Source organism: Malaclemys terrapin, chromosome 2, assembly GCF_027887155.1.
Source record: "Malaclemys terrapin pileata isolate rMalTer1 chromosome 2, rMalTer1.hap1, whole genome shotgun sequence".
NCBI classification, from domain to species: Eukaryota; Metazoa; Chordata; order Testudines; family Emydidae; genus Malaclemys; species Malaclemys terrapin.
The window spans coordinates 128,646,875-128,717,031 of record NC_071506.1 but is presented as its reverse complement, the minus strand read 5'-3'; the positions used below and the strand labels follow the sequence as shown (position 1 = coordinate 128,717,031).

General features: G+C 48.9%; 3 protein-coding genes across 3 annotated transcripts; all 3 read right to left on the bottom strand.

Annotated features, from left to right (window-relative positions):
• Positions 1-20,587: 20,587 nt before the first annotated feature.
• GOT1L1 (glutamic-oxaloacetic transaminase 1 like 1) lies at positions 20,588-28,168 on the bottom strand. The gene is made up of 9 exons (XM_054017598.1): positions 28,057-28,168; positions 26,386-26,567; positions 24,706-24,829; positions 23,949-24,061; positions 23,745-23,837; positions 23,488-23,638; positions 22,353-22,518; positions 21,332-21,474; positions 20,588-20,768 (listed from the first exon to the last, which is right to left on the bottom strand). Exons 1-9 carry the CDS (start codon positions 28,166-28,168, stop codon positions 20,593-20,595), a joined length of 1,260 nt encoding a protein of 419 aa, XP_053873573.1. The 3' UTR covers positions 20,588-20,592.
• Positions 28,169-29,453: 1,285 nt separating this feature from the next.
• LOC128830825 (nucleoplasmin-like) lies at positions 29,454-37,089 on the bottom strand. Its single transcript, XM_054016616.1, has 8 exons — positions 37,043-37,089; positions 36,586-36,680; positions 36,118-36,224; positions 34,813-34,895; positions 34,007-34,126; positions 32,013-32,106; positions 31,303-31,385; positions 29,454-29,606 (listed from the first exon to the last, which is right to left on the bottom strand). Exons 3-8 carry the CDS (start codon positions 36,182-36,184, stop codon positions 29,517-29,519), a joined length of 537 nt encoding a protein of 178 aa, XP_053872591.1. The 5' UTR covers positions 36,185-36,224; positions 36,586-36,680; positions 37,043-37,089; the 3' UTR covers positions 29,454-29,516.
• Positions 37,090-39,599: 2,510 nt separating this feature from the next.
• ADRB3 (adrenoceptor beta 3) lies at positions 39,600-48,627 on the bottom strand. Its single transcript, XM_054016615.1, has 3 exons — positions 47,181-48,627; positions 44,644-44,710; positions 39,600-43,075 (listed from the first exon to the last, which is right to left on the bottom strand). Exons 1-2 carry the CDS (start codon positions 48,482-48,484, stop codon positions 44,677-44,679), a joined length of 1,338 nt encoding a protein of 445 aa, XP_053872590.1. The 5' UTR covers positions 48,485-48,627; the 3' UTR covers positions 39,600-43,075; positions 44,644-44,676.
• Between the last annotated feature and the right edge of the window lie 21,530 nt (positions 48,628-70,157).

Below are 70,157 nucleotides of genomic sequence, written 5' to 3'. Positions count from 1 at the left end.
CTGAAATAGCAAATTATCAAGCACCTGAAGAAGAAAGGGGCTGGCTGGAGTGGAGCAGCAGCCATGTGCTGCCTCATGCAACTCTCCCAGAATCCACAGTCCCTTTAAAAATCTGGCCGCAAGTGTTTTCCTACAGGCCACTCAGAAGGGAACAGTTGTGCCTGGAAGCAGCAGCCTGTGGAGACCTATCGAAGTGCAACTTTTAAACAACAGCCACATGCTGGGGACCAAAATAGCTTGAGAGCACAAAACTGTCCAGTTTGCTCTACAAGGCCATACAACACTGCACTGGAACAGGGCTGTTCTGGAAATCCTCCCAGTTACTACAGGACCTACAGAAAAACACATTTGGCCTCCATTGGCTCCTAAGCCCCAACCTCTGGGTCTTTCATTAACCATGACTGTTGGAAACGGTCTATGCATGGTATAAGTTATCCATCCATTTATCTATCGTATTTACCTGGCTCCCCATCACAGTAGCATTGGAGCACCTCCCAATCTATAATGTATTTATCCTCACAACACCCCTGGGAAGCAGGGCAGTGCTATTATCCCCATTTTACAGAGGGGAACTGGGGCACAGAGACTAAGTGACTTGCCTGGGGTCACACAGGAACTCTGTGGTAGAGCAGGGAATAGAACCCAGGTCTCAGGCTCGGACCCATTCTTCCTCTCCATTCGATTGAGCAAGCTCAGCTGTGAGGAATGGAGAAGAGTAAACGGCACCAGGAAACTCAGATTTTCTTGGAAGAGACAGGACAACAATCCTGCACTAAAAGGGGAGCTCAAGAGAAGATGATGAAGCAAAGCTAGGCATGCAGAACAAACAGATGAGGTCATTTTTGATCAGATCACCACAAGATGCCACCACTCCTGAGTGAGAACTCCTAGCCCCACCAAGGAAGAATATCCTGACAGTCATTCACTTCCCGGTGTTTTTAAGAGAAGCCTATTTTTACCAGGATTTCCCCACTCTTCCCTTCCTCTTGCCATTTCATAGACAAAACATCTTCCCCCGGGGTGGTGATCTCCTGTGTTTCTGGGAGACAGGCAGCCACACCTCTCAGTCTGGCTCTGCTATATCTTGGCCTTATGGTGCCAGCCCTTTGGTCAGTGATGAGGGTGACCAGATGTCCCGATTTTATGGGGACAGTTCCAATTTTTTTTTTCGTCTTTTATAGGATCCTATTACCCCCCCATCCCCATCCTGATTTTTCACACTTGCTGTCTGGTCACCCTATCGGTGAAGGCTGACCCTGAAGCCTTCCATTCCAAGCAGCCAGTCCTCATTCATGCCAGACAAAGCCATGCTCGCCTTTGGCATGAAAAGACTTCCTAGACTATGGAGTGATTAGTTTCAGCCTCCCGGCATGGCTGAGGATTTGGGTCCGGGGAGAGGCCAGTAATGGGAGCCCAGCAACCTATGCAGATTTGCTGTGCTTCCCAGGTGTTGTATTCTGTTGGGTTACTCGCCTGGGATGTGTCCACATGGAAGCTATGCGATGTTTTCCCCCCAGACTTTGAACACAGCATTAGATGGAATATTTAATGGGATGGCCCTGACAGCAGGTGATCCCTCCCACGTTTTTACATGGAATGCCACTTCACCACAAGGGATTAACTGACAGCAATAGCGGAGCTAGTGTTGCGGATCAGAAGACATTAGAAAAGAAGCTAACGGAGCCACTGTCTTGTAGGGAAATAAAGGTCTCTCTTCGCCCTTGCAGAAAAAATAAGGCAAAAAGCTGTTCAATAACAGCACGAACAATGCTGTATGTCTAGACAATGCAGCCATCGCCTTGGGATCCGGGCATTGTTCATCTAGCCTTCAGTTCTCAAGAGGGGTTTCTCCGCTGAGAGTGGCGTTCTTATGAAGAGGGAACTGCAGTACTCAACCCTGCTGCCGTCTTCTCTCTCCTCCCCTAATTATTGCTTTTGCTGAGCACCAAGCTGGTGTATAGACCAAAGGGCTCTGCCTACCTCACTCTGAGTAAAGCTTTACTTTGTGAGTAGTTACATTGCTTTCCATGGGGCTTTTCAAGAAGTAAAGCATTACTTCTTGTGAGTAAGGCTGGCAGAATTGAGCCTTAGTAGACAAAAACAAACATAGGCGGCCTGTTCCAACTAGGGTGACCAGCAGGGCCGGCTCTAGCCACCAGCAAAACAAGCTGGTGCTTGGGGCAGCACATTTTTAGGGGCGGCATGGCCGGTGCCAGAATGCTGCCCCTAAAAATGTGCCCCGGCCGCCCTAGCTCACCTCTGCTGCTGCTGCCACGGCACACGAAACAGCTGATTCGCGCGCCACTACTCACCCTCCCTCCCAGGCTCTCAAACCTGGGAGGGAGGGGGAGATCCCGAGCGGCTGTTTCGCGTGCCGCTGCTCCCCCTCCCTCCTAGACTTGAGAGCCTGGGGGGAGGAGGCAGGGCTGGGGATTTGGGGAAGGGGCGGAGTTGAGGCGGTGCCGGGGGTGGGGTAATTAAAGAACGGGGGGGGCGGGGGGGCAGCCAAAATTGTTTTTGCTTTGGGCGGCAAAAATCCTAGAGCCGGCCCTGGTGACCAGACAGCAAATGTGAAAAATTGGGACAGGAGGTGGGGGGTAATAGGAGCCTATATAAGAAAAAGACCCAAACCTCAAGACTGTCCCTATAAAATCAGGACATCTGGTCACCCTAGTTTCAACTCCCATTAAAGGCCATGGACAGATTCCCCCAACATCACTGCAGGTTAAAGCAGGCCCAGAGTGCACACACAGCTACTGACACTCCTTGCTAGCATGGGGCTTGTATGAAGGGGATCCCTCTGCAGAGCAAAATCTTGCATTGTAAGCAGCACCCAGATTGGCTGAGTCAGCAACACATAGCACTGGGTGGTGCTATTCATTAGAGGTCAATGGGAAATTTTTGTCCAAGTTAGGAATGGGGGAACTCTAAGTAAGGAACTCAGGATCTGGCAGACAGGGAGAGGGAGGGAGAGATTGCTGTGCTGAGCAGCTGAAATTTCAAATGAAACTTACTAGCCTCCCTGCCCTCCCAGCAAGTGACAGCTGGAATAAAGTTATACAAATCCTCCCTCTCGTTTTCAAGATTGATGTGTCACTCCTACTTGTTGGCATGTCTCAAGTACACGATACAGAACAGTGTCTTCATGCTTATCAGAACTGATCGTACTAACCACTGGAAGAACTTCTGCACTAAGCAACATTTCATAGAGCTGTGACCACAGCTGCTTTGCCAGTCATCCCACGTTATTGTGCTTCCCCTGGCTTGTCTAGCAGAGACACACAGACCTGATGCTTTTTTACAGCAGAGCTGAGGTTTAGGTTTCTTCTCCCGATGGCCTGGTTGAATCCAGCTGTTTAAAAAGCACCAAAGGTAAACAGAAACAGACTCTCCAAATAGCATCTTGTGCATGGGATAGTGGAAGGGGTTGGGATGGCAAAGGGGATATGCAGCTTTTTTTCCATTTCTTAGTCAGCCAGCTACTGACAGTCCTTCCTAACCAACATTGAATGTCAGGGTTGGAAGGGACCTCAGAGGTCATCTAGTCCAACCCCCTGCTCAAAGCAGGACTAATCCCCTGACAGATTTTTGTCCCAGATCCCTAAATGGCTCCCTCAAGGATTGAACTCATAACCCTGGGTTTAGCAGGCCAATGCTCAAACCCCTGAGCTATCCCTCCCCCCAACATGAGGTTGGCTGAGTCAGCAACAAAACCCAGGGGCCTTGGAGACTGCATTGCTAATGGAATCTTCCAGCACAGCAAGGGAGGGGCATGGTTTGATATGGGGACCCCAGGAGGAATTTACCTGCTTCTGCCCATTCTGTGCTGATGCTGGGGAGACAGAACAGGATTGCCTATCTCCAGCACTGTTCATCCGCTCTAGAGCCAAGTAGAAACAAGCCTGCTGTCAATAGCAGCCTGGCAACAGGTTGCTGAGGGCAACCACCTGCACTCCTGGAGCTGCCCTGGCGATAGGAATTTGGAGTGGAGTAAGATTGTACGGTAATAATGCTGCTGCCCTTCACTGTTCCATGAACACACTGCACTGTGGCTGCCACTTCCTACACCCATAATGCTCACTCAGCAGGCAATGAAGGAACACTTGTCAATACAGGTGGACACAGGTCAGTTGCCTGAGAGATTATACATGGCTACTATGCAGTGGCCACGTTGTTAATGGGCAGCTGTAGGGTAAATCCGCCACTGGCCTAATCCCAGACTGATTGCAGTAGAGTTGTGCCAGAAACAGAAGCCACCTCGCATGCATTACCCCTCCGTATCAGTGCAATCAGCCTGAGTCAGTCCTACACAATTATGGGTCATTAGCTCATGAGGAGACAGGCCAGGTTTATAGAAGGGACAGTAAAAGGGGACTCAGGGCTCTGTACATTTCAACCCCGCACAGCCCATTAGAGAACCTTTGAACACTCAGAAGCTTTCGAGCAGGGAGATAAAACCATCATTAGACTGGCTTAGGTCTGACCTGTCCCAACTCCGATCATGGAAGCAGATTTGTTTACTCTGTCTTTGTTCACTCTATTGCAGCCAAAAGCACTCCGGGCCTTTTATCCCCTGGTTTTACTGCAGGTCAGAGCAGCCCGAAGCCAGTTCTGATGAGATTTCAGTAACCTGCATGGAGGTCTCAGATCAGCCCCACACCAGTCTGTGTTTAGAGTGCAGCAGCACCCAGAGACACTGGGCAGGACCAGGCCCCGCTTGCACTGGGTGCTGCCCAAACACACAGGCAGGAACATCCCTGGACACAGAGAATTTACAAACTGATGGAAGACAAGACACAGCCCAGGAGTGTAACAGCTTGTAAGAGGGGCAGGGAGCAGTAATACAATTACATAGCTCAGCTATGAGCACAGAAGGACAGCTCTAAGCTACCTAATGGGTTGTTTCATTTCTGATTTAGCTTGCATGACCAGGAGAGGATTCCATTTTCTTGGAACAAGTCTCTCCCCCTGCCAGGTTGTGGTGTAAAACAGAGGTTTCATGCTAGCCTCTTACAGAGGAGCAAATGCACCAGCCAAAGCAAACAACTAAAACTGGCTCACTTCTGCCAAACTCCAGCAAGGATTAAGAACATCACAGCAATGGATGCACCTTCAGAACCTAAATAGGCCATTCCATTGGGTCACTAGCATGCCCAACAGAGTACTAGAGGGGCAGCAGTTAAAACACCACTGTGACTCCTGCATGCAGAAATAACAGCAGGTACAGCCCCAGGCTACTACCTAGAAACAAACCAGTCCCCTTGCCGCACCAACCCTATGTACTGTGTGTGGGAAGGAGTGGTTCATTCCCTACAGCTGGTCCAGCCCTGAATCCTCCCACTGCCCTCCGCTGTGCTCTTTCTCCAGCTACAGAGGCAGGATTAACCCCTTACCTGTCAGCCTTTGGACAGAGCCTTTGCATCTGGTCACAGCCTCCATGTGTAAAAGTGGGCACAGCCCCAGTTTGAAAAAGTGCAGTGAGCATGTGCAGGGCCCCCTGTCATGCCCTAGGGGATTGAGAATGTTGCAGGGGAAACTCCAATGTATTGCCTTGCGCAGCAATCACAGATAAGCTCCCAGGGACCTGGGGTCAGACCCCAATCTCATTGAAACCGGTGTCTATGTGGAGTTCCTCCAGGCACAGCCAGTGGGACGTCTCCCTGTTTCTAATGGAGCTACTCCTGATTTACTCGGGTGTGAAAACAAAACAGAATTAGACTTGATGGGCTAGCCTATCCTCTGGCTTACCAGGGCAATCAAGAGGAGAGGTGAGCCAGAGCCAGACAGACTAGCTAAGGTAATGAAAATAGATAATCATTTGTGTACATGTCTGCACAGTTTTACCTCCAGGATTTCCCCCCCTGTGCTTCCTGAGACTGCGGGTGATTTCATCTTCCAGCACAAAGGGCTGCATTGGATGAACCCCTCCAGGCAGCAGTTGTCCTAATATTGTGAGGAGGTCATTAGAGGAGGTTTTGGAACAAATTGATAAAATAAACAGTAATAAGTCTCCAGGACCTGATGGTATTCACCCAAGAGTTCTGAAGGAACTCAAATGTGAAATTGCAGAACTACTAACTGTAGTCTAAACAACGAGGAGTCCTTGTGGCACCTTAGAGACTAACAAATTTATAGTCTAACAAAACTAACAAAACTGTAGTCGGTAACCTATTGTTTAAATCAGCTTCTGTACCAAATGACTGGAGGATAGCTAATGTGATGCCAATTTTTAAAAAGGACTCCAGAGGTGACCCTGTCAATTACAGGCTGGTAATGCCTAACTTCAGTTCTGAGCAAACTGGTTGAAACTATAGTAAAGAACAAAATTGTCAGACAGATAGATTAACATAATTTGTTGGGGATAAGTCAACATGGTTTTTGTAAAGGGAAATCATGCCTCACCAATCCACTAGAATTCTTTGAGGGGGTCAACAAGCATGTGGACAAAGGGGATCCGGTGGATATAGTGTACTTAGATTTTCAGAAAACCTTTGACAAGGTTCCTCACCAAAGGCTCTTAAGCAAAGTAAGCTGTCACAGGATAAGAGGGAAGGTTCTCTCATGGGTCGGTAACTGGTTAAAAGATAGGAAACAAAGGATAGGAGTAAATGGTCCATTTTCAGCATGGAGAGAGGTAAATACTGGTGTCCCCCAGGGGTCTGTACTGGGCCCAGTCCTATTTAACATATTCATAAATTATCTGGAAAAAGGGGTAAACAGTGAGGTGGCAAAATTTGCAGATGATACAAAACTACTCAAGATAGTTAAGTCCGTAGCAGACTGCAAAGAGCTACAAAAGGATCTCATAAAACTGGGTGGCTGGGCAACAAAATGGCAGATGAAATTCAATGTTGATAAATGAAAGTAATGCACATTGGAAAACATAATCCCAACTCTACATATAAAATGGTGGGGTCTAAGTGAAGGCTGTCCATAGGCCACAGGGAAGGACTCTGGGGCCCTCTGCCCACTCCTGCCTTAGCCACATGCAACTGGCATTGGTGGCATCTGGAATTAAGTGGGGACACTGGGAGCGAGTTCACATGGCAAGTTGCTTGCTCTGGTTTCCCGAAACTTTCAGCTGAAACATTAGTATTCATTCATAGCCCTCCAGTGAGGCATTTCACATGGGTTTATTTGCATAGTAACGAGAAAGCCCCCATTTCTCCCCCAGACACATCTCCAAAGCAGAATCTCCATATGATGTGGGCGACAAGGAACATGCCCATGGGACAGGGGGGTTGTCTGACCCTCGGTGAAAGGCAGCACACTCAGTGGAGGAAAACCAGTCACATCGCTGGTTAGTTACCAGCAAAGCAGCCTCAGAGGCAAACACAACATGAATTATTTGTTGCAATGTTGCTACCAGTTTCCTTCTCCTTTCATTTTTATTTCCACCCCTGTAACTTCATCAAAGTGCCAGTTTGTGCACAGAGTTATTTGCCTTCTAATGAGTTCCAGTACTGACTATTTCAAAGCTTTGTTAAAGCCCAGTCAAGAGTGTTAAAGGCTGCTATGAGTAACTAAAGGACCCATATTTGGCAGCACCTACGCATCTGTGTACAGTAGTGCCAAGGGAAACCACTGAGACAAGCTTTGTGGCTGAATAGGGACCATCTCTCAGATGAAATGTAAAATGGATGCCCTGGGAGCACACTAAAGAGCCAGTGGTAGCACTGTTGCCAAAGATGGAATTTTGGAACAACCCAGTTCTTACAATGACATTCAACCTCCCAAAATATATCGTGGTTCTATTTGGATACATCAGTACAAAAAGGCTGTTGATTTCCGTTCCAGAGGTAGTGGCATTTCAGTGGTGGGTGATATCTGTACTGATAGATACATAGATCAAGGGGTGTGTGTGGGGATAGATAGATTCAGCAAGAGGAGAGGGAGTGCAGGGTGGATTGTGAGCCTTGTAATTAACATTGGTAAAGTGATTGTTGATGCTAGGATGAAAGACATGCTCAAAGGACAAAGTATTAATATTCTCCCAGGACCAGGATATATAGTGTAATGACCATGAGTAACATTCAAATTCAATCAAATCTCATACTTCACAGCATCCACTCATCAGTGCAGGTATCAGGCAGGAATTCCCTCCCTCATAAGCAGTGTTGCAAAATTGTTGTGGTACATTCTGGGTAACAAGACCACATGGGTGTGTGGGGAACACGGGAAATGTCTGTATTATTTTTATGAAACGTATACACGTGGCTCAGTTTCCCCATTCACTTTTCTATTGTTACCCACTGGGTGCAATGCTGATGAGTTAGGTAAAAAATGTGTATATAGCTTTTGCTTTCTCCTTCCAACCAAAAAACGGCCCTCAATCCTGTATCCCTAATAAACGCTGTCTTGTTTTTAAGAGGCTGCCCTACATCTCTGCAAACATCTGCCAGTTGCAGAGCTGCCAAAAGGGGAAGTCTCCAACAGGGGTCCAAGCTCCTTTGGATCCAGCCAAAGGAGCCCTGGTGAGAAGAAGAGGTGCTGAAGCCAGGGACTCAGTCTCAGAGTAGCATAGCTGAGCGTCTTCCCTTTGAGCAAAGTGCAGGCCCAGATCTTGCTTTCCTGCATTTGTGAAAAGCAACCAACCACTGGCTATTTATGGCCTGTGTGTGCTTGTTACACAACTCTGGCCCATTAGGGACCTATTATGGGGCTCGTTTGATTCCATCTCCTGCCTCTCATTAGGGATTACTGGAAAATCAAAGGAGAATTTAGCTTGTCTTAGTTTATTTTAGTCTGAGATTACAAGAAAATATATTCAGTGCCTCCCTGCCCTCACCCCATCCCCACTCTGTCTGGGGACTCAATGTGCCTCTTTAAAGAGTTGCTGCTAATATCATGTATTTAATGGATTCAGGCAATTATTCTCAAGTAGGAGCTTTAATTACATTATTTTTGTCACTGCTCATTCGGAAGACCCCTTTGCTATATTTTTCCCTTGCCTGTCATATGGTGCTGAAACATAACTTACGGTAATTTTGCTCAGATAAACAGGCAATTGTCAGTGCAATTAGTCTCGGAACAAAATTATTGTCAACAAGACTGTTTGCAACCTAATTGCTGAAATGAGTTTATAGTGGGTACAACATTTTAAAGCGGCCCCATTCTGATTAACCCTCCAGCTGCTGTAGCTTCTAAGGGCCCCATCACCATAGTATCTGGGCAACTCTCAGCTACATATGGCTTTGTCCTCACAAACACCCCCATGAGACTAGGAGTATTAGCCCCATTGTACAGATGGAGAAACTGACACAGAGAGGTGACATGAGATCATATGGGGAGTCTGCAGCAGTGCGGGGGACTGGACACAGATCTCTGAGTTCCATGCTAGTACTGCAACCACATGATCTTGCTTCCTCCTTCTGCTGTCCCCTTTGACATGGCAGCGCCGGCATCCTCTGGCACCTTGCAGCTGACTTGCAGAGAGGCTGAGCTCCACCCACCAGGTTGCTAGGTAGTCCGGCAATCAGCACAGGTCATTCCCCTGGGGCGTGAGCATGGCCTGTGTAGTGTGCTGGGTACAGGGGCCAGCACTGGATGCAGTTTTCCCCAGCACATCTGCCAGGCAGCAGTTAAAGCACCAACATGACTCCTGCTGTCACAGAGTGCAGTATCTAAAGGCCTTTATGTCTCGCTCCTGCCTGTCCCTCCCCTATGAAGTCACCAAGTGCAGAGAAGAGAAACTAGCTCAGCTGGAGCATCTCCCAAGGGGTAATCATGGCTAAGGCTGCGATTTAGTCACGGAGGTCACGGGACTCATGGAATCTGTGACTTCCAAAGACTGCAGCCAGCACAGGCTGGGAGCTGCAGGGTCCCCTGCCGCTTGCAGAGGCAGGGAGCTGCGGAGTACCCCCCCCCCCCAGCTCCCAGCCACCACAGGCAGCAGGGGGATCCGCCGCTCCCATCCACCATACGCAGTAGGAGGGATCCCCAGAGCTCCCGGCCATTGCAGGAGGCAGGGGACCCCCCACAGCTTGGAGCCGCCAGGATGGGGGACCCTGGAGCTTTTCCCCCCTGCAGCTGCCCAGGCATCCCATTTTGTCCTGGGTATTTTTAGTAAAAGTCAAGGACAGGTCATGGGCTGCCGTGAATTTTTCATTATTGTGGACCTGTCCATGACTTTTACTAAAAATATCCATAACAAAACCTTAGCCTTAATCACGGCACATCCTGAAGGCACCTGCACAGGGTAGGCCCACTGCTTAGTGAAGAGGGAGAAACAGTATCAGGAAACTTGGAAATGGCAGAGATGCTTAATGACTTCTTTGTTTCGGTCTTCACCGAGAAGTCTGAAGGAATGCCTAACCTAGTGAATGCTAATGGGAAGGGGGTAGGTTTAGCAGATAAAATAAAAAAAGAACAAGTTAAAAACCACTTAGAAAAGTTAGATGCCTGCAAGTCACCAGGGCCTGATGAAATGCATCCTAGAACACTCAAGGAGCTAATAGAGGAGGTATCTGAGCCTCTAGCTATTATCTTTTGAAAATCATGGGAGACAGGAGAGATTCCAGAAGACTGGAAGAGGGCATATATAGTGCCCATCTATAAAAAGGGAAATAAAAACAACCCAGGAAACTACAGACCAGTTAGTTTAACTTCTGTGCCAGGGAAGATAATGGAGTAAGTAATTAAGGAAATCATCTGCAAACACTTGGAAGGTGGTAAGGTGATAGGGAACAGCCAGCATGGATTTGTGAAGAACAAATCATGTCAAACCAATCTGATAGCTTTCTTTGATAGGATAACGAGCCTTGTGGATAAGGGTGAAGCTGTGGATGTGGTATACCTAGACTTTAGTAAGGCATTTGATACGGTCTCGCATGATATTCTTATCGATAAACTAGGCAAATACAATTTAGATGGGGCTACTATAAGGTGGGTGCATAACTGGCTGGATAACCATACTCAGAGAGTTGTTATTAATGGTTCCCAATCCTGCTGGAAAGGCATAACGAGTGGGGTACCGCAGGGGTCTGTTTTGGGACCAGCTCTGTTCAATATCTTCATCAACGACTTAGATATTGGCATAGAAAGTACGCTTATTAAGTTTGCGGATGATACCAAACTGGGAGGGATTGCAACTGCTTTGGAGGACAGGGTCATAATTCAAAATGATCTGGACAAATTGGAGAAATGGTCTGAGTTAAACAGGATGAAGTTTAACAAAAACAAATGCAAAGTGCTCCACTTAGGAAGAAAAAATCAGTTTCACACATACAGAATGGGAAGAGACTGTCTAGGAAGGTGTACGGCAGAAAGGGATCTAGGGGTTATAGTGGATCACAAGCTAAATATGAGTCAACAGTGTGATGCTGTTGCAAAAAAAGCAAACATGATTCTGGGATGTATTAACAGGTGTGTTGTGAGCAAGACATGAGAAGTCATTCTTCCACTCTACTCTGCTCTGGTTAGGCCTCAGCTGGAATATTGTGTCCAGTTCTGGGCACCGCATTTTAAAAAAGATGTGGAGAAATTGGAAAGGGTCCAGAGAAGAGCAACAAGAATGATTAAAGGTCTTGAGAACATGACCTATGAAGGAAGGCTGAAAGAATTGGGTTTGTTTAGTTTGGAAAAGAGAAGACTTAGAGGGGACATGACAGCAGTTTTCAGGTATTTAAAAGGGTGTCATAAGAAGGAGGTTTCAGAGTAGCAGCCGTGTTAGTCTGTATCCGCAAAAAGAACAGGAGTACTTGTGGCACCTTAGAGACTAACAAATTTATTAGAGCATAAGCTTTCTTAGCCTCTAAGGATAGAACAAGAAGCAATGGGTTTAAACTGCAGCAAGGGAGGTCTAGGTTGGACATTAGGAAAAAGTTCCTAACTGTCAGGGTGGTTAAAGACTGGAATAAATTGCCTAGGGAGGTTGTGGAATCTCCATCTCTGGAGATATTTAAGAGTAGGTTAGATAAATGTCTATCAGGGATGGTCTAGACAGTATTTGGTCCTGCCATGTGGGCAGGGGACTGGACTCGATGACCTCTCGAGGTCCCTTCCCGTCCTAGAATCTATGAATCTATATCCAAAGTAAGTGACTCATCTCACATATTTTTCTTCCAATGGATCAAAGAGGGCAGGCTGAGGAGTGCACAGACATGAAGGCTCTGACATAGCAGAGGTCTGAGAGGGAGGCTTCCGAAACCAAGATGAAAGCATCGTTCCTCTGTGCATCACCCAATAAAGGCTGATGGACCAATAATATAACAAGATAGAGGGAAATGTGGTGTAACGGTGCTTGTGCATAGACATAACCAGAACAGAGGCACAAGGGGGCATTCATCCTCCTCTTCGTGTCCAGCTGTGGTCAGCCACAGGACTCATGCATTGTAATTCCTGGTCTCTCCCCTTTCCTCCTGGCTTTTTCATTGTTTGGACTCTTGTCATGTTGCCATGTCCCCTGCCATCCTCCCCCTTGACTGTCTGCAGATCGCTGGCCTTGCAGAGCTCCTTCTGCAGCATCAGGAGTGGAATGGACCAGTGCAGAAGAGGTGGCTGTCCTCCCTGCTCCGTGGCCTGGGCCGGATGCATGTAGCATGTCCCCTCCGTCTATGGGTTTAGGGACAGGGTCTAACTTTGGCCTGGTCTACACTAGGAGTTTATGTCGAATTTAGCTGCATTAAATCGAATTAACTCTGCACCCGTCCACACAACAAAGCTATTTAGTTCGACATAGAGGTCTCTTAAATCCAACTTCTGTACTCCTCCCCAACGAGGGGAGTAGCGCTAAATTTGACATGGCCAGGTCAAATTAGGGTAGGTGTGGATGGAAATCGACGCTAATAGCTCCGGGAGCTATCCCACAGTGCACCACTCTGTTGACGCTCTGGACAGCAGTCCGAGCTCGGATCTTTCCCGGGGACAGCCGCGAGGGGGTGGGACAGGGGCAGAGTTCATGCTTGCCGGATTGCTGGCAGCAGGAACTGGCCAACGCTAGGAGCATTGCTTTGAACGTCAAAGTAGGGCAGTGCTATTATTAAAGTTTTAAGGTGCCACAAGTCTACGGCTTACCATGTCAGCCTGCTACCCAAATTCTGCTGTCCTGTTCCGCTTCTGTGATCTGCACTGCAAGACCCCAGGGACTGAATGCAAAGGCCGAAAATTTGACCTTGTCCTGAGTGCGCATGTGATAGGTGCTGTGAATGGTCTTGTTCACAGAGAAAGACTATTTTCTTTGTTCACCAAAAAATTTATCTTTCTGAGGAATTCACTCCCTTTTTCCCATCCCACAGCTGTGACTGTCTCCCGACCTACCCGGTCATCAGACTCCCAGAGGCTGGCGCAGATTAGGCGTAGAAAGAAAAGGACACGGGACGACATGTTCTCAGAACTTATGGACTGCTCCCGAGCCGAGGCAACCCTGCAGACTCAGTGGAGGGAGAACATGTCCCAATACCAGCGAGCACACAGCGAATGGGAGGAGAGGTGGCGGCAGGAAGACCAGCAGGCGACTCAAACGCTGCTTGGACTAATGAGGGAGCAAACAGACATGCTCCGGCGCCTTGTGGATGTTCTGCAGGACCGGAGGCAGGAGGACAGAGCCCCGCTGCAGTCTATTTGTAACCACCGTCCCCCGCCACAAAGTCCCATACCCCGCCTCACCCAAAGTACCAAGAAGGAGGGGCGGCAGAGTCCGTGAAAACTGTCACTCTACCCCTGCAGACTGCTCAAGTGGCAGAAGGCTGTCATTCCCCAAAATTTGATAAGTCCTTTCCTTCCCGCCTCACCCAAGCCCCCATCCCAGTTTCATCCCCTAACTGTCTAGTTGCTAATAAAAAATACGTTTCTGTTAATTACTGTTTCCATCATGTTTCTTTAGAGGACAGTCTGTTTGAAGGGGGGGAAGGGGGTTGGTACAGACACGGGGGCAGGTTCAGCAGCAGGTCACACACACAGTGCAGTCACTAGGCACCCTGGTCAGTCTGGGAGGTGGTTTTCATTTTCTGTGTGGGGGGGGCTATGTGACTTTGTGGCGGGGGAGGGCTGTGAGAGATCTTATGCAGCGGTCCTTAGCCTGGATCACAGAGCCACGCAGCAGCGGATCTGTAACCGTCCTCCCCCTGCCACAAAGTCACATAGCCCCCACACACAGAGTCCCGAACAGGAGGGGTGGCAGACTCCGTTGAAACAATCAGTCCACCAGTGCAGACCACTGTAGAAGCAGGAGCCTGTCATTCCTCGAGTTTAGAAGTGTCCTTTGCATCACTACACTACACCCGCTCCCCACCACAGTCTGCGTCCCAGTTTCAACACTTTACCGCGAAAACAGTAATAAAGAAAACGTCGTTCATTAACAAATTTTCAGTGATTTTATTTTTAAACATGGGTTGGAAGGGGGTGAACGGGGTGAATGGGGTATGAAACTGGAGAGGATAGTGAACATTCACTGGGTAAAGAAACGGGGGCAGGTTCAGCTTCTCTGTAAAAAAACTAAATAGTCACAGGTTACCCTGCTCACTCAGGAACTTTGCTTTCAAAGCCTCCCGGATGCACAGCGCGTCCTGCTGGGCTCTTCTAATCGCACGGCTGTCTGGCTGGGCATAATCAGCATCCAGGTGACTTGCCTCAACCTCCCACCCCGCCATAAAGGTCTCCCCCTTGCTCTCACAGAGATTGTGGAGCACACAGCAAGCTGCTATAACAATGGGGATATTGGTTTCGCTGAGATCAGAGCGAGTCAGTAAGCTTCTCCATCTCCCCTTGAGACGTCCAAAAGCACACTCCACCACCATTCTGCACTTGCTCAGACAGTAGTTGAAGAGTTCTTTTTCACTGTCCAGGGCGCCTGTATAGGGCTTCATGAGCCAGGGCATTAGCGGGTAGGCTGGGTCCCCGAGGATGACTATAGGCATCTCCACATCCCCAACAGTTATTTTGTGGTCCGGGAAGTAAATACCTTGCTGCAGCCGTCTAAACAGACCAGAGTTCCTGAAAACACAAGCGTCATGAACCTTGCCCGGCCATCTGACGTTGATGTTGGTAAAACGTCACCTATGGTCCCACCAGTGCTTGCAGCACCATTGAAAAGTAGCCCTTTCGGTTAATGCACTGGCTGGCCTGGTGGTCCGGTCCCAGGATAGGGATGTGAGTTCCATTTATAGCCCCACCGCAGTTTGGGAATCCCATTGCGGCGAAGCCATCTATGATGACCTCCACGTTTCCCAGGGTCACTACCTTTGACAGCAGTACATCAACGATTGCGTTGGCTACTTGCATCACAACAACCCCCATGGTAGATTTGCCCACGCCAAAGTGGTTCGCGACTGACTGGTAGCTGTCTGGCGTTGCAAGCTTCCAGAGGGCTATGGCCACTCGCTTCTGGACAGTCAGGGCTGCTCGCATCCGGGTGTCCTTGCGCTTCAGGGCAGGGTACAGCAACTCACAAAGTTCCAGGAAAGTTCCCTTCCGCATGCGAAAGTTTCTCAGCCACTGGGATTCATCCCAGACCTGCAGCACTATGCGGTCCCACCAGTCCGTGCTTGTTTCACGTGCCCAGAATCGCCGTTCCACGGCATCAACATGACTCAGTGCCACCATGATGTCCACGGCGCGGGGTCCCGTGCTTTGTGACAGGTCTGTGCCACTCTTAGACTTCATGTCCTCATCGCGCTGCCGTAGCCTCCTTGCCCGATTTCTCAGCATCTGCCTCTGGAAAATGTGGCTGATAAGGTGCGAGGTGTTGACAACGGCCATAACTGCAGCGATGGTCGCAGTGGGCTCCATGCTCGCAGTGCTGTGGCATCTGCGCTGTCAATCACCAGAAAAGTGTGTGAACTGATTTCCCGCCGGCGCTTTCAGGGAGGGAGGGTGGGAGTGACGGTTGGATGACGACAGTTACCCAAAAGCACCCTCGACACATTTTTTCCCCAGCAGGCATTGGGGGCTCGACCCAGAAATCCAATGGGCAGCGGGGACTGCGGGAACTGTGGGATAGCTGCCCACAGTGCACCGCTTCCAATGTCGACGCTTGCCCCGTTAGTGTGGACTCACACAGTCGAATTCCTGTCCTTAGTGTGGATACACACATTCAACTTTGTAATATCGATTCCACATATTCGATTTAAGTGAAATCGAACTACTCTCGTAGTGTAGACATACCCTTTGTCTTTATGAAGAGATCTGTAGAGATTAATGGTGATGAAACCAACAGGGCTTCATAGCGGTCACTGTAAAACCCCACAGGACCTGAATTTCTGCAGCCTGTGCCTTGTGTGGCCATTTATACCTGTGCAAAGGAAGCGTGATCTGAGCTCCTGTTCTGATCTGGGAGCATGTTACACCCGCGCTGCCCCTACTTTGCACTGGCGCATGTGACTGCACAAGGTGCAGGGCAGGGGAAAATCAGTCCCATAGGCTTTAAGAGAGAATAAGCTCCTTGGTACGTGTGTTTGACCCATCCTGTGCCATGCTATAGCCCGGACGGCATCCTCTGATCAGATCTACAGAGTGGTTTCCAGCACACAACTCTCTAGGGCTCTCCCAGAGGGTGCTGACAGGCACACCATGGCAAATCTAGGGTAACCATTGCCGTCTCCGGAGTTACTCTGCATTCTCACCAGTGCAGCCAAGAGCAGAATTTAGCCTAGTGACTAAGGGTACGTCTACACAGCAACCTGAGAGGTGCAACCTTGCTGCTGCGGTGTCACTGCTGCTCTTATGCAAGCGAGCTAGATCGAAGCTAGCGTGGGTATATATACGCCTCTGAGTATAGTGTAGTGCAGTGATATCTGAGTGCAGTGACACCTATGAGTGCAGTGTAGACCGGTCCTTAGAGTTGGGCAATTCTGTATCCCCTCCCCAAACCTCCTGAAAAATCCAGGCATCCTGGAAGTGGTCCTTTGACTGGCACACTCTTGCCATCTCTCCAGCTGCCTGTGATGCGCTGACGAGGAGCATTCGTGCCTGCACCAGGCCAGAGCATGTAGCTACCTGCTGTGATTGCCCCACGGGTTTGGAATTTCTTCTCTCCCAGGCTCTCCTCCTCTTGTATCTGCCCATCAATGCCTGGCTGTCAGCAGGCGTTCCCGCCTCATGCTGAATCACAGATTGACAGGGTCAGAGGAGATGCCAGTTAGCTAGTGTGACTTATGCACCTGACATGGAAGACGGCAACAAACCCTAAATCACACCTGTTCTGAATACGCAGAGCGCGTAGGCGCGGACGGGAGGCATTTCCATCAGCTGAGTGAGCATTTCAGCCTGTATTATGTAAATGTTTCCCATAAAGAACCGCTAGTCATTTCGTATGGGAGCCGGGGAAGAGCAGCCGCTGGTGTTTGATCGATAGGGTCCTGAACGCAGGAACAGAGCCATGGCCCTCAGTACAGAACGGATCTGGGTTGCAGGACGTGGCATCTCCTAACCTGCTCTGGATCATCAGCACTTGAAGCGTGAGGTCCCCTTGCCTGACAAATACAGCCACACTGAGGGCTACAGTGCCCGCTGGAAACATGGTTCTAGAATCATAGAATATCCGGGTTGGAAGGGACCCCAGAAGGTCATCTAGTCCAACCCCCTGCTCAAAGCAGGACCAATCCCCAACTACCTCACATGTAGACAGGACCTCACCTCTATTCCAGCCAGGCTACAGCCCCGCTCAAGCTGCCTCCTTCTTATCAAGTGAATTTAGTTCTGGGGGGAAGTGCTGGCCTGAGGGCCCTGGGGACCAGGCCTCTCTTGATCTCCAAAAAGGGCACATCATGGGCAGTGGCAGTGCAGGCAGTGCACTCTCCCCAGCCTCACCTTCACTGTTCCCCTCCTGCCTTGGCAGAAGGCCCTCTAGAGCTGAGTGAACAAGAAGGGGACATAAAAGTTTCCAAATGTGCTCCATGCCATGACCTCCCCCTGGCAGTTGTAGAATATCCCCCACAAGTGCCCCCTAATGCTCAGGGTTTATTGGCTTAATGGACTTTCCTTAAATCTCCCTGTCCCCACAAACGCTCGTCTGCCTCTCTTACTTTCATTTCTTTTCTTTTCCTCTCTCCAAAAAAAGTCTTTTGGTATCTTCCTCTTTTGTGGTTCAGCATCTGAGGGTGCCATTGTCCGACACATCTGACAGCCGGCCCATCTGACGTTATGGATGGGCTAGACAATGCACATGAGAGCAGACACATGGGAGATCAGCCGTGGGAGAGCAGACACACTGAAATCACGTGTAAAGGCAGACGTGATAGAAGACTAGAGCTGGTGAGAAAATGGAATTTCCATCCTGGGAGAAATTGTGACATTTTGAAAATTTTTGCAGAATGGAAAGTCCAAAAAACAAACAAACAAACCCCACCCCCAATTTGGAAACATCAAAATTACATTATTGAAACATTTTGTCCCAATAAATAGAACATAATGAATAGCTGCACTGCATATAGCATGAGACCATGCCCAAGAGCAGGTTTGCTGAGCACTCTGGAGAGGGCCTCACACAGCAGAAGATGACTAGTGCAACCAGGATTCATTGCAGGGAAGAGATGCGTAACAAGCAGAGGGGACAGTGACCTGAGCTTCAGGTGTGGAAGACTATGAGCCTCCAGCCCTGAGGGTTTGAATCTCAGCTCCCAGAAGTTCCCTGAAGTTTATTGTGGAGTTAGAGTGACTCCTGCCCTCACTTTCCTTTGATGGAGTCTCCAGCGACCTGTGCCTCGGCAGGAGGCAGATTGCAGCAAATTGAGGCTCCTGCTTTGCCTTTGTGCAGTGTGGTGGCAGGGCCATTCACTCCTGCCCTGTCTCTCCCGCACTTTTCCTCTGGCTTCAGGCCAAAGCAATTTGTTGCCTTGAAATTACCTTCAGCGGAAGTCATTACAACCAAAGGCAGGGCTGTGTAATCAGACTCAGATGAGATTCCTCACCAGCAGGCTTTGGGATGGAGGGAGGGAAGCTGGGCCCAGGGAATGGTTACAGACCCACAGTAACAATGCAGCTGGCAGTGCACCAGGCACCCAAGCCAGGCTGGGAACACCCACACCACACTGGCTCCAGTGGGGTGCCTGGTGCTTTGGAAAACTGAGAAGCTGAGTGACGGTTGGCCCCAGCCGCAAGACTCTCATGAACCTCAGTGGGCTGCGGATGAGTCCTTCACATCCACTGCAGCCAGTCACGCACGTTTCATCACGACTTCTTGTCGGCAGCAAAACTGCTTTTCGACAACATGGAGATTCGGGCTTTGTTTTCAACCCCATTTTTTGGGCAGAAAAACCTGGAATATTTTGACAAATATTCTTGCCAGTGTCAAATGTTCATTTTTGTCTAATTGCAAACACAGCAGGGAGGAGCAGAGCATTCTTTGCTTTTCATTCTCCTAGTGGTGCTTCCTGATTAGTGCCATCTGGTAATGCTCATTTGCTGCTCAGGGGGTCGATCTGAAACTACTGGTCTCTCTCGTGTCATATTCTGCACAGGTCTTGTGATAGACACTCTGTGCGGGTGGAGGGAACTAGGCTAGCAGCTCCTGGAGGCTGAAGCCACAGAACACGGGCAGAGGAAGAGCAAGTGTAATCCATGCTAGGGGAGTGTGGGTCTTTGCCCCACTAAGGAGAGAGGTTAATGAGCACCGAGCTGGAGAGCCAACAGCTAGGGCTCTGATGCGTGTAGTGTTCAGCCTCCTTGGCGCCGTGCTCTAGGACGATGGGTGGGAGATACAACCTTTAGCTAGCAAGGGGCAGAGAGCACTTGTTCACGGAGCAACCTCCTGGCCAAGTGGGTCATCAGAAACCCCACCTACAGTGGGAGTTTGTCCCCCTCACTGGGACATTCTGTAGGCTGGCCGAGGGGGCTGATGAAAACGCCTGCTGCAGGGCATCGGTACGGCTGAGGATTCTGCAGAAAAGGCCAGGCCTCAGGTCTCGTCTGGTCTCACCCGCAAGTCCTCAGCGAGGGAAGAGGACCCATCCAGCCGCACTGTCTGAACAGCTGTGGGGACTGGTGGGGAGGCTGGGCTGCTTCCTGAGGAGCCAGTCTCTGCGCTGCCTTTGCTAATCACAAGGCAGCGGCACTTCCCAGCAAGACATTAATCATCACTAATAACCCTATCCAGCAGTAATTGCTACCTTTTGGAGTGCAGCTGGAAGTGCCTGAATTACCTCTCCTCTCCTGTGCATCCTCCTGGCTCCATGCTCTTTGCCAGCTGACTGGGCAAGAAAAGCAGAGATTCCTTTTGGTTTGGGGATTAGCATGGGGGGCTGCAGTGAACAAAGGGCCAGAATAATTCAGGTGCAGGTGGGCAGAGCTGCCCAGGGAGCCCGAGCACAGGAGGAGGGATGGAGTAACAAACCAGCCCCTCATTACACCCATCCACCGAGCCAGGGCGCAGGACCCGGGCTCTTTTCTCAGGCCTGGCACTGAGCTGCTGGGTGACCCTGGGTAAGTCACTTCCCGTCTCAGTATCTCTGGTCCCCCTGTTAATGCCTGGGAACTTCTCTGAGAGGCGGGGGCAGAAGGGCTGGAACAAGGCAAAGAGCCAATATTCTCACTCTTGTCTTTATTCAGTCAGCATAGCTCCCCTGGGAGCAGAGCCAAGGCAGGCACTGTGCTCCCAGGGCTGCGCACCAAGCGCGTTCAGTACCGAAAACCATTGCGGCTGTGCGAGGCACGACTCTCTCACTCCGTCTCTGCCCAGCTCAGGCCTTGTGCTCTGCCCACCGTGCTGCTTACAGCCTCGTTGATGCTCTGAGCCACGTAGTCCAGGTTGTGCGAGTTGATGCTGCAGACACTGACCTGGCCGCTCCCGAGAAGATAGATGTGTTTGTGCTTCTCTAGGAAAGCCACCTGGGACGCTAGCAAAAGACACAAGCCTCATTAGTCGCCTACGATCCCGAGCCCAGAGCAGGGGTGTGGCCGAGTGACCCAAGAACAGGCCGGGAGACAGGAATCAAGGGGTTCTAGGCAAGGCCCGGTGCCTCAGTTTCCCTGTCTGTTAAATGAGACTAGAGCAAAAGAACCATCCAAATGAAGTGGGTTTTAGCCCACGAAAGCTTATGCTCAAATAAATTTGTTAGTCTCTAAGGTGCCACAAGTACTCCACGTTGTTTTTGCAGATACAGACTAACAAGGCTGCTACTCTGAAACCACTCAAGGAGTGCGGCAGTTCAAATCACTCAAAGGTATTACCTCTCCCATACCCCCCAATCACAAGGTGACAGAAGGGCAAAAGATGGACTGACTCGTGACCCACCAGGAGCAAGGACAGGCTGCTGCCCAGCTTCTTAGGATGAAAGGCCTTTCCCAGTGCCCTGGCTCACTGCCACAGCAGGGACTGGAGGAGTGCAAGGTTCACACTGTTGCCCAGGACTCTGGCTTTCCAGGCGCAGCACGGAGGAGGGGCAGGACGGGTACTTACGGAGCAGCCCGGTGAAGCTGCGTGTCCCTGACTGGGCTGTGAGGTGCTCCCAGCAGCCAGGCGTACCCAGGATCCGCAGCTTCTCCTTCAGCTTCTCCCGGATCAGCATGATCTTTTCCGCCAGCATCCGGAGACTCTGCTTCCTGCAGGGTGCAGTGGGAGGGTTACGGGGATCTCACTTCCCCTTCCAAGGGGCTAATGGCTTCACTGGGCTAGGGGGGCCCTTCCTGAGCCCCCCAACCCCATCTCACACAACTTATCCAGGTCCGGCGAGGCAGGTCCTGGCTGCTCTGGGTAGACAGCAATGATTGCATGCCCCTTTTAGTCACAGAAGGGGTTTGTCACAGGGTGACTGGCCCCTGCAAGAAAGGAAGCAGGGTTCAGGCACCCAGACTGATTACTTGCAGCCCAACGGGGCTTAAGGAAGGTACCTGGGTCTTATAAAGGGGGAGACAGCTGCAGAGGAGGAGGCATCTGCCTGCAGACCCTGCAGGAAGTAAGAAGGCCCCTGGAGGGCCCTGTGGCAGCAGGGAGAAGGTGCCAGGAGGGAAGCCTGGGCTTGAGGCACGAGATGGCAGAAGGAAGGCAGACACTCCAGGAGGAGGGGCTGGCCAGCTGTGCACTGGGATGAATGTCTGAGTTCTATTTTGAAAGACTTTGTGCAGGATGTAATAAACTGGACCCCAGAAGGGGGCATGCTTTGAATATCTGAACTGTGTGGGCTTTTTAATGGAGCCCGAGTGATGGGGAAACTGAGGCAGGTTTCATCAGCACCATACTTGGCCAGAGGGGGCACTGCAGGTCAGGCATGCCCTTTGAGGGGGTTTCCCCCAGTGTCTCCTCCCCCGCACCCCAGAGCTGGCTGCAATTTGCAAAGCATTGTAGGCTGCTCCAGAATGAAAGGGGCCCTGGGCGCGCCTAAGTCTGTAACCCTCGTGTCCTGCTGGAAAGTGTGAACCACGTGTGGATTATCTGGCCTGGCGCACACAGCGCCGCAGCAGTCGCTCACTCTCCCCCTTACCACTTGTTCAGCAGGGCCGGGTTGTTCAGCACCGTGGCGATGACCCGGGCTCCCAAACTGGCAGGAGTGGCCCACGTCCCCATCACTTGCTTCTGCAGCTGGGAGCGGATTCCCACCAGCGTCTCGTTGTCCCTCGCCACCACAATCAGGTTCCCCACCCGCTCATCTGCCCAGGCGACAAGAGCAGCGTGGCAGGACGGACGGATGCCCCCTACATGCAAAGGGCCCCTCTCTGGCCCCAGAGCCAGCCCTACCCCAGCCTTTGCCCTTCCCATCCCCAACTCCTCCAGCCAGTGGACACCACCCCACCAGCCCTGCTGTGGGGAGAGAGCCAGTTCATTCCGTTTTGTTCCCTGCAGTCTCCAGGTGTCCTTTCCACTGCCTGCAGCGACACCTGGTGCCTGCTCGGGGTCCGGCATTGCCTTTGGGCAGGTACCCATCTACCAGGGCTAGTTGTATTCTAGCTACAATGAGCAGTGAGAACGCTGCCGCCTGGGTTGCAAGGCCCACCCTGACCCACTCGGGGGTGCACTGGCTTGTGCAGCCGGCCGGGGTACGTCGCCATCCGCTGCCGTCCACCCTCCTGGCTGCGTTGTAGAACCGAATGAGGCTGGCCTCTTGTCTCACAGGGGCCCCTGCTGGCGTCACCCTGAGGGGCAGGAGACGCAAGCCCGCCGGGACCATCCCGGCCTCAGAGAGCTTTTAGCAGGTGCCTGAAGCCACAGGAGGAGAGTGGCGGGGAGAAGCCCCCCAAATTAAACACCCTGCTTCAGAAAGTCAAGGCTTCCCTTCTGCCTCCCCTCCAGGGCCGGCGCAACCCATTAGGCGACCTAGGTGGTCGCCCAGGGTGCTGCGATTTGGGGGGTGGCGACCGCGGCGGGACCTTCCGCCTAGGGTGACCAGATAGCGAGTGTGAAAAATCGGGTCGGGGGTGGGGAGTAATAGGAGCCTATATAAGAAAAAGACCCAAAAATCGGGACTGTCCCTATAAAATCAGGACATCTGGTCACCTTACTTCCGCCACATCTGTGGGGGGCGGCATTTCAGGGCAGCGGAAAAGCTGGCGGCGCTCCTGCTCCCCTCCCAGCTCTCCCCAGGACCTTTTGCACATGCGGCAGTGAGCCCAGGGACTCACCGTATAAGCCGAAGGTTTTCGAGAAGGATTGGGCGCAGAAGAGCTCAAACCCTTGGGCCACAAAGTGTCGCAGAGCCCAGGCGTCTCTGTCCAGGTCTCCAGAGGCCAGCCCCTGAGCCGGGACATCAAAGAAGGGGAAAAGGCGCTTCCTCTGGGGACACAGCAGGGAACGGAGCACACAGTGAGACACTGTCCAGCGTGGCAGGCAGGGCCAGTGGCGACAGGAGCTGGAGAAAAGCCCCTGCTCTCAGACTTACCCCCATGACCCTGGCAACTTCTTCCCACTGCTTGGGAGTCAGGCCGGTTTCCTCGGGAGCATGCAGCACAACTATGGAGCAGTCCGGGGCACTCTGAAAGCAAGAGAGTGGCTGAGCTGCCAGCACGGGCTGCCCACTGTGAGACATGAATAGACTTGGGTTTAGGACAAGAGGCACCTGGCAAAGCTCCAGCCAGCTCCATACCTCCAGCACTTCCAGGAATTCTTCTATGGCTACAGCCAGCCTCCCGGTGTCCCAGTAATGGTATGGCCGGATCTCTGTAAAGCCAGCATCTTGGAATATACACCGGAGGCTGTCTGCGGGGACATAAACCAGGCAGGTGAGCAGGGGTGTAGTGGACAGGAATTGGGTACTAGCCCTGGAAATAGCTGATGAGCTCTCTCATGGTGCTCACTGTTAGAAGCTGTTACCCGGACTCAGCGGTGCCCCGGTGATTTCTTCATAGTGTCATTCTCATGTGAAGAGCTAATGCCCCCAGGGGCTTTATTCAAACTGCTGGTGAGCAAGGCGGAGAAAAGCAATAGCTGTGGGAAAAGCAGAGGGATCCCAGCCCAATTCCTAATGCTGAGCAGAATTCCTGTACACACCAAAATATCACCTGCTCCCAGGCTTAAAACAGCGGGGAGAGCAGTGCCCCTTGGGGATCGTCCAAGCTACACCCCGCGTCTCGGGGGTTACAAACCACCACTAACCCACCAGCAGGCTCAGCAGAGAGGCATGGGGCTGCCCGCGCTGCACCTGGTCGTTAGACACGTTGAGAGTTCTGTTGTGTTTCAGAGCTACTGTTGCACAGTTAAACGCCGTTTGGTTTTCCTTTGTAACACGACTACCCTGTGCTCACCCTGTTACCGAACTGGCCTTTCCCATGCAAGGTGCTGCCGCCTCCCTGTATCACATATAGAGCAATACTGAAACCAGCGCTCAAGCACACAGCACTTACCCCACTGCGACAAGGCAATATAAACCGCTATGGGACTCGGACTACTTGTGTTGTACCAGCGCCGGAGGAATTCGGCTCCAATTCGAACAGCTCCCGTCCCTCCTACTGTGTGAACGCCACTTGCCTGACTTACATGGAGACAAGAGAGCATCATCTTTAACATCAACTGCCTGTTAGACCAATGTCTCAGGGCTGCTGCATCTCTAGTAAACTAGAACATGGTCCCCTCAGAACATGGAAATACCTGCAAGAGATGAGCTATAATGACAGCACCTGAGAGGATGCAGTGCTGCGCAGGGCTTGGAAGAATATCCCTTTGTACATGGGCCCCCTGTCCCACACATTCAAACTAGCCTACTCTGGACACTACCTCCACCTCACACCGTACACAGAACCATGTTTCTGCAATTCGTCAGGGACAATGTACATCCTCCACCAGGAAGCCAAACTAGACAGAAAAGCCCTACCCTGGCTGGCAGCTTCTGTCCTTAGAGCATCTCTCACCCCGAGGCCCCTTCACAAAGGAGGCAGACAGCAGAAAGGAGAAAAAATAGTTTCACAAAAATTGCCATGATTTTCAATGTTATTTTTCCTCTCCAATTGGGAGTGAGATTTTCCAATCAGAACTGTTTTTGTAGGAATCTGTGTGGTTTTCGAATTGTGTCAATGGGCCTAGAGTCTAGGAGAGGTGTTTTTAAAACTGTAGATAACTCAGAATAATCATTTTTATGCACCACTGAAACACAGAGACCTTTTCCTTAGCAAGGTCAGTCTGGTAGTGCCTGAAAGCCCCATTGTGCTAGGTGCAAGAGATAGACCTGCCTCTGCAGACCTTACAGTCTACACAGATACAGCAGGATTACTGGCCCATTTTACAGATGGGGAACTGAGGCACAGAATGATGCAATAACTTTTCACAGGTAGTTGTGGCAGAGCTGGGAATCAAAGCCAGATCGCTGGAGGACCAGGCCAGCATCACCACCAGAAGGCCAGCCTTCAAGGATGATAGCTAAGTAGACCACAGTTAGGAAGTGGACATTCTGTCCAACTGCACACTGGCACTTCCCTCTCCCCAGGTCTTACAAAACGAGTCCTGGGGTCTTTAAAGTCCATGGAAAGCCACCTGGAGATGACAGCTCAGTGGATATTTTCCTGGAGGCAACTTGTCTATTGGCTAGACTGAGGGCTTAGGAATCAGGAAACCAACAGTTGTATTAAAGGGTTGCATCTGGGTTACTTGGGCTGGTGTCTGAGGCACAGGCATGCTGCTAGTAGTGGGAACAGGCAATGCTCACTGGCAGATTTGTTGCCATGGTCTATGGTAGTTCCAGCCAGATCTGCCATTGCACAGTATAACTGCACCTAGTCTAGGGAGCTGTAGGGTTGTAATCATATTGGTTACTCACTGACAATTAGAGTGGTACAAAAGCTGTGTGTGGACTGGCCCTAACAGAGAGGGGACAGGGATAGATGGGCCAGGCTGGTTCCTAAAGGCTTGATGAAGTAGCCATAAGTTACCGTGAGAAGCACTGAGCAGGGGCTCAGAAGGTGTAATGGGGGCCCCATGGGGTTTGCCTGCCTATTGAGGGTAGGGGAGAGCTGTATGGTTTCTCTTGCGGGTGGGGTGTCTTTCCAAACTCAGAGATTTCAGCATCCAGCAGCAGCTTGCAGAGTCCATACCCTGTTCTCAATCACAGCACGGCTCTGCCTGCCAAGCGCCAGCTCGGTAGCTGCCCTGGTGAACTCGGGGAACCCAAGCACCGGGAGGTATTCGTGGTCCAGGGTTGGGTCGTTGGCGATCTGCAGCAGGGTCTGTCTCACGGTTGGGCAGACCCACGCTTTGCCCATTTCAGTGTGGCAGTCTGCAAGAAGAAAGAACAGGCCAAGCTGTCCACGGGTGACATGTGCATCACTGTCCCTTCTAATGGCCAGGCCCTGGCAGGAGAACAGCCTCCTGCTGCTACTGCCAGTTACCAAGGACTGTGTGGCACAAAAAGTCCTGGTTCAAACTGCTGGTGCCCTACATAGGGATACAAGGGTCCATATCATCTGTGCTACAACCCAGCTCCCAACCTCAGCACCCATGGTGTCACCTTTGTCCCAGCCACACACTGTTTGCTAGTTTTTTTTAAGAAATCCTTTCCTTTAAGTACAATTCTATGTGACACAACTGCTGCTGGGAGGTGCATGTCTGCAGCACTGAAGACTCGTGGCCTTTGTGTAGCCCCCGAGAAGGTACCCAGACAGCAGCAGTTCCAGCTTCTCTTTTTCCCAGAGATGCACTTGGGGACCTCAACCCCCAACCTGCAGGTACCATGCTTTGTGTGCCCAGGCACCTATGGCTAATGCCTGATCCCACTAGTGGCCAACCGGCAGTGGCTGCAGAGACAGCAGGACAAGGTACCCACAGCAGAAGACATGACCAGCAGCAGGTGCTTGGTGGCTCCTCACGTGCAGGACTCCACAGCTCTACAAGCAATAACTTATTTCATTGCATCTTTAAGGGGGCTTTTTCTTTAACAGGAGAAAACCAGCTGTTACCACTCTATCTGCCAGAGACATTTGCAATCCTTACAGCCTGGCCGGAGTCAGACAAGGAGCTGTACAAGAAGTCACCTTCCTAGACTGCCTCTCTGCCCCATCTGTACCTTTGCTTCATCACTGCTGACTTCACGCTGTACTGTTGTGCTGAGCATGAGTTGGAGTCTATTTCACTTCATGCCTCCTCTTTACTGTCATTATGTCTGGTGATGGTGAGAAGGGTGACACCCCCTGGGGAGGTTTGTCACCTTGGTTGTTAACATACCATGCATGAAATCTTGAACCCCCTTAAAGTCAACAGCAAAACTCCCCCTGATTTCAACAGGGCAAGGTTTTCACCCCTTTTGTTTGGTAAAGTGAGCAAACGTGATTCAGTCCTAGCAAAGAGAAAACAAACCCAGACTCCCATGACAGGACTTATTTCCAACTCTGAGGGGCTGGAGCTCTTACTCAGGGTCTGTCTACACTGCGAGCTGGGGGTGTAATTCCTAGCTCTCAAGCTAACAGGTTAAAAAAAGGATGTGGCCACAGCAGCATGAGGAGCTAGTTGGCCCAAGCATGTACCCCGCTGAGATGAGGGGCAGCTCACGCCTGCTGCCAGTCACACTGCTGTGCACAGCAGCTTGATCAGAGCTAGCACAGTTATGCCTCCTTGAGCTGGAATTTACAATGCCCTTGGAAGAGGCGTGGAGCTGTGAATGCTGACCACAGACCCCCATTTTAGGCTCCCCTGCAGTCAGACGACATCCTGTCCTTGGTGGAGAAAAGAGTGCAGCACAAAGTGTGTGGCACCCAACCAGCAGGACCTACCCCTGTGGTCAAGGTACACCTTGTCAGGGGATGGATCCTCCCGGTATGCATCCAGGAGCCAGTCCACTTCCCTGGTGAGTGGGACATCGAGGAAGAGAGAGAGAGCAGCCATAGCCCAGCGTAGGCAGGAGGACCCTGCAGGGTTCACTCTGCTCCTTCACTTGCACCCAAAGGACCTCTCAGCTGCCCCCAGGAGATCCCAGGCTCTGCCAGGCAATGGAATGTTGGCACAGGAGTTGCCCAGGAAACAGCTGCCCGGTGAGCGTTCCGGGTGCGATCGGCCCATCGTTAGGTACCTCTGTGATCCACCGATCTGCTCGTCTGCTGCCTCAACTCACGCAGCACCAACGTTTTTCCCTTTGGGCACGTGCGCCGCTGCAGCCTGCTAGGCGCCAGACTCCTGCCTCCCACCCCAGCGCGAGTCACAAGCCAGGAAAATGGGTGTTCGTCTGCCTGCATGGCATGCAGGGGCCCAATCCAGCAGGCAAGCTCAGAGGCCACCTACTGGATCGGGGCCCTCAGACAAGTTCACATGAAACAGCTGGGGGAGGGAGGAGGCACAGCTCCCTATAACTGTTAGTATGGGTGAGTCCCCTAGCCACCAGGCTATAGGAGACCCCCAGTTCAAGTCCCCCCTTCTCCTGAAGGGATTTGAATGGGCTCTGTCACCTTTCAAGTGAGTGTCCCATCCACTGGCCTCTGGACTATTCTGAATGGGGAAGCAGATATTTTAAAAAGTGCAAGTTCGGAGGAGAGGCATTAGGCAGCTGAAGTATTGACAGTGCATTTAAGTCACAGTGGCTATGGTATCATTGGAAATTGGGCCTGGCCATGAAGAAAGGCATATAAAGCAGGAGTGCTGCTGAGTGCCCCTAGAACAGAAGGGAGAGGGGGTGATAACAGAGCATCAGGGTCTCCTTTCAACATTGACCAGGGGGAAGTGAGAAACTTTCTTCCCTGCTGGACCCAGCTCCTCCTGCTCCCCTACCGGAGATGCAGCATGAAGTTCTTGCAGTTTAGGGAGGATTCTACCCCATCCCAACTGCACCTAGTGCCTTTCAGATCCCATCCTCCTCACGGGGGGGAGGGATAGCTCAGTGGTTTAAGCATTGGCCTGTTGTGAGTTCAATCCTTGAGGGGGCCACCTAGTGATGTGGAGCAAAATCAGTACTTGGTCTTGCTAGTGAAGGCAGGGGGCTGGACTCAATGACTTTTTAGGGTCCCTTGCAGTTCTATGAGATAGGTATATCTCCGTATATTTTATTATGAAGGGTGCAGTCTCCTTGCTGCTGACTAAGGGAAGGTCCAGGCAAAGGTTGCTGGGCGGGACACATTCCAGAACAGAGCCATTTAGGGAACAAAGGAAGTTTAATGAGGGAAAGAAGAGACCACTGGAGGTGAGGAGATACAGCAGTTTTACCGCAGCAGAATTAAACCATGCCAGGGCGCTACTGCCTGGCTTAGAGTCTGAAGTTTTCCAGGGGCAGAGTCCTGCTGGTACACTCCACACACACTGCAGCAGGGGGCTGGACAGCTTCAGCAGACCTGTCCTGGGAGGAAAGCAGAGCATTAAGGCAGAACTCGCTCTTCAGCAGGGCCATGGCACGCGAGGCAGCTCAGAAACAAGGCAGGCAAAGGATAATGATGCATCCAGGCCTCTAGCCGCACACCCCCCAAAATGGGAGAGCTAGAAAAGGAGCGTTGGATTGGGTGCCTGCCCAGACCAATGCAGGAGAGCCTCCTGTCATGCTGGGCTCTTTCCCCCACCCTCACCATTTAAACACCTCCTCTAGAACCTGCCCTGATTGAAGGGACAGATTTTCAGGAGGAGCTCAGTGCCCGACGCATGCACGCTTTGCTGAGTCCTTTTGGAAAGACAGCTGCTTATTTTGAGGAATAAATGGGAGCTTTGGAAAAGTCAGGCATGGCTCTTCTAACACTCCAATCAGCACCCAAAGGAAGCCAGCAGCTGGTAGGACAAAGTAGCTGGAGCATTCCAAAACGGCGAGCCATTCCAGTGGAGTGACTCGCTGTGGCCCGTTGTTTAGAGGGTACGAAGGGACACAACTAGGAGGTAAGGGGAAATGCAGAGCATTCTCCTGCCACAACGAGCTCTCTCCTAAGCCCAGTGCTGGATGCCCAGTCATTTGGGATCATTAAGAAGTGGACTGGACACACCATAAGAAGCTGTTGTAGGAATAATCCTGTATTGGCCCTTCCCCAATCTTAGATTTCCATGAATGACTGGAAAAAGAACAGGAGTACTTGTGGCACCTTAAAGACTAACAAATTTATTAGAGCATAAGCTTTCGTGGACTACAGCCCACTTCTTCGGATGCATATAGAATGGAACATATATTGAGGAGATTACACATACACATACAAAGAGCATGAACAGGTGGGAGTTGTCTTACCAAATCTGAGAGGCCAATTAAGTAAGAGAAAAAAAACCTTTTGAAGTGATAATCAAGCGAGCCCAGTACAGACAGGTTGATACTGTCTGTACTGGGCTTGCTTGATTATCACTTCAAAAGTTTTTTTTTCCTCTTACTTAATTGGCCTCTCAGAGTTGGTAAGACAACTCCCACCTGTTCATGCTCTTTGTATGTGTGTGTATATATATATATAATCCATCCTCAATATATGTTCCATTCTATATGCATCCGATGAAGTGGGCTGTAGTCCACGAAAGCTTATGCTCTAATAAATTTGTTAGTCTCTAAGGTGCCACAAGTACTCCTGTTCTTTTTGCGGATACAGACTAACACGGCTGCTACTCTGAAACCTGTCATGAATGACTGGCACATCCTGACCCATGGATCTATTGCTGCCATAGTAGAAAGGTGTTAAACACACTGGAGAGGGGCTTGACTGGACCATTACGCCTGGAGCAAACATTTCAGAGACCTAACAGCAAGCAACCAAACAGGAAAGAGACCAAAGAGGTTAGCCATCTAAACGCAACATATTGCCCAACATTAGAAGCTGTTGCTGGAGCAGAGGTCTGTCATTTTGATTATCTGTCCATGGAATCCAAGAGATTTACAGCTTCTCCTTAGTGTTGCATGAAAAAAGAAAAAAAAAAGTGTTGATCAGAGTGTCACAGATTGGAATGAGAACCAACAACAAGTTCTTGGAAAGAGGTTAAAACTACTTTGAAAAGCTGAGAGACTTAATGTTTTCCTCTTATTTACACCAAATACAAAACAAACCATATGTAAGTTGGCTAGAATTAAATTTAGTTACTGTATCTTCTTCCACAACAGCTGAAGAGAACGACTCCTCTGCTAGCCATCCTCCTCTGGCTTCATATTCTGCATCATCTTCCACTGGAAAGAAGGGCGAATTGCAAGGTTACAGGCAACAAAACCCTCCACCACCAATGTCTGTTGTTTCTTTGGCTTCTACCATGCACAGCACACTAAAGCACTTCAGGTCATTCACAAAAAGCAGATGAATGTAGAGGATCCCCCATTATGCACACAAGGAGACCTTAGGTTTGGTTGCAACAGTTGCAGATCAAGCAATACATGGTGTACCCCCCGTAGAGAACCACACTGAAAATTCTGTGCCAGGAAGCTGGACAGTGGAGGAAGAGGAAAAGGGAAAGCTACAGCCAAGGAAAGAGGATAGCAGTGGAAGAGTGGGGAGAGCTGCAGACTTTCATGGATCATTTCCCTTTCATGGTACCTCCAGAGCACTTCACAAAGATGAACAGATCAAGTCTCAACACCTCTGCTAGGCCATTCTTCTCTCTGCATCGCAGATTATGAAGCTCAGGGAGACACAGTGACTTGCCCAAGACCACAGACCAAGTCAGTGTCAGAGGTGAGACTAGATTCCAGGAGACCTGGCTCCCAGTGCTGTGATTTGACTCTCCAAACAAACACTCCCTCCATTTAAGCAGTGCTGTCGCTTCAGTTCATTACAGATACCAGAGGACCAGTTTTACTCACAGATTAGATGTTGTCCATTGAGATAAACTGGCCCAGTTCCAGACTTTAATTCAAAGGCAACAGGAGGGATAAATTCAAAGCCATCAAGACTGATCTGAAACAAAACAATTTTAAAAAAATCCAGAATCACTGAAATATTGAGAAGAAAGAAGCTGGCTAGAGAGCGACACTTGAAGCATACAGCCAGGGTTGCCCGGGGGGGGAGGGGGGCGGAGGCCAACTGGGGCAATTTGCCTCAGGCCCCACAGGGCCCCCCCATAAGAATATAGTATTCTATAGTATTGCAACTTTTTTTATGGAAGGGGCCCCCGAAATTGCTTTGCCCCAAGCCCCCTGAATCCTCTGGGTCGCCCTGCGTATAGCCTCCCTGTGAGTGGAAGCAAAGCCAGCTGGTGGGGGCATTCCAGAGCAGATGGACTTTGCATGGACCCCCCCCCCCCCCCGTCCTCACTACACATTCTTTAAGGAGCACCTGCAGATGCTTAAGCCAAGCTCTGCCCTCAGTTACACCCACAGCTGCACGGACATCAGTGGGGTTGCACAGGTGTAACCGAGGGCAAAGTTTGGAGGCAGACCCTCCGCTCCCTACTGACACACACAGTACGTTAGGTGCGGATGGCATACAGCTGAAACACTGATGCCACAGACAAGTCACTAAAAATGCACAGCACAAACACTACGCTTTCAGCACCCTGCAGATACTGGATCAGGCTCAGAGTTCATTTTCCTGGCTGAGTTAGTCAATGTGTTAATTTTTGTCTTCATAAGAAGACAGATAAGTTACACGTATTTGACTCGTCACGGGCAGATATGGAGAGCAGGGCAGGAAGACGTGCGATTGCAGGCCTGCTTTGTCTCTTGGCCGGGGGAGCTGCACTAGAAGGTGTTCTCTGAATTCCAGTGCATCTCGTTAGCATAAGGACTCCGGTCCATGGGTGGCAGCTTGTAGCAGGTGTGTATTCAGAGCAGTTCCTAAACAATCAAGTAATTTTTTGCACAGAGATGTTTTAATTCCAAAGACAATATTACCTTTCACTGAACTTTGTGCTTAGCTCCAAGCATCTGCTTGGTACCTTGGGTCTCGTTAGACAGCAAAATGTCTATAGCTCCTTACTCCCATCATGGGTTGGGAAAATCTCTAGCAATTTACAAATACAACCCAGCCAGCCAACTACAATACATCCGATTTCAGTGGCTGCCCAGAAAAGCAAAGCAGGACAAGGGAATGGGAGATAGTAACTGCTCTTCTTGGGACTTTTTTTGAACGTTAGCCCAGGCCTGTGTTATATCAGGACCAGCATTGCCTTTGTGTCCATGAGTAAAATGAAAACAGATGTTTCTAGTCCAGATCAGGCTGTGTCCTATTTACAGGGATGCAGTTTTTAATTTGAAGCTTTGATTTGTCTCTGGACTTCTCTCTTTCTACTCTCTGGGTGGTTTTAAATCCTGAGGCCAGAAGAGACTATTTGTGAGCCTCTGGTCTGACCTCCTGCATAACAGACCAAAGATGGTCTCTGCCATGCATGTTGGGCTGCACAATGGGAGAGGAACATTCACAAATTAACCTGCACAGCAACTTTGTGGGACAAGCAACTTCTTTGCTTTGCACAGGGGGAAAGCTTGCTCAGAGCCTGACTTTCAGAGGTGGCAGCTCCCATAGGATGCTCAGTCCCAAAGGTGGACTAAGTGACTTGACCATGGCTACAGAGAATCACCATTAGCGTGAGATGCACCTGGCTCCTAGCCACCATGCCCCACTGGCTCTCAGTCACTATAGCTGGGTTGTTAACATTTCGTCTGAGGTTGGATGGGCCATAACGTGTACAGTGGAATGCTATGCCGGGCAACAGAGAGAGAAACAACCCACTAGTTCATCCGAGAGGGCACATGCCCACACTAATTCCCCCAGATTAGTTGCTTGCCAGGCAGAGATCGTTCTGGGGTTGCCTTGTCAATCTCTTGGCTTCACACAGCAGGTTTCCCTGAGGAGTTACCATGGGTAGGACAGAGAGCCTCAGTGAAGCGATGGGCACTGCCCTGTTGTCACCGTAGGTGTTTTTTGAAGCTACTGCCACCACGTGCGGTTCGTCCTTGGCCTCTGCACTGAGACAGATCTACAGCAGCGGAACAAAACGGATCCTCATGAGCTGGGTTTGCTGCGGACTAATCCCCATGCAGAGAGCCACACCCAGGCAGCGTTTAAAGTTGTTATTTAAATGTTTGCTTGGGATTTGGGGGCTGATTAAAGATGCCAGAACAACAGTCCTGGGGGCTGACACCCTCTCTTCAGCCTGGGCAGTGGGAGCAAGTCTCCCCCAGGATTGTTCCCTCCCCAGGGTGCTTTCATCCTGACCTGAAGAGACCCAGGAAAGGAAAACATGGTCTGTGTTCAGAGCCTGGCACCTTTGCTGGGCTTGGGGTCAAGGCCATGAATGCTTGAGAGGTCAGCAGAGCTCCCCACCCAGCGCTGCTCCTTTCAGAGTGACCCTAAAGCCACGTCTACATGGAAGAGTGCCACCAGTTTAACCCAAGGTAGGAATTTCAACCAATGTTGTTAAACTGATGCAACCAAGCCCCGGGTGACCTCTCCAATCTCAGTATGAGAGTGACTTCTTAGTTTAGCTAAATTGGCTGGGAACCGGCTTAAATTAAACCAAAATAAGCCCCTCAATCTGAAATTGGAGCATCCACTCAGGGGTTTGCACCAGTTTAAGTAAGTTGATTTAACCAAACTGGTGCAAGTTGGTGTGCTGACAAGCCCTATCTGTCAGAGGGATCCCCGACAAGTTACGTTGCTTACCGTTTTCAGTAAGACCAGGTGTTCCAAGAAGTCGTCTTCTTCCATCACCACACACCTCCTGGTGCTGGTGTTCAGCTCGCAGCCTATGGGAAAAACACTGCTGGATTTGTGGGGGCATTGCTGCCCCAAACAAACCCTGCAAGATGCAAGAAGAAAAATTGCAGCTGCCAATGGAAATTCTAGAGCAAAGAAATCCCTCTAGTCCCAGAATGCACACATGCCACAGGTTGGAGACATACACAGGCATTTCCCATGGGCAGAAACTTTAAGGCCAGAAGGAACCATTGTGATCATCTAGCCTGACCTCCTGCAGAACACAGACCAGAGAAATCCTCCCAATAACCCCTGCCTCCAGCACAATGGTTTGGCTGGACTGGAGCCTCTCAGCAGATATTTTGTTGTGTGGCGTGAGGTTCGCCTCTAACTCTGCTCTGAAAGGTTATTGACTCCTTATGGGGCTGTACTCCCAATACCCCCAACTTGCAAAATAGAAGCTGAGGCATTGGAAATATTCAGTAGCTCTTTGTATTCCGCTCCCTAGCAGTTGCAATCCTAATGGATCTTCATACATGGAAACGCCAATCAAGAGCTTAATGAGGACACCATGTGTCCAGTGCTTTGGTTTTCTTCATTTCATTCAGCCCAAGCCAAAGAAAACAAGTAGGATTTAAGAAGCTGGAATGAAATTAGCAGCACTGATCCTGGGAAGCTAAGTGCTCCAGATGCCAGAAGCGCTGTACAGCAGTTAGAGGCAGGGCTAAAGCTGAATCCTCAGGAGGCCAGTACAGTTCAAGGAGCAGCTAAGCATGTACTTAGACAGAAAGTCAACAAGAGACACCAAGCCAATACTGCACACTGCTTGGAGACTTGAAGAAAGGAAATGCGGTGGGGGGACGACTTATATTGGTAGTATGACTGCATATGCACTGCTCACGCCTAATCACAGGGGCTGGCGCTCTCTTCTTCAGCACAGATGGGTAGTTTGCTCAAAGGCTAGCAGGGAAGGCATGTCCCACTCTGATCACAAAGCAGCATAGTAGGGCCCAGGACCCGCTTAGAAGAGGGAAATGCAGTCTATGCCATTATATGGAAATTATCCACTGCCCTTAGGGTGGGGAAAATTAACACCCATCCCTTTTATTACATCATCCCGTAGCAGTATTTCTGCAACCCCTTCACAAGGAACCCCACCTGCTGCCCATCAGCCCCTCTCCCCTTTTGCTGGGGGATACCAGCCACACAAACGGCTCGGCAAACCCCAGGGAACATGTTATCTTGCTCACCCCTCAGCAATGGTCTCCTTACCCCACAAGACAGCAATGGGTTTCTCTTCTTCAGAACACGGACTAGAGAGCAGGAGAGATGAACTCATTCTGCTCAAGAACTGACTCCACCTGGGCAACAAACAGATCCTAGAGGAATAAACATGGTAGAGGGAGCAAAATGCATCTTTTTGTTACCAAGCCAAGAGCAGGGAGGAAAGCAATAAGAAAAATAAGCAACTGAACCTCTTCAAGTTTACTGTATTGCACTGAAGTTACAGAGCCAGTGAGGAGTAGCACAGAGATTTTTTTTTTCATATTAGAATGTTTTTAAAGAGTAGTTTTCTTATGCTTCTGTAATAAAGATTCAGTTTGAGACACTCTTCTTGCCATTTTATATTTTTCTAATAATAAAATCCCCTCTTGCTCCCCACTCCAATCACCTTGGTCAGGATGAACAAATAGTTTGCTCTGCCTGGGCTAGTAAAGTTTTCATGATGATTTTACAAACCTGAATTAAGCAGGGAGATCTGAAAAGTAAGGACACTGAAGAGAACAACTCCTCCCTTCCACAGGCCAGACTGGTAATGGAGATCTTCAGGAGAACTAAAGGCAACAGATTTAACAGAACAAGTTGGGTTCACTCTCTTAACATGGACTCATTCGAACTGCCCAGCATTTCTGAAGCCTCTAGAATACTGCTCAGCACTTACACTGCACTTTACACCCTCCCAGCATGATGCTAGCCATAGCTAGTGAATCTAAGTTACTCTAACTGACCAGGGGGGAAGCCCAGTTCAGGTGCTGGGAGTTCAACTACCAAAGGAAGAGAAAATCTAGGACAAATTGAGAATATCAGACACATATGATCACATGGATTTCATCCCCTGACATTAAGTCAGAATTAAGATGGAAAGCATTCTCTAAACCCTGAGTTTGTAAAAGGCTTGCTCCATCAATATGCTCACAATCAAGATTAGCTCCCCTCCTAAACTGTAAGCTAAGGGCAGGAAAGAGCTGGGTTGTCCTGAGCCAATTACAAATGAAGGGTAGATGAGATGGGGAGCTATCCAAACAGAAGAGCAACAGGAAATGCAGATGAAAGCCACACCCTCTGTGAGTGCACCTGTCTGAGGGTGAAATTAATCATACATAGCTCACCAGCATTTCTTGCTCTAGTGCAGCAGGGAGGAGATTCTTACCATATCAGGGTGATGATTGATAACTAGCAAAAATTAATTAAAATCAGAGACTTTAGGGCAGTAGGGTGACCATATTTCCCAAAGGGAAAATGGAACACTGTGTGGGGCTTGCCCAAGCCCTCCCCCAAGAGCTCCCCACCCCCACGTGGGACTCCCCTGAGCCCAGCCTGCCCTCCTCCCCCACGAGGCTGGGGTCGCTGCTTGCCTGAATCTTGCCTGCCCCCTACCTCCCCCGCTGTTGCCACTCACCCACACACACACCACTTTTTGACAAAAGTGGGCATTTGTCCCGTTTGCTTTTGCCAATTGATCAATAAAATATGCCAAGAAAGAAACAATGACAATTAAAAAAAAAAAACCACCCTTCATTATCCACATAAGAATTCACAGATCAGTCCAGCTGGGTCTCTATTAAAACTCCCCTGTTGGGTGTGATGGCGTTCTTCCCTTGTGCCAGTAGGTGGTGCTGGGAATCTCTGCATTGCTTTCTTAAAAGGGGAGACATTGCTTTTTGAGCGGCCTACACTAACTATAGAGTCATAAAAATGAAGGGCTCAGACCTCAAGAGGTTACCTAGTCCATCCCCCTGCATGGAGCAGGACCAAGTAAACCTAGCCCATCCCTGACAGATGTCTGTCTCACCTGTTCTTAAAAACCTCCAACGAGGGGATTCCACAATCTCCCTCAGTAACTGATTCCAACACTTCATTATCTTTGGAGTTAGCAAGTTTTTCCTAAACTCTAACCTCAATCTCCTTGCTGCAGATTAAGCTGAGTGCTACTTGACCTACCGTTGGTGGACATGGAGACCAGGCAAAATACAGCCCTGCAGAAGCCACCAACAATGTCTTGAATGACAAACGTTGTCCAGCTAATGCCTTCTGAACACCTGCTAGAAGCAGCATGCTAAAGAACCTCCCTGCTGAACTGGCCCTTATCTAGCTCTCCCCTTTTTTATTAATTGCTATGAACATTTGTATGGCAAGAGGATTTTTACTGCTAACAAGCTCATTGTTTTTCAGGGCAGGCTCACCCCACAGTAACTCCAAACTCTCCATGCTTTGATTGTTGGAGGCTGCAGGATTTTTGGCAAGTTTCGTTTTTAAGGGTCTCCTTTCATCTTGGCCCCAGCAGTAGAAGAGAGCTTATCACCCCACTTCCATGCATATTGGCCAAGGTTTCTTCTGCCGATTCAACAGCTGCTCCTCAGGCTTTTCCCCCATCTGACGTCTCAAATAATCTTTTGTTTGTGGCATTGCTTCCAGTTGCTGTGGAAATCATTATAACTGCCTGTTCTCGCAAGGGTTTATTGTGCTTGGGCTGATCTGAGGTCCCAGGAGAAGGAAAACTCTGGCACAACTTTAACAAACTGCCTGGCCAGGCCTGACGTTCTGGGTTTGACATCAATCACACATGCTCTGTGTGGGTCTGCGCTACCAACCCTGGCTAACGAAGGCAAAGTAAGCATTAATCTGGGGTCTCAAGCACATGTTTAAGCACTTGTCAAAATCTTAAAGCCTGATGGGAAACAGTGGTCTCTGACCTGGAAGTACATCCATGCACACTGCTCTGTTGATTTCATGTGAGTCCAAGGATGATGCTCTCTAGTGCAAAGCATGGATCTCTCTAGACTGCTTTACTACAGAGCCTCCTGGAGTTGCAACCACTGCTCATGGAAATCTCTCTGGGCCAAAAGGGGCTGCCTGCCCTGAAGGGTGAATTCCATTGAATAACACTGAGTTCCTGGAAAAAGCACCTCCTTTACTGCAAAATGGGGAGCTGGTTTCAAAGGTATAAATGAGTTAGGTGCCCAATTCCCACTGAAAGCCGATGGGGGCTCATCTACACTTGAAATGCTACCGCAGCACTGCTGTCATGCTTCAGTGTAGACACTATCTACTGGAAGGGTTCTCCGTTTGGCGTAGGTACTCCACCTCCCCAAGAGGGGTAGCTAGGTTGACGGAAGAATTCTCACCTCAGAACGATGTAGTTATGCCACTGTAAATTCCCAGTGTAAACCAGCCCTGAGAGTTGGGTGTTGAACTGCCCTTTATGCCTTGGAAAATCTCCCTTTTCCAGGGCTGGCACTCGTGTCCTCTTGCACTGGACTGCTATACTCATCACCTCTGTGCTTACCTATTGACTCCCATATCTGATATTAGTGAAGCCACTTTAGGAGACAGAAATAGGGCTACTTCAGTGGAATCTGACCATTGGATCTACGTTGTTCCCAAAACGTAGACTGCTCCAAAGCCAGCTCTGAGAAGAACCGCAGACGGTTCTTCCTGTATAAAAGAAACACCTCAATACTCACATGTTTTTAGGTATATATATTTATTTACAAGTGACTGTTGGGAATTTTTGAAGGCTTATTTCACATGAGGGGAAAATGACAATCACCATCATATTTACAACCAAAAACTTCCCAGAGAAAGATATAACAAACTAGCAGGGTATATGCACACCACCATAAATACAAGGGCATATTTGTACATAATACTATTTACATTGGATAATGTGTACAATGTCTATGTAGCTCTCATGCAGGATGGAGTCCAAGGGTTTGATTCTCATTTAGACTAAGACCACTTTTCACCACTCCGGGAGTGTAAAGGAACCTTCAAGTGAGAGTAAATTAGCCACTCTCAGGCGCCTTTCCATGATTCCAGCGTTGTACCATGGCCGAAGTAAGACTCAGGCCCCAAATGCATACCCTGCTACTGCTTCAGAGAGCTACAGACCTTCCAGCACTGTGATTCTGGCATGTACAGTAGAACCTCAGAGTTACGAACACCTCAGGAATGGAGGTTGTTCGTAAGTCTGAAATGTTTGTAATTCTGAACAAAACATTGGGGTTGTTCTTTCAAAAATTTGCAACTGAACATTGACTTCATACAGCTTTGAAACTTTACTATGCAGAAGAAAAATGCTGCTTTCCCTTTATTTTTTTAGTAGTTTACGTTTAACACGGCACTGTACTGTATTTGCTTATTTTATCTCTGCTGCTCCCTGATTGTGTACTTCCAGTTCCAAATGAGGTGTGTGGTTGACAAGTCAGTTTGCAACTCTGAGGTTCTACTGGATTCACATTCAGGTGTATGGTCAGTATCTGTCCGGCTATTCACGGAGACCTGCAATCACCGTTCGGGGATTGGGCCTGAAGACAGAGCTAGGATTCAGCTTCTCTGCCTTAGGGCCTGCACCTGTGGCCTCCATGGAAGCTGGAATAGGCCCTGGTGCCCTGATTTTCAGAACTGCTGAGTATCTGCAGCTCCCACTCAACTGGCTGGGAGTTGCGGGCACGCAGAGCATCTAAAGAAAGGCCCTTCGGCCCAGCTCCACAGAGGTATTTAGGCTCCTAACTCCCATTGGTTTCAGTAGAAGTTAGGTGACTAAATCCCTTTGGGGATCTGAGCCTTAGAGGTTGCAAGACCCATCTCAGAAACCAAGAGTAATATGTGGAGCCCTATTGGCCCAATCCTACAAGGTGCTCTCTCCCAGGTGCTCCTGCCTTGCAGGGTCCAGCCCCAGGTGCACAGAACATAATGTAGTTACCACTTTATTGTGGGGTTGTTTCAGGGGCCTAGAGATTAGCTGGACTGTTGTTTCCTGTCCAAGTTTATATCTCCCTTGCTGAGTGTATACTAGCAAGAATAATACCTTTCATCCTGGAGAATCCTAAAACATTTTGTTAACCATATACACATAGCACAGCTAAAGTGCAGCTGCCTCTGGAGTGGAGGGCTACAGCCAACAGGTACATATCACACTGCACAGATGGAGGAGGTGGAGGAGTCTGGCCAACCTCTGACTCTCACAAAAAGTGCCAAGGGAAGTTTTATGCCCAGGCAGAGCAAAGAGAATCTTGTCTTGTAAGGGTTCATCTAAAAAAACCTCCATGGAATTCTATGTATCCCCTTTGGCAGGCGTAGGGCTAGACCTCCCTTGCAAGATTCACACATGATGTTCTAGGAAGTTCGGGCATTTCGAACCTGATGCTAACACCATGCTGCTCTCCCCTCCAGCACTGGTTGTAGCAAAGTGTTGATGTTTTTTAACCATCTACAGCCGATCCGATTTACTAATCAGTTTCCTCTGTGACATAAGAATATTGTTTAAAATATTTGAATTAGCATTTTTGTCCACATCCTTCCTGTGCTCAGAGCATCCCCACCTATTCAGAACTCATTTTCTCCTGACGCTAAGGGACAGATCCTATATTTAGGTGCCCAACTCCCATTGAAATTAATGGGAGTTAGGCACCTAAGTACCTTTGAGGAGCTGGGGGTAAATTTTTAATGACTTCCCATGTCCCCTCCTCTAGTTTTCTCTTGTTTGCATTACTATTTGCTAAATGTATTACTGCAGGCTCACTCTGCAGTGTAGACAGACCTTTAAAGGCCTGAATGCTAAAATTAAAAACTCCTGGTTGGCCCGTGCTGGCTGACTCAGGTTAAGGCGCTATTTAATTGCGGTGTAGACGTTCGGGCTCTGGCTGCAGCCTTAGCTCGGGGACCCTCCCACCTTGCAGGGTCCTAGAGCCCGGGCTCCAGTCTGCGCCTGCACTTCTACACCCTGAGCCCCAACCGCATGAGTCAGGTCAGCTGGCCTGGGCCAGCAGCAGGTTTGTAATTGCAGTGTAGACACACCTTGTGTTTTTCCCCAGGCCCAGCTCTGACTTTGCCCAAACTAGCAGCGATTCGGAGATTGAAATTGGACAGAAGATTGTGGAAAGGTCTCTTGTTTGTGAGAGGCCTTTTCTTCCCCTCCACCTGGGCCCCTGCAGTGGGCTCAGCCATGTTCTGTGCACGCATCTTCAGCAACATTTGCATCAGAAAAGGAAAATAAAAGTTCCATCAACGGTTCAGTCACATTTGATGCACCAAGTTAATGCTTCTAGGCAATAAATGTTCACACAGTCCATTACCTCAGCATCGTGGGCCCGATTCTGCCCAACCTCACACCTTGTGTAGTCATTTACCCCTGTGTAGTCTTCTTTAGTAGCATTTTACATCCACTGTGCAGAGTTGTAAATGACAGCACAAAGCACAGGGAGAATCAGGCCCAGTGTATCAAAACCCCAGCACTTTCAGTGCCACATCTGATGTGAATCCATGTCTGGCGACCAAAGTCAAACTCCAGCTGCATTCTGAAGTACTGCTTCTGAGGTAGTAATTTCTCTTGCAATCTATACAGGAAACATCTTCATGTCTTCTTCCCTTGGAGCATCTTTGGAGATTACACACACTGTTCACATTTAGGTCGGTCAGTTCTTCATCTAACTAGTGTCCTGAGCAGTACTGGAATTCAGCTGCCTAGCCCTGGAGAGGGAGGTCTCTTATATTGAGTCCAACTTCACATCACAAGAGGTGCTGAGGCTGTTTCTAGACCTGACTCTAGCCAGCCATCACAAGAGATATTGAAGTCATAGTAAGCTATCTAGGCTTCGCCCTCTGGGACCCTGGTATAATTCCAACACTTGTCAAGGGCTCTTATTGAAAACAACTAATGACAGCAAAAGGCCACCTCTTTCCTACACTTTTGCCATGCATACAGGAAAAATTGTTTTAAGAGATGCCTCCCCCGTGTAACACTTTTCTTTAAGGCACAGTTTCCTCTACACTATGTCCAAGCCTGGTGAAACAGGCAGGAAATTAAGGTATGTGCGTTCAAAATACCTGAGTCAACATCAAAAGTAAAAAGACTATGGATCTACATGTCTAATTCCTTTTTTTCAGGTGGATAGTAGCTGACACACAAGCCAAGATCAACAGCCCAGTAGAGGGCTTTGACACATTCCTGGAAGAAAGGAAGAGAAAGAATTGACTGTAGTTTGAAAAGAAAATAGTGAATGAATTCTGAACAAAAATCATCTATAATCAAAACCACTCTCAAGATGTCAGCATCCTAGTCCTTGACGTAACAAAGCTTTTAAACACATGCTTAACTTTAAGCCCATGCTTAAGTCCCATTGAAATTCAAATAAATGCATCATGTGGAAACAAAAGCATATACAATATAGTAACTCAAGCATGTTAGTAATATATAGAGTAACATAGCAATCACTGGGACTGCTCACGCACTTAAAGTTAAGCATGTTCTTAAGTGCTTTGTTGGATCAGGATCCATACCTTACACAGGAGCATGAAGAACTTTATTACACAATAGGGACTGTCACTTCCAATGAGCCTAGGTGGTTTGTAGCTGCTGCTAAAATAGGATGGGCAAATCTCAAATGGCTTGGCACCTTGGTTTCTGCACTTCTATTCTGGAAATCTCATGAGAGCAGGTTTTTCCCGAAAGCTTCCTGGTACTTCCCAACTTCAGATGGGCCAAGATACCTTTCTATATTCTGGTGACATTTCACTATCTCTGCTCTCAGCCCAGACACACGCCAGGAGACACAGGGGGCAGCACAAACAAATCAACCAAAAAAGTGAAGAGAATTTCTTCAAGTCTCAGAACAGTTTCTTCTCCAGGTCACTTTTGGGGCAAAGGTTTGGGGTGGTTTGCCTGAGAGCTAAGGGACTCAATAATGATCAAATAAGAAGCCCTCTGTACCTTCAACTATTAGTGTAACATTTGGACTGAACGATCTTCAAGGTTCTGAAATGTTTGGATCTGATGGTTTTTTCCTAGTTTCCAGCCGGGAATACAAGCAGAGGTCCCAGCACTCTCCTGGGGAAGTCTGTTCTGAAGCCCCATTTTACACACTCAGGCAGTTCGGAGAAAGAAGCATGGGAATTTTTTGACATTATCCAAACCCAAACTGTGAACTCCAGACATTCCCCAGTTACCGGTGCTCGTTTTATCCAAACTGACTTACAGAAATAAACACTTCTACAGTGCCTCCCATCCCAAAGGGTGCCAAAGAATTTTGGCCCAGAGCCTCAAAGGTATTAAGGCTCTTAACTTCCACAGATTTCAGTGAAGTTAGGCAGCTAAATAACTTTGAGGATCTAGGCCTTTGCCCATCCCTTCTTATTTTCTCTATTATCTGTATGTACTAAGCATTATTAGATAATAGTGTGATAATTCCACATGAAAGTGTAAAGCAGTGACCATGGATTAGAATGATATCTCACTAGGATAAACAACTTCAAAAGGAAATTCAGGGCTGTGGCTTCCTCATCTAAATCATGTTTAAAGATGTAAAATTCCATTCACACAGCTTAAATTGGTGATCGGATTTTCAGACCAGCTCAGCACATTGGGTGTATGTTTGGTACTGAGCTCTATTGAAAACCTGATGCTGAGTGCAGGTGCTGAGCACCTGGAAATCTAGTTCTGAGCCCTTCTGAAAATTTGACGCTGCTAGTTGCTGGAATATCACAACATTTTCCAGGTGATTAAAAATCTATACTTACATTCTTCTCTTTTTCCTTCCCTTTCAAGCACATTCAAGGACCTGCTTTTGCTTCATTGCAGGTAAATCTTAAAAAAAAAAAGACAATAAATTAATAATCAGATCTTTTAGAGGTAATTTCTATCATTTACTTGCACGTGTTTATAATGGCCACATCAAGGGAATAGCCAGACAAACAAGTATGGTGCGTGGTGTCATTTGCTTAAAGATGCAAAAGAGCCTAGGTGGAATCCTAAAGTCAGTGGAAGTTTTGCCACTGATTTTAGTGGGACCAAGATTTCACCCCTGTCTTGAAGACCCTGAGAAATTGTATCTGGTGTGATGTGTTCTTCAGAGTAACTCTGCTTCATTTGGGCACATTTATGCTCCAAAACAGACACACCATTTCTTCAAACTAACAAGCACTCAGCTTTCTTTTACCTATTAAATCTATCACAGCTACAGTCTCTCTGCTTTACTCACTTGCGCCATGCATGAAACTGACTGCTTCCATGAGAAATTAATCGGGGAGTATGTAATGGATTAATCCCTCCTTAAAACCCACTTCTGTGAGGATTCTGCATTATGGCTTCACTCATCTCTTCACTCACAGTGCCTCTATGCCTTCATGCCCTTGAAATGATGCCCCTTGTATTTCAGTTGTCTGATTCACACTGCAAAGTCTTCCAGCAGGTGCCTTGTATTTCTCGGCTCTTTCCCAAAGCACTGCGTTCCCTAGTGGTGCACTGCCAATGCAAGACGGAGTCCCGAAGCGCCCAATCAGTCCATACACAGGGAGATCTCCCATTACAGCCCACTGCAGTTCTGCTTTGCTAAGGACTAAATAGAGTAATCAACATTTCCTGAATTTCGAATCAGGCAAAACATGCCATTGAAAGTTCTGTTGTTGATCAACAACCCTCCTACCACCTATATTTTTTTTTCACTTAAAAAAATAATTGACAAGTGTCGTGTGCGTGTGTGGGGAGCAGGTTGGCTGTCTATAAAGTTGCTTGAAAACATTTGACAATTGAAACATTTTGATGAAATTTCAAAATGTTGCAAACCCAGTAAAAGTTTTCCAGAAAATCCCATGGAAACATTTTAAACCAGTTCTAGGACTCAGTCCGGACTTCATGGTTTGTCCTGGAAATAAATAGTATTATTAATAAATAATAAAAGTAATTATGAATTGTCAACAATCCCTATGATCTTATGCTTTCAAAGCACCTGTGGTTTTTTAGGTCACTGATCAGAAATGGATAGCTAGCCTGTGAATGGCAGTGCACACCCAGAGAACAGGGTGCTTTGGAAAACACGTGAAAAACACAACCCTCACACCAGAGTGAAACTAAAAGCTTATTCCAGCAATAGCTCCAGAACTGAGCAAAGATACAATCGAAGTTCCTGTTCTCTGCAAGAAGTTACTGGATGTTATTTATGTATAAAAGCGACCAAACTCCAATTTCTTCTGTTCTTCCTGAAGGAAAATCCCGATTTTTGTGTGTTTACACAGCTAATTTCACTTTTAGTAAAGCTTGTTGGAGAAACACAGAAAAATGTGATTTTTTTTTGTTATCACTGACATTTTATTTACCTGATAAATCTCCCAAAAGCTCTAATTTTAAGATAAGACGGGGGCATTCAAAATCTTGAAACAATTAGGCTACATTAGATTAGATTAGACTGAAAAACAATGTCTAAGCAAATCAAACTGGAAGCAGGGAAATATAGATCAAATGCAGGGATTTTAAAGACAGGTACTTTAGAAAAGCCCGCTAAGTACCATTTGCCTTTGAAACCTTTACAAATCGGGCCTTCATTCCCTTCCAGATATTAGCTAATGTCAGGGATTTCCCATACCAAATTAAATTTGGAAGTGACTAACTGGACTTAGATGTGGTTTTCCCAAGGTGTCTCTTTCCAAAGAACAAGGTCACTATAACAGCACCAGTTGCTGGCCCAGGCATCTCTGCCAGCTCATCTGTTGCTGGCAGAAAACACCCTTTTCCACTGATGGCTAAACAATCTCCTGGACAGCCTGCAGTTTGCATTGTCTGAGCAGACACTTGGATTAGCTGGGGAAAGGCATCCCCAGTGTGAAATGGAAATCTCAGCCTGCTTTAACACAGCCAGTGACACTGCGCTGGTCTGGAAGGGTGGCAGAGCCTCTACAACCATGGCTTTGCAGCCAGAGTGACTGCTTACACCAGGGGTCAGACAACAGGCCAAATCTGGACCCATCAAAGGCTTTTGAACAGACCCCGAAATCTTTTTATTTACTCATTATCATTGCAGGGTTTTTTTATTTTCTCTGGAGTCTAGATCTTGACTATACCTTGTCCAAGAAATGTGGACCTTGACAAAAAATAACGGACTAGCCCTGGCTTAAACTCTTCCAGAAGTGGAGCCAGTTCTGTCTGAACCCCCACCCCCCAACACACACACTGCCCTGCTCCAAGCATCAGCTCCCAGTACTTTGCACTGACCTCTTGCGAACCCAGGGGCTCGCCCCGGCCCAGCTCTAACCTCCCCCCCTTTGCAGGCTCTGATACCTACTCTTCCAGCTGCAGACACAGCGTGGTCTGGGTGCCCTGCAGCTGGGCCTCCCTAAGGGGGCGCTGGGCATTGCCATGCCCATTGCTTTGGCGGTAGGAGAGATTGGTCTCCTCAGTCCTGCTACTGGAGCGGCTGCTGCTGCTGCTGGTTCCCCCATCCTCCTCCTCCGCCTGCCCGGGCTGCTGCCCCTGTGCCACGGGCTTGCTGTCCGCCGGGGAGGCCTCCTGGGAAGCGAAGGCGCAGGGGCACCGGCGGAGGTCCCTGGAGACGGCGTGCAGCCGGCGGTCCGCGCTCCGCGGGCAGCAGAGCAGCTTCTTGAAGGCGCTCCTGAAATCGGGGCTGCGGCAGTAGATGATGGGGTTGAAGGCGGAGTTGACGTAGCCCAGCCAGTTGAGGAAGAGGAAGACCTGGCCGGGGATGAGGGACCTGTAGAAGACCTTGACGATGTTGGCCACGAAGAAGGGCAGCCAGCAGAGGGTGAAGGTGCCCATGATGATGCCCAGGGTCTTGAGCGCCTTGTGCTCCCTCATGGCCATAAGGCGGGATGGTCTCCTCCGGCGGGGGCCCTTGGCGCCGGGGCTGGGGGGGCCCTGGAGGAAGCGGACCTTGTCCCGCTCGATGAGGCAGATCTGCCGGCTGGCCACGGCGAAGACCCGCGCGTAGACAAAGAGCATGACCAGCAGCGGCACGTAGAAGGAGATGATGGAGGAGAGGATGGCGTAGGGCATGTTGGTGACGAAGTCGCAGCACCTCGGGTTCTGGTAGCAGCGCAACGCGTCCTCGTCCGCCCCGTCCCGCCACCAGTGGTTCATGATGGGCAGGAAGGAGACGAAGGCGGAGATGGCCCAGACCAGGCACACCACGGCCCGGGCCCGGCCCTTGGTCACCAGCGCCTCGTACTGCAGTGGCGAGGTGATGGCCAGGTACCGGTCCACGGCAATGGCGCACAGGGTCTCGATGCTGGCCGTGACGCACAGCACGTCCAGCGAGGTCCACAGCTCGCACACCGTGGTGCTGTAGGGCCAGTGGCCGCTTAGCACGATGGTGGCCCCCGGCGGCACCACCAGCAAGCCCATAATCAGGTCGGCGCAGGCCAGCGAGGTGACGAACACGTTGGTCATGGTCTGCAGGCGCGGCGTCTTGGCGATGGCCAGGATCACCAGCAGGTTGCCGGCTGCGATCACCAGCACCGTGAGACCCAGGGCGGCCCCGATGGCCCACTGCTTGCTCAGGCTGCCGGCTCCCGTGCAGTTGGTGGCTGCGTCCCCCCTGGAGGTGGCGTTGCTATCGGGCCAAGGAGCCATCTCAGCTGGGCAGCTCCGTGCGCCCGTCTCCGCGCCTCTCTCGCTCCGCGGGGCGCCAGCTTTTAAGGGCAAACTCCCTGCAGCGCTCGGAGTTTCGGCTCCATACAGGGTGTGTGAGAGGCTTCTTGAGCCTGTGCCATCTCCCCGGGAGCTCTGAAAAGGCTGCAGCAGGGGATGGGCTTCCCCCACCCCTACACACACCCCGGTGGCACTGCTCAGAGGAGGAGCCCTTAAAGGGACAGGACGCAGCTGGGCTGCCCCACTCGTAGGATCGTTGAAAAAAAGAAAAGCAGCCGGGAACACGTCCTCTCTTTCCGGGTCTGTTCCCTTCCCTCCTTTCTCTGCCGCCCCCGCGGGGATTTTAAATATTGGAGTCCAACATTTGCCCCTTCCTTCCCCTGCACCTTCTCTTGGGGCTCAGAATGTAACTCTCCTGCTCCTGCGCCCCTTCCTCGCTCCACAACCCCGTGCCTTTCCTCTGCTGCCCCGCTGTTTGCCCACTGCAGAGAGGACACTTTCAGGCAGCAGAAGAACCCGTGTGCCAGCACAAGAGCAGGCTCTCTCCTCGGGCACTTTGCGCCTGGCAGGTCTGCTCAGCACCACCACAGTCGCAAAACAAGCAAACTCCCTCTCCCTGGTGGGTTACCCCTGCAGCTAAAGCCCATCACATAAACTACAGCCGTCTGCCGGCCTGTATAACACACAGATACACTCCCCCTCCCCCACTAACGCTCCCGCCTTGTCAACCCAAATCGCACATCTAGAGAAGAGGGAACAACCCAAGGATGCCAGGCACAGACACTGGGACGGAGGTGACACGAATCCCCTCTAGTCCGCGGAAAGCATCAATTTCCTCCTGCGCTCCATCGAACGCAAATCGGCTGAGCGCAAACCCACGCCAAGGCGAAAAGGTGGGAGTCAGGGACAGCAGAATGCTCCCCAGAGAGCGACACTTCTCACTGCATAGGAAGAAAGCTCGTCTGTCTTTCTCCCGTCTCCCCGGCGCTCACATGCAGCTAGGGAGCGGTTTTCACACACAGCCTTGTGGGCACCGAGAGGGCATTGCGCCTCATCTCTCGTCCCACTGTCCATGGCGTTTGGACACGTACACGGCCTCCTTTATGCACTGCCAGCTCCACTGACAGACAAACGGGCCCATGAACCTCTTTTCTCTGCCTCTGCCGACTTGGCCGGGCGCTAGAGCTTCGCGGGGAAGGTCTGAGAAGGAGAATAACAGCAGAGTTCAGGACAAAACTGCACCCGTTACGCACGTCCGAGGGGCGCGGCGGGCGAGCGAATTGTTCCTCCCAGGTGTGCAAAGCAGGGCCGGCTCCAGGCACCAGCTTGGCAAGCAGGTGCTTGGGGCGGCTGCTCGGGAGAGGGGCGGCACGTCCAGCTATTCGGCGGCAATTCGGCAGACGGTCCCTCACTCCCACTGGGAGCGAAGGACCTTCCGCCGAATTGTCACCGCAGATCGAGACTTTTTTTGGGGGGGGGGGGCGGCCAGAACCCTGGAGCCGGCCCTGGTGCAAAGGGAAGGGGGCAGAGGCCGGCTGGGACGGGGACCGTTCGCTTCTCTGCCGACTGGGGGGCTTTTCACTTGGTAGGAATTAAACTATTCCAGGAGTTACGCTGAGATGTAGCCACAGGCCGCGTTATAAAGGGGCGGGGGCTGGCTGCTAGAGACACGCGTCTGCGTTTATATTTTATCCCTGCGGGAAACGAAACGCTCCTTCATTCCCAGGCGGGCAGCGGCAGCTCTTAGGCTGCTCAGCCCCGGGGAATGGCCTGTTCTCTTCCCGGGGCGCCCGCTCCAGCGGAGCGCTCTCTGCCTCAGCCGGTTCCCTGCTCTTCCCCACACACGGACTGGCCCTAGGTGTGGAGGTCATCACCCCGGGAATGTGTCCATTTGTTCCTGCGGAAGGCCTGCTCCCTCTGGTGCAGATGTTTCCATGCAGGGTCAGGAGCGCTGTGCGCCAGGCAGTCAGGGGTGCAGGCCACGGCCGGTCCTGAGTCAAGGGCGGCAGGACTGTCTTCATCATTGTGCACTCGCTGGCTCTCCTGTAAAGCCCAACCAAGTCAAGGGGGAAGGGACTTTCCATTGAGTTCAATGTGCTTTGGAGCAGATGCATCCTTCCCCTCCATAGTGTACCAAAGGACAGCATCTGCTGCTGGAGACTACCAAAGTTATGGGCGGGGAGGCTTTGGGGACATTCTGGAGCTTTCCTCGCCCTTCTCCACAGTCCCTTTCCAGGCTCCACCCTATCCTGGCCTGCTAACCCAGGATCTCCCATCTCAGCACAGGGCCACACTGGCCGAGGTGTATGAGAGCGCTCGCCTTCTGGTGCTGGGAACCATCCCGCTACCCACATGGCCTGTGCACAGTAACTATGATGGGGCAGGATATAGACATCATAGGCTGTACCCCAAACCTCCACGGGCAGGAGCTGGCTCCTTAGCACCTCCAGCTACTCAATGAAACAGAAGCACAAAAATAGGAAAGCCCCAAAAATAAGAAGCAAGAAACATTTGAGGACCACTACCCCCTGGTTTCTTCTCCCAGCAAGGTGCAGTCTACCTGGCCTTTGGAGGCTGGTTTTGGGGGTGTCGTTCGGAGTACTGAATGTTATCAGATCCCCAGCTCCGGTAAATTGGCATAGTTCCATAATTTATATTAGCTGAGGATCTGGTCCCTGGCTTCAGAATTTCTCTCAGTTTAGTTGTTTCTGATACCAGACACTCCAGGGTGCAATCCCTGCGTGGGCACTCTGGCCTCGATCCGTGGCCATTGTACTTTAATGTAGCACCTCTGGCTTGGAGACTTACACCAGCAGGGATCTGGACAGTTTTCTCTCAAGAGGTGTGCTGAAGGATGCTGCATCTCAGCAGCATCCTAACGGTCAGGGTGCCATTATCCAGTGCAGGTTACTTACTCAGGTATTAATTTGCTAGGAACATTGCTCTGTCTGAGCTGCTCAAAGCTGTCCCACGCATGCTCATGCTTTGGCAGCTGGGACAAGTACAATCAAACCTCAGTTACAAACCCCTCAGGAATGGAGGAGGTTCATAACTCTGAAATGTTCACAAAACGTTATGGTTGTTCTTTCAAAAGTTTACAACTGAACATTGACTTAATACAGCTTTGAAACTTTACTATGCAGAAGAAAAATGCTGCTTTCGCTTTGTTTTTTTAAGTAGTTTATGTTTAACACAGTGCTGTACTGTATTTGCTTTATTTTATTTTTTTTTGTCTCTGCTGCTGCTTGATTGCGTACTTCCATTTCCAAATGAGGCATGTGGTTGACTGGTCAGTTCATAACTCTGGTGTTCCTTAACTCTGAGGTTCTATTGTATGTCTACCCAGCAATAAGAGGCCCACAGCATGGAGTCTCAGAGCCGGGATCAACTGACTTGGGTTGGCGTGGGGCTAAAAATAGCAGTGTAGATATCCAGGCTTGGGCTGGAGCCGGGGCTGTGAAATCTGGTGCATGGGGAGGGTCTCAGAGCCCAGGCTCCAGGCCAAGCCCAAACATCTCCACTGCTATTTTTAGCCCTGCATCCCAAGCCCCTTAAGCCCAAGTCTCTTTCCAGCCAGGCTCTGAGACTTGGTGCCAGGGTTTTCTCTTTGCAGTGTAGACGTTCCGGCCTTTATCCAGCAAAGTACTTCAGCACGTGTGTTTGGCGAATCCCCCTGCCCTTGCTCCCAGAGCAGTCGCTCCCCGGGGCAGGGTGGCCGGGAAACACGAACATGCTGATGAGAACTAGTCCAAAAAGGGGGACATTTTGCAAAAAATATTGTCACATTTTTCTTTTCTTTTGAAATTAAAACATTCAGCATTTCAAATAGTCACAATTTTGCCAGCTCTGTTGCTGGTTGGAAATTAAGAGTGAAAATTGCAAATATTTTGCCCAACGTGTTTTTTCATTTCAAATTTTTCAGTTTCATCGACATTTTGAAAAATTCCAACCAGTTCAGATTCTGATTGCATAGCATTTGAGACACTCACTTTTCACTAGTGTAAATAACTATACCGGGTGCAGAAAAAATGGAGAAGTAGTCTCGAAGCATGTGAGTAGTTCCATTGAAATAAAAGGGCCCTCGTGCTTAAAGCTAGGTATGGGTTTAAGAACTTTGCAGTTCTTATCCAGGCCTAAGGTTCTGTTCCTCCTATGAAACACTCCTGGTTAATTTTCTGAGTGGGTAGGTTTTGCACTGCTGTTCATGCAGATACCAGAATTTAGAAGACACAAGCCCTCCACCTATGGTAATCTGAAGATTCAGCGAGTAGGAATAATGTGACACCCAATAAGCAAAAACTACTCACTATTCATAATAAATTATTCATTTAACAGTTTTTTCCCCTCAATTCATGAATTATCCACAAACAAACTTTGATTTTTATAACTGGTTTTGTTTTTCAGTATAGTCATAGGAACATTTGAGTCAGACACATTTCAGTCCTTGGGTTTTTTTCTCAAATTATTTGCTTCAGTTGAATCTTGGACTTACTATTCATGGCGTGGTTGGCCATTTAAGTCCCTGCAAGTTGCTTCTGCTTTCTGATTGGATAAATGAAACATACACAGGACAAGAGAAATCAAAGCATTTTCAAAGTAGATGTGCAAACAATTCTAGACTGAACCTTCTGGTGAACAAGTTCAGAAGACTTTCACTCTCTGCAAACCAAAAGCACTTGTAGGAATGCTCATGGGAAATAAAACTGAAGGCATCCGACTTAGTGGATGAGACACTGGAATGGGAATCAGGAGATTTGGATTCGACTCCTGGATTTGACCTGGGTGATTGGGGGCAACTTACTTTATGGCTCCGTGCCTCTGTTTCACCTCCCATTCTGTGTCTATTTGGAGTGTGGTGAGTTCGTCAGGACAGGGACTGTTTGTCACCATGTGTTTGTGCAGCACCCAGCACGGGCCCTGTTCTCATGTGCTGTAATTTAAATAATAAAAAAGGATTGCAAAAAGGAATCCTTGTTTTGTATCTGTACAAACGTTCCCAAACATATTCTCACAGCTCTAATGCTAGCTGCTTGTTTTCTCCTGCAACTTCCTGCTGCCAGTGATTTCACCCTCCCTCTGTTTAGTCCAACAGTAGCAAAACAGAGATGCGGGCACATTTTGAGTGCTCTATAATAAAAGCTCTCCTTAGTCCTGATTTCAGACTCAGGTGCCACATGCTTTGAGTTAACAACCCCCCCCCCCCCGGTATCATTAACACTCTCACCTTCTCCTGTGCTCAGCTTTAGCAGCTGAGCAACTTCTTTTTGCACAGAGTTCTTCATTCCCCTTTGAGATCGTCCCGCTCGGATGGGATTAAGGAAACTGTTTCTTGTGGCGTCAGCAAATATCTGTGGTTGGTCTAACCCCAGTTCCACTGAACCCAGATAAGATCGTCATTTCCACGTTGCTGCCTTTAGGGTTGCACACGCATCCTCTCGAAAGCTCTTGGGGGTACTTAAGAGACCAAAGCCAGCTACAAATCAACCCAAGAACTGCTTGAATGCTGACTTCATTGTGGATCATCTTTAGCAATATTAGCGCGTGATAAATGGAGTGTGTCTGGGATGTATTCTTGCATGTATGTATTCAATACCAGATGTTTCAGTCTGAACAAAAGCTTTGGATCCTAATATGTTACAGTGTAATCTTCCTCCATCTGCTATGCAACACAGGGGAACTATCGATATCGTCTCATGGTTTCCTTGCACTCCCGTCTGTCTGTATCCAGCTGTTGTTTCTTGCCTTATGCTTAGATTGGACGATCTTTGGGGCAGGGACCCTTTTTGTTCTGTGTTTGTACAGCACCCAGCACAGTGGGGTCCTCATCCATGACTGGTGCTCCTACGTAGCACAGTAATACAAATAAACTCAGAATAATAATCTCAGTGCTGTAATATGACAGCAATTAGCCTTTTAAACACACACACACACACACACACACACACTAGAGGTGGTTGGACCATTTCTGGCTAAACATTTCTTTGCAGAAAAAAAAATACTGTTGTGTTGAAGCTGAAATGTTTCAGAGGGATGTATCAGTTTCCATAAAGTTCTTCATCGAGAAGATTTCTGAAGTCTCAAGTCACTGACAAAGAGAGAGAGAGAGAGAGAGAGAGACCCGAATCCAATACCTGACCTTTACAACACAATTCCATTTCGCAAAGTATTTTAAAGATCTCATCTCATTCCAATGCAAAATGAAAACAAGTTTTGGCCCCGCAAAAGTTGTCGTGAAATGGAATTGTTGTTCTCCAGCCGGCTGTATAAATACTGTGTGGGAGAGGCAATTAAATAATATTTTCCAAGGTGCAGAGAAAGATGCAAACTGGATATTCAAAGCACAGTCTGTTGCTTATCTTTACCACTTAAATTGTGTATTTGTCCTTGTCCTTCATAGAGATGAAATAATTTGCATGAGAGATCAGAATCCTACCGCTGCTTCTACAACAGCTGTCACTAAAGGGTCTCACCCACTTTACCCAGGTGGGTTGGTATCTTCATCTCAGACTTGTAGCTGGAGAACCTGAAGCACTACAGGGCAATGACTTGCCCAAGGTCCCAGAATGCATGGGAGAGCAAGGAGCAGAATCCAGATTCCCTGTCCCCTGCTCCACCCCTTGAGCCCCACTCTATCTTAGCCCCCAGGTAGAGGATGTATCAGAAATGAAGCTGATCAGAACAGATGCGCCACATCTGATTGTAGCCTGATGGCTGGCCAGTACGATCTATACCCCGTAATGATGATGGTTGGTTTTATAGCTTAGCCTGGTAACTTACTAATGCAACGTTTCAATTCTGTTGCAATTGTCAGGAATGCTCCCATATGTGCAACTTCGGCACAGTGCAGGACTGGCTGCCATCCAGGCAGATTTATAAACATGTAATACCCTTGTAGGCTTGTCTGGAGTGAAAAACAATGTAAAAGACTCTTTATGTTTTCAGTTTAAGAGGTGGAGGGGAAAAGAAAATCATCAAAGTAGCCCCTGGAAATACAGAGCCCAGGATCTGGTCACCCCAAGAGGGAAAAGGTCCACAGGGCAGTGCTTAATTTGTGCCAGGGCCGAGCCCCAGCACCTCTGGGCCTGGCACGTCAGTATCAAAGTAAAAAAAATTGCTTGAGCCGCAGCACCTCTGTGCTTGAGCCCTGGCACCTCTTGCATTACAGATTAAGCAGTACCACAGGGTCACCTGCAGAGCTCCCTTCTCCCCTCTATGGAGGGTTTCCAGCCCCTTGCAGAGCTGACCCCTGGCTGTGTTGGGACCCCAGACCTTTCCTGTTGCTGCCTTGCCTCTCCTCCTCCCCCATCAGAACAGCCCCTGCAGGAGCCCTGCTGCTTCTGGACCTTCCCGGCTCTCAGAAGGTGCAGAGAGGGGCCTCAGAGCAGTGGGAAGCACCATGAACTCCCACATGTACTGCCACCCAGAGATCTGCCCTGGCTGTAGAGCACCCTGCTATCTTTCCTCCTGCCCTTACATGCCATGTGTCAAGGGAGGAAAGAGCATGCGATTGAGTCCCGGCTCCCCACTCTCTCCCATCTTTGCTCCCCTCTGCCTGTGGAAGTGGGTGCGGATTGTAGAGGGGGTACATCTGGTGCTATCCATTTGGAAATGTTTTTCCAAACAAGCCAGTGCCCTGGGTTTGGATTCTCTGTCCCCTGCAGTTACTAGAGACTGAAGGGCCTCCCCCCAACATGCCAACACACTGCCTCCACAGGGTTAAAGGAGGAAGCACAGAGATCAGAGGGAAGAGAGGCTGCTAATGGTTTCACAGCTCATTTTACAGTTTAATGAGTGCTTCTGGGCAGAGAGTGCCCACCCAGCAATGAAATGGGACCCAGGAAAACAATCCCGAGCTTAAAGAAGAACAGGAGTACTTGTGGCACCTTAGAGACTAACAAATTTATTAGAGCATAAGCTTTCGTGGACTACAGCCCACTTCTTCGGATGCATCCGAAGAAGTGGGCTGTAGTCCACGAAAGCTTATGCTCTAATAAATTTGTTAGTCTCTAAGGTGCCACAAGTACTCCTGTTCTTCTTTTTGCGGATACAGACTAACACGGCTGTTACTCTGAATCCCGAGCTTGACATTCATCTTAGTGTAAATAATGAGATAAAAGCAGAGGCAGCTGTTTGGTCTGAGAGGCTCAGGCAATTCCTGGAGACACACATGAAACCCAGCGTCTCCTGCCATCTTTGCCAATAAACTAACTTGACCCTGGAGGAGTAAATAATCTCCAAAGTGTTGAAGCTGGTTCCCCTTAACTAGTAGTCTGAGCTCCACTCCCCAGAGATGACAAGTTTTCTACCAAGTTCCCTGCAGGGACTCTCAGGCTCTGTAAGAGATAATATTGTTAGATATCATTATCCAGTCACTGCATAGTTAAGTAGCTCACATTGTATGCTCATGGGCTAAGATGGCATCCAAATGCGTTGCAAAGTTCCTCTTGGGTAGAAGTGCCTGAAAAACAGTAACCAGTGTTGCAACTAGAGTTCTACTTTGTACCCGCATTTCATAAATTACTTTAGAGATGGAACTGGACTAACAGAGAATTGCTGTTTTGGCTGATTAGACTAGATAACCACTTGGAATTTCTTTTCTGTATTTAATAAAAGCACTTTGATGAAATCATCTAACTGGATACTTGGAAATTTCACAATAAAGTATGTTACTAGCTAGCGCAGAGCTGCCTGGGAGCTAGTGGGAAGCATGCACCTGAGTTGCTAAAAAAATGGGGTTTATAATGAATAATGAGCAGTCTGAAAGTTCCATTTAGTGTCTAGTGATTTTATGCTTTTAAGGCTGCAGGTTTTGGTCTCAGCTGATGAGTGACACTAAAATCCACAGGCTGAAATGAACAGAAAGCATTGCCCTGCTAGTAGCTATGCATCTGAGTTGCAAAGGATGCTGCATGGCCCTGGGGACTGAACATGAGACGTGGCGCTCAGTGACCGGTTCAGGTCAGTTGGCAGTGCCCAAGCCATGTTACTGTCTGATGCTACTCAGTGGCTTACGTGAAATGTGTTTGCGATCTGGACCCAACTCCACCACAGTTGGCCCTTTCTGAAGTCACAGCAAAGAGACTGAGAACTGAACAGGCCATGGAGACTGAAGTCCCTTCTCACTCCAGAGGTGGCATCTCTAAGGGTCTGTCTACACTGCCATCAGATAGGTGATTGCAGCCTGAGTAGATGTACCTGAGCTAGTCTGATCTAGGGAGCACGTATACCAACAGCTGAGAAGCTGAGGGAGGCCACATGGGCTGCAAGTGAAGGGTGTCCAAGCCTGCCTAGGACCCTGGGTCAGTACTCAGGCAGGTAGCCTAAGCTACCATGGCTCCACTGCTGTCGGCATCCACGCTATGGATCAAAGCTAGCTTAGGTGCGTCTGCACGTGCTGAGTCACACCCTGTGAGTGCAGTGTTTGGAGACATGCCCTGTCAGGACTGAGGCACATTAGCAGGGCACAGTGGGGCAGCTTGCCTGGTTGCCCTTGTTTTATGCATACAAGGGTCTTCTATCTCCAGAGCCATCCATCCTGCTCCATAAAATTCATTACAGTTTGAAATCAAAACCTATATAGAAAGCTGCAGCCCCCTGCAGTTATAGTTGGGCAAGGAAGTCCTGTTCCTCAGCCAGGAGCGTTAAACTGGGACTGTGCTGAAAAGTACCTGGAGAGCAGCTTCCTATGTGCTTCCGCTTCATAGTCCCATTTATCACACCGACAGTCTCCAAAGGCATTTCAGTCAAACTTGTTTCCTATTTTGCTGAGATGGGAGCCAAAGATCCCACGGTGTGGGGCCAGCTGGCCGAGGAGCTGCCAGCATCCCCATTACAGAGCCTTAGAGTTCTGGTTGTGGTTTTCCCATGTCTCCCAAAACATCTCTCGTCTGAGGAGATTTTTCTTTTCCAGGCAGGCATTGGTCTATAAGCGGATCAAGCCCTTGTGTCTGATTCTCCCAAGAATGCCTTGGCAGCGGCCTTTCCAGAGTTTGTTTTCTCCGACACGTCACAGCAGGGCGGGACTGTATTTTCCTCACAGTAAGTTTTCTAAATGCACCCTGCCAGTTCTGGCCAGTTATTATCTGTTTGTATGACAGTAGTGCCCAGAGGACCCAATTGGGATCAGGACCCCATTGTGCAAGGTGCTATACAAACACACTGGAGGAGACAGTGCTTGAAGAGCCGACAATCTAAGTAAGCGATAGAGATGAAGGATGATTATCCCCAGGAAGCAAGGTGCAGATAGAATAAGTGACTTGACCACAGGCACCCAAGTAGCTGGGGGGGAAACGGAGAATTGAACCCTGATCTCCTGCATCCCAGCACAGTGTCATTCACAAGACCAGCCCACCTCTACTAGTATTTTCCTCTCTTCACATTTCGCTGTGCACACCAGAGCAGGTCATTCCTTCAGCCTGCTCTTTGACTTTCTGTAACAGTGGCATTCACCCTTTGAGAACCACTTTGTCAGCACAAAGCCACAAATCCATCATGGCACAGCCAGAGAAGATGCTGTGATCTGTGGCATAAAGACATTTTCCCAGGGTTTTTTAAACACATTCACTTGACCTATTGTCCATCATTCCCCACCAAGCCTTTCTCTGGGATTGGCTAGTAGGGCTCCTGCCTTTCTATATTCATTGGATAATGGTGTTTGCACTTCTAGTAAGGGGAGTAAGCAAGACAGAAATGTTATACAGGCAGGCAGCATGATGGGTCCCATGCCAGAAGACCAGTCCCATGATATGAGCAGTTAGGGGTGTCTATAGCGTTAGTTGGGAAAAGATATCTTCTCACAGAAAATAAAATTAACAATGTGTTTTTGTTTTTTGTTAAAAAAAGATCATTTTGGATTAAAATGGGCATTTTCCCAAAAGCTAAAAACAACTCCGCTTTGTCAAAAGAGATTTCCATAAAAAACAAAACTTTAGATCGGAAGTTTTCAGCCAGCACCAGTGAGCCAGGGGACTAGTTCTGTCACTGAAAGTCCTGTTGTTGGGATAGCTTCAGGATGATCGTCCCTTCCCTTCAGAAACTCCCTTTCATAAAACCACAAGGAAAGCCAGTATTGTCCAGTCCCTTATTTTAAAAGCATCTTGCTGAGCTACCCCTACAAGCAAGTAGCATACAGCGTCACCACATCGCTCACCATCAGCTGTCTCCCTAGGTAAGGAAGTGGGCACAGGGCTGAAGTAAGCAGACCTGAGACGCAATCAGCATATTCAGATGTAGGACGTTCCCATTGCCAGTCCCAGAGCCTAGCAATGCCATGAGCTCAAGCTCCTCAGGTTATTTTTTAGTCTATTTCAAATACACTTACTGTCTTTTCTATATATTTTACAATGGCTTCACATTCCTTTCCATGATACCTAGTTACTCTACCTGCTTGCAGCAATCCCTGTTAGAGACAACACATTCCACTTCCCATACAGATACTGCTGCTCCATACTTCTGGCGGGGAAAATTATTAACCACGGAAACTAGTTTCTTGCTCCTCATTGGAAAGCAATGATACTGTAAGTGTAACCAGATGCTGGTTTGCTGCAAATGCCAGTGTCTCTTGTCAAGCGCTGTGGAATTTTGGATCTCCACAGCACTCTTTCCTGTTCAGCAAGTACCATACAACTGTCCGCCAGCCTAATCGAGTGTTTCCTTCTTCATGCTTGTTCTGCGTGAGATCATGGCACCTTAATTCCTCATCGCAGGCTCTGGAAAACTAAGCAGAGTTGGGCCTGGTCTATACTTGGATGGAAGCCTAAGGGTGAATTGTAAGTGGTGCTGTTTTCTGCTGCACAGGCTTTCTCCCTGAGTGAGTATAGTGCTGTCTTTTGGGGGTGAGACATCAAAGCGGGGGCACAGGCAGCTTCCGGTCATTGGGGAACAAATGGCTTTTTCCCCCAAGCAACAAAGGGGTACAGGTTCCTGGGCAAATCTCAGCTCGGGTGCGCCTGTGCAGAATGGCTCCTGTGTGCCGCTCCAGTATCCAGCAGAGCAATTCCTGCAACTTGTCCCAGAACGCCCCTCATGTCTGCGATGGAGCTTGGCATAGAGCTCTGCACTCCCAGACTCCACGCCTATCTCTGCCTCACCAGACAGGTACATTAGATAAGTATCTCCTACCAAACCCCATTTGTCAGTTTCTGACTTTGTGTGAACAGGACTGAGGGAGATGAGACAGGGAGCAGCTTTGTAGGAGCCGAATGAGCTGAGGTCACTGAACTTGGGACAATGGGCCCTTCTTCTTTGAGGCTGAGATACTAGGTCGAAGTAACTGGAAGCAACACAGCGCTAGCGCTCTAGAACCACTGAGTTGAGTGATAAAGTATGCAGCATCCCCAGGGACCAGTCCATCTGATTTTTAAAAAACAATGTTTTTCCATCAGCATTACAAGGCAACTAGGGACAGCAGGATGTACGGAATGGGAAGCTGATGCAAATGTTTTGTTTACAACATGCTCTAAAGCTAGCCGGTTTGTGAGCAGCCTTTGGCGCAAGTATTACACCCCACTACGGATGTTTGTTTAATGCAAACAAAGAATCGTAGCCTTTATCCCTACCTAGGATATGATTGAGAGTCAAGAATAGCTCCAAAAAAAAGAAGAACAGGAGTACTTGTGGCACCTTAGAGACTAACAAATTTATTAGAGCATAAGCTTTCGTGGACTACAGCCCACTTCTTCGGATGCATATAGAATGGAACATATATTGAGGAGATATATATACACACATACAGAGAGCATAAACAGGTGGGAGTTGTCTTACCAACTCTGAGAGGCCAATTAATTAAGAGAAAAAAAAAACACTTTTGAAGTGATTATCAAGATAGCCCAGTACAGACAGTTTGATAAGAAGTGTGAGAATACTTACAAGGGGAGATAGATTCAATGTTTGTAATGGCTCAGCCATTCCCAGTCCTTATTCAAACCGGAGTTGATTGTGTCTAGTTTGCATATCAATTCCAGCTCAGCAGTCTCTCGTTGGAGTCTGTTTTTGAAGTTTTTCTGTTGTAATATAGCCACCCGCAGGTCTGTCACTGAATGACCAGACAGGTTAAAGTGTTCTCCCACTGGTTTTTGAGTATTTTGATTCCTGATGTCAGATTTGTGTCCATTAATTCTTTTGCGTAGAGACTGTCTGGTTTGGCCAATGTACATGGCAGAGGGGCATTGCTGGCACATGATGGCATATATCACATTGGTAGATGTGCAGGTGAACGAGCCCCTGATGGTATGGCTGATGTGATTAGGTCCTATGATGATGTCACTTGAATAGATATGTGGACAGAGTTGGCATCGGGGTTTGTTACAAGGATAGGTTCCTGGGTTAGTGGTTTTGTTCAGTGATGTGTGGATACAGACTAACACGGCTACTACTCTGAAAAGAATAGCTCCCTAGCGCAGGGCAGGTGCTAAGGTTACTTTCCAGGAGCCAGCTGCCATGTGCATCTAGCTAAATCCCACATTGCAGTACACAGACTGCAGCGTCTGTCCTGAGGCTGTAGGTCTGTAATTGGATAATGTAAGACAGATACAAGGGGAGAAGCAGCTAGTTACAAACAGGTGATGAGTGTGGCCTAAATGCCCAGAGTAGCAGACAGCACTACACAAGATCTGAGTCACATTTTCAAAAGAATCCAGCAATCATTTAGGCACGAAAATAAGGCAGACCCAAAATAAGGTGCCCCACTAGGAGCTGAGCTCTTGAAAATTTGGTTCTAGTTGTGGGTTCTGAGCACTTGAATAGTTGACCTTCCTATAGACAAATACTGTCTAGATTCTTTGACTGAATTCTGAACAGACCATTTCTGCTTGTGAAAGACCCCTAGAGCAGCGAAATGGGATTGATTTCTGACGGGGGAAAGCTCTCTAGGGAGATCTGACTATTGTCAGAGCGCAGCAATGGGAGAAGTTTGTGGAAGCAAGGTGTGTTCTTTCTACATGAAGAAGGAAACGTGTCAGTACATTATGATAAGCAGAAAGCTTGTCTAATTGGCACTGGTGGTGACTGGGAGAGACAAATGTCTGCAAATCCAGGGAAAGTAGCCTCACCGCACATATGTTTTTCATTATAGAAAACACAACAGAAAGATTAGGGTCTAAACACTATAGAGGAACTGGCTGGTGAGATTTCTGACATCACATCTAATAAGGTTGCATTGGATAGAAAAGCAAAGTTTGTCCTGTTTTCTCTGCAAAAACAGAAGGGAAAAATACCAAATCTATTTGCCAGTTGAGAAAACCCAAGTGTTTCATACTGGGGTTGAGACCCAGATGGCCTTTCCCCTCTTGCCAAATGCAAAACAGATGAAAATTCAAATCCTTGGAGCCATGTCTCTGTAGTAGAATATGTCATAAGGCTATTCTCATATGGGCTCTTTACATTAGAACATTTAGAGTGTTACCAAGTGTTGCTAGGAGAGCCCAGGATGGAGCTGGAACGTCATTCAGTTATTCGTGTGTTCTGTGTGCCTGACAGCAGCATCTCTGAATCAGAGGGAGGAAGGGACAGATCCTTCGGTCTGAAAAGGACCTTATGGAAACCTTGAAAACACAAGGTGAAATCCTGGCCCCATTGAAGCAAAATTCCCATTAACTTCAATGAGGCCAGGATTTCACCCACGTTGTTCAAGGTGTTGTTGAGTCCTCTCTGTTTACCCACTGACCAGGGCCCGCACAGGCAGTACCGCCTGTATGGAGCTCAGTGTATTACATGCTGTATAAGACACTCATGTTCCATTTGGCTGGACTGCCTAGCCCCAACATGTTACAGGAAGTTGAAGAAGTTGACAGCATTGTACATGTTCTTTCAGAGCCTGTCAGTAACGATTTAATACACATACTTAGTGCTGTTCCACACAGCTGTGCCAGGAGTCTGACAGTGATAGAGTGAAGAGAAAGAGCATGCCAAAGGGATATGTGCAGCACACACAACAAGTTAGGATCCCAAATCAGTCACAGATACTTGCAGGCTTTAAAATTTTGCTAGCCTCAGAGGCTCACTGTGACCCTCCACATAGCCCTTCTCTCTCTAGAGGCAAGGGTCACAGCCTACTGAGCCATTTTCATCATAAGCCAGCAAGGGAGGTGAGGAGAAGCAGCCCTCCCTTGCACAGCCTCTGTTGTCTCCCAATCTCAGTGATTAATTGAGGGGCAAAGCGGGGAACCCGGGCCCGCCCTCTACCCCAAGCTCCAACCCAGCTATGGTAGCTGACTTTTTAGAAACAGAACACGTACAATTCCCTGGGCCACTTCCCCACAGCAGCCCCCCACTTCCTCAAGATCCACTTCACCCTTACCTCAGGGTCTCCTTCCTTGTGCCTGATATGGTTTGTACTGCTCAGTCTCCCCAACAGCACAGCTTTCTCCTACACCTCCTGACACACACACCCACCTGACTAACTGGGAGGCTTTTAACTAGTTTCAGCCAGCCCCTGATTGGCTTCAGGTGTCCCAATCAACCTAGCTGTCCTCCCTGCCTTCTGGAAAGATCTTAATTGGCCCCAGGTGTCTTAATTGACCTGGAGCAGTTGCCATTTGCTTATCCTGGTAACAGGGATTTGTTTAGCTTGGGGTTAATATATATGTTTCCCATTACTTTACTATAGCCGTCTGGCCTTGCATCACACTGTGTACATTGTGTACTCTACCACTGACCTCGATGACCCATGGCCCAGACTCATCACTGCCATCTCCATGCAATTCCCTGGAGCAACACCCACTCAACCCAAAGGTGAACTTGGTACCTTGTTTCACTTTCTAGTCTTTTGTGCCTGCTGATACAAATTCATTCAAAATATGGGTGACAGCAACATTTAAAAGATTAAAAAAATAAAGACTTCAGCATCTCCACTGAAGGTAGGACAAGAAGTAATGGTCTTAATCTGCAGCCAGGGAGATTGAGGTTAGATAATAGGAAAAACGTTAACTCTAAGAATAGCTAGAGCTGGATTAGTCTTCCAAGGGAGATTGTGGAATCGCTGTCATTGAAGGTGTTTAAGAACAGATTAGACAAACACCTGTCAGGGATGGCCCAGGTTTACTTGGCCCTGCCTCTGTGCAGGGGGCTGGACTGGATCTCGAGATCTCTTTCAGTCCTATATTTCTATAATTCTATGTTGCTGTATTAAACAAACAGCACCATGAAACCTCCAAACCATTAGCATTGACATATGCACTTGTCCATGCTGGAAGTGTTGACTTCATCAGAGCTGGCCAGAGGATGATCATTCTGTTTCACAGCAACTTTTGAGGTTTCAAAATCTGTAGTTGTTTCACACTGGAGCAACACCAAAGCCTTTGAACGTTTTTGCGTAATGGAATTGTATTGAAAATGTCCGTTTTCAGATCTTGTTTGCAGTGTTGCTGGAGCCATGTTGGTCCAAGGGTATTAGGGAGACAAGGTGAGTGAGGTAATATCCTTTAATGGACCAACCTCTGTTGGAGAAACAGACAAGCTGTCCCATCTCTGTGTTCACTTGAAAGCTTGTCTCTTTCACCAACCAAAGCTGGTCCAATCCAAGATATTACTTACCCCACTCTGTTTTCAGAGTGACAGCCTGAGCTTTTCAATTGGGATTTTCTCTCTCTGGTCAGAAATGATCAGAGAGCCCTGGACCAAAAAACTTTGACGAAAACTTCATCAAAACCGATACAGCTCCACCAAACATTTTGGCTTTGATGAAAGAGCATATTTTGATGAAATTTCATTTTGTTTAAAATGACCCAATTGGCCCTAGACTTCAAACATACATGCAGACACAGCTGCAAAATTCTGCCTCCTTAGTAGGGGAGCAAAGAGAAACGGACCAATCCTGGTGCCAGTGGAGTCACTGGCAAAAATCTCCTTGATCTGAGTGTCATGAGGATGTGTTCCTTTGCGATTACTAATGAAGGCTACAACCATAGGGCATAATATAGCCAGTCCATCCCCAGTCCAAGAACCTCTCTGTAGCTCTGGGACTGAGTAAGGGTTTGCAGGCTCATACCCAGCCAACGAACATACTGTGCAGTCCTGACAGCGCGTGAGGGAAGTTAGTTTGGGCCAGATGTGGATAAAGAAAGAGCTTTGTCTGTGTGCCGATGTGTCTGTCTGGAGGCTTCCTCCAGGGAGCCAGCAGGGAATTTGCATCTTGTTCCAACAGTTCATTCACCGAGTCTCTCTGACAAATTTACAAGCTGACTTTTGAGAATGATGCAATCATGAAGCTGCTGGACAAACACTGAGCTTACTCAGTGGGCAGATTCACACATCTATGGAGGACTTTCCAGTTGGGTAAAATATTTGTTATGCACGTGCGCACTCTCTATCTCTCACTCCCCAATTCATTTCTTTTCTCTTTCCACCCACTTCTTCCTTCCTCCCTTCCAGGTATTCCAACTAACTCATGGCACCGGCTCTGAGCTAGGAAAGCACTTCAGCACCTGCTTGCGTCAACGTCAACGGGACTTAACCTCTCTAACCACACAGTGACAGATTTGAAGGTGGCAATTTTGCAACAACAAAACTTCAAAAACAGACTCCAAAGAGAGACTGCTGAACTTGAATTAATATGCAAATTAGATACAATTAACTTAGGTCTAAACAGAGACTGGGAATGGTTGGGTCATTATACTAATTGAATCTATTTTCCCATGTTTAGTATCCTCACACCTTCTATGGGTCATCTCGATTATCACTTCAAAGGTTTTTTTTCTCCTGCTGCTGCTAGCTCATCTCAATCGATTGGCCTCTTACAGTTGGTATGGCTACTTCCACCTTTTCATGTTCTCTGTATGTATAAATATCTTCTGTCTGTGTGTTCCATTCTATGCATCCAATGAAGTGGGCTGTAGCCCACGAAAGCTTATGCCCAAATAAATTTGTTAGTCTCTAAGGTGCCACAAGGACTCCTGTTCTTTTTGTGGATACAGACTAACACGGCTGCTACTCTGAAAAATGGGACTTACGTACATGCTGAAAGATAAGCACGTGCTTAAGTGTTTTCCTGAATCTTGGCCTCAGCTATTTCAGCCCAACCTGTGCCTTAAACCAAAACAGAGCTAATAAAATAAACACCTGGGTCCTTGGGGGTGGGGGGAGGGCGGAAGCCAGCTCAGGTAATACCTGAATGAAAACATTCCCCAGATCTCCTCAGCAGCCCAGTTACCAGAATGGCGAACACTTCGCTGTTGAGGCCTCTTTGCAGACTCCATGTTAAATCTTCCTAACATCCTGCTAAGTGGTAGCCAGACTCTAGAGATGAAGTTACTCTTTAGCAGAGACTTTCATCTAATCCAGCACTCATTTAAGTCACTGGGAGGCTTTCCATTGGCTTCAAGGGGCATTGGTTCAGGGCTTAATGGAGACTTCTGTTGGTACCTTTATGATGTCCACGGATGGCAGATCTCCCGGGTGAAGGCAAAGGGACCTTTGCCTCAGCTGGCAGGAGCTGTGACGGGCTAGTATCAGCTGGAAATCGCCCTGTGTAGATCTTACAAGCCATGTGGAGTATTAGCTCTGTGATACTGCTGGTAAAGCTGATACAAAGGTGATAAACTGTTTAATCCTTATCCCATGCCCTGATACATCATGTGCAGGCTGATGGCAACTCATGCATGCAAAAGAACCTTAATTAAGTGTTTAGGGCTCACACATCCAGCTCTGTTCCCATTAATCCTTAACAAATGCATCCCAGGATAAGGCATTATCTGAGACGTAAAGCAGATAAATCTGCTGCTGGAATTTAGAAAGAATATAACATCTGAGGGTTGCAGAAGCTCAGCTGGCACGTGAACTCTCCCTGGCTTCAAACAATTTCTCATGGGCTCAAGGAGTTCTGCTGAGACCACAAAAACGTGGAAACCTACAGTGCCTGTTTCGAAACTCTCAGGCAATTGCACATAGGGCCAGAGCCACAGCTGGTGTAAATCCAAAGTCAGTGCAGCTCCATTGATGTACACCAGCTGAGAATCTTGGCCAAAGAATTCTACCTCTCTAACACTACGCACAGACTCTGAGTCGCCAGCAACTTAGTAAAAGGAAAAACTGATTTCTCAAGCACCAAGACAAATTCTGCTCTCATATATTCCATTGCAAATCTGGAGTAATTCCACTGAACTCGGGGTAAGTCTACACTACGAAATTAGGTTGAATTTATAGAAGCCGGTTTTATAGAAATCGGTTTTATACAGTCGATTGTGTGTGTCCCCACATAAAATGCTCTAAGTGCATTAAGTCGGCGGACCGTGTCCACAGTACCGAGGCTAGCGTCGACTTCCGGAGCACTGCACTGTGGGTAGCTATCCCACAGTTCCCGCAGTCTCCGCCGCCCATTGGAATTCTGGGTTGAGATCCCAATGCCTGATGATGCAAAAACAGTGTCGCGGGGGGTTCTGGGTACATGTCATCAGGCCCCTCCCCCTCTGTCAGAGCAACGGCAGACAATCGATTCGTGCCTTTTTACCTGGGTTACCTGTGCAGACAACATACCATGCCAAGCATGCAGGCCGCTCAGCTCAGCTCACCGTCACCATATGTCATCTGGTTGCCGGCAGACGTGGTACTGCATTGCTACACAGCAGCAGCTAATTGCCTTTTGGCAGTATACGGTGCAGTATGACTGGTAGCCGTCATCAGCTATCTGGGTGCTGGCAGACGTGGGGCTGCATTGCTATACAGCAGCAGCTCCTTGCCTTTTGGCAGTGGATGGTGTATTACGATTGATATCTGTCATTATCATATTCCTCAGTGAGTTCGGTCAGAGGCACCTGGGCAGACATGTTTTGTCTCCTGGAGACTCAGTCCTGCCGGCAGTCCTATTGAACCGTCTTGACAATGATGGCTAGCAGTCGTAATACAGCATTTTCTGCCAAGCACCCAGAAGATGCCGATGGCTATCAATCATGCTGCACCGTCTGCTGCCAGCTTAAGATGTAAAAAAATAGATGGTCTAGATTTGTTCTGTATCAGCGGAGTAGCCGTGTTAGTCTGAATCTGTAAAAAGCAACAGAGGGTCCTGTGGCACCTTTAAGACTAACAGAAGTATAGGGAGCATAAGCTTTCCTGGGTAAAAACCTCACTTCTTCAGATGAAAGCTTATGCTCCCTATACTTCTGTTAGTCTTAAAGGTGCCACAGGACCCTCTGTTGCTTTTTACAGATTTGTTCTGTATTCATTTGCTTCCCCCTCCCTCCGTGAAATCAACAGCCTGCTAAACCCAGGGTTTTGAGTTCAATCTTTGGGGGGGGGGGGCACTCTGTGTGACAGTTGTTTGTGTTTCTCCCTGATGCACAGCCACCTTTGTTGATTTTAATTCCCTGTACCTGTAAGCCATGTCGTCACTCGCCCCTCCCTCCCTCCGTCAGACAAAAATTTCACGTCTTTTTTCAGCCCAGACACCACAGCACTGGAATCATGGAGCCCGCTCAGATCACCGCGGCAATTATGAGCACTATGAACACCACGCGCATTGTCCTGGAGTATATGCAGAGCCAGAACATGCCAAAGCAAAACCAGGCGAGGAGGCAATTGCAGCGATTGCAGCGCGGCGACGAGAGTGATGAGGAAATTGATATGGACATAGACCTCTCACAAAGTACAGGCCCCAGCAATGTGCAAATCATAGTGTTACTGGGGCAGGTTCATGGCGTGGAACACCGATTCTGGGCCCGGGAAACAAGCACAGACTGGTGGGACCGCATCGTGTTGCAGGTGTGGGATGATTCCCAATGGCTGCGAAACTTTCGCATGCATAAGGGCACTTTCATGGAACTTTGTGACTTGCTTTCCCCTGCCCTGAAGTGCCAGAATACCAGGATGAGAGCAGTCCTCACAGTTGAGAAGCGAGTGGCGATAGCCCTGTGGAACCTTGCAACGCCAAACAGCTACCAATCAGTCGGGAATCAATTTGGAGTGGGCAAATCTACTGTGGGCGCTGCTGTGATCCAAGTAGCCAACGCAATCAAAGACCTGCTGATATCAAGGGTAGTGACTCTGGGAAACGTGCAGCTCATAGTGGATGGCTTTGCTGCAATGGGATTCCCAAACTGTGATGGGGCGATAGACGGAACCCATATCCCTATCTTGTCACCGGAGCACCAATCCACCGAGTACATAAACTGAAAAGGGTACTTTTCAATGCTGCTGCAAGCCCTGGTGAATCACAAAGGATGTTTCACTAACATCAACGTGGGATGGCCGGGAAAGGTACATGATGCTCGCATCTTCAGGAACTCTGGTTTGTTTCAAAAGCTGGAGGAAGGGACTTTCTTCCCGGACCAGAAAATAACCGTTGGGGATGTTGAAATGCCTATCGTTATCCTTGGGGACCCAGCCTACTCCTTAATGCCATGGCTCATGAAGCCGTACACAGGCAGCCTGGACAGTAGTCAGGACCTGTTCAACTATAGGCTGAGCAAGTGCCGAATGATGGTGGAATGTGCATTTGGACGTTTAAAAGCGCGCTGGCACAGTTTACTGACTTGGATAGACCTCAGAGAAACCAATATTCCAATTGTTATTGCTGCTTGCTGTGAGCTCCACAATATCTGTGAGAGTAAGGGGGAGACATTTATGGCGGCGGGGAGGTTGAGGCAAATCGCCTGGCTGCTGATTACGCGCAGCCAGACACCAGGGCGGTTAGAAGAGTACAGCAGGGCGCGGTGCGCATCAGAGAAGC

What these genes read in the sequence shown, in the direction of transcription:
- GOT1L1 (XM_054017598.1), bottom strand. Translation starts at nt 28,168, where the DNA reads ATGGCTGCTCTCTCTCTCTTCCTCGATGTCCCACTCACCAGGGAAGTG. An exon ending in AAGTTGCCAGGGTCATGGGG is followed by an intron (nt 23,639 to 23,744) that starts GTAAGTCTGAGA and finishes CTGTGTCCCCAG; the next exon opens with AGGAAGCGCCTTTTCCCCTT. An exon ending in GAAAACCTTCGGCTTATACG is followed by an intron (nt 22,519 to 23,487) that starts GTGAGTCCCTGG and finishes TCGCCTGGGCAG; the next exon opens with ATGAGCGGGTGGGGAACCTG.
- LOC128830825 (XM_054016616.1), bottom strand. Translation starts at nt 36,184, where the DNA reads ATGAGTTCATCTCTCCTGCTCTCTAGTCCGTGTTCTGAAGAAGAGAAA. An exon ending in ACCCATTGCTGTCTTGTGGG is followed by an intron (nt 34,896 to 36,117) that starts GTAAGGAGACCA and finishes TTTTTCCCATAG; the next exon opens with GCTGCGAGCTGAACACCAGC. An exon ending in CAATGGACAACATCTAATCT is followed by an intron (nt 31,386 to 32,012) that starts GTGAGTAAAACT and finishes CCTTCTTTCCAG; the next exon opens with TGGAAGATGATGCAGAATAT.
- ADRB3 (XM_054016615.1), bottom strand. Translation starts at nt 48,484, where the DNA reads ATGGCTCCTTGGCCCGATAGCAACGCCACCTCCAGGGGGGACGCAGCC. An exon ending in CTGTGTCTGCAGCTGGAAGA is followed by an intron (nt 44,711 to 47,180) that starts GTAGGTATCAGA and finishes TTTTTTTTTAAG; the next exon opens with ATTTACCTGCAATGAAGCAA.